The 72,089-nt window shown below is 42.8% G+C and overlaps 2 protein-coding genes across 3 annotated transcripts in view; both read left to right on the top strand.

Annotated features, from left to right (window-relative positions):
• Positions 1 to 2,749, top strand: part of DDX4 (DEAD-box helicase 4) — a 54,975-nt gene extending 52,226 nt beyond the window's left edge. For both annotated transcript variants that reach the window (XM_056112142.1, XM_056112143.1), the window contains exons 18-20: positions 610 to 880; positions 1,226 to 1,336; positions 2,672 to 2,749. In XM_056112142.1, coding sequence (XP_055968117.1) covers positions 610 to 880; positions 1,226 to 1,336; positions 2,672 to 2,749 — 460 coding nt within the window. The remainder of the gene's footprint in view (positions 1 to 609; positions 881 to 1,225; positions 1,337 to 2,671) is intronic.
• Positions 2,750 to 30,893: 28,144 nt separating this feature from the next.
• IL31RA (interleukin 31 receptor A) lies at positions 30,894 to 70,956 on the top strand. The gene is made up of 14 exons (XM_056112027.1): positions 30,894 to 30,951; positions 32,097 to 32,208; positions 33,817 to 33,995; positions 34,920 to 35,071; positions 46,896 to 47,073; positions 52,755 to 52,834; positions 55,430 to 55,646; positions 58,115 to 58,297; positions 59,888 to 59,989; positions 62,302 to 62,448; positions 64,653 to 64,793; positions 68,085 to 68,178; positions 69,221 to 69,302; positions 70,495 to 70,956. The coding sequence occupies exons 1-14, from the start codon at positions 30,894 to 30,896 to the stop codon at positions 70,954 to 70,956; spliced, it is 2,187 nt and encodes a 728-aa protein (XP_055968002.1).
• The last annotated feature ends 1,133 nt before the right edge of the window (positions 70,957 to 72,089 follow it).

The following is a 72,089-nucleotide window of genomic DNA, read 5'->3' as shown; positions in this document are numbered from 1 at the left end:
CAGCTGTGAGAGCTTCAGGCATTTGAAGTCTTGTCTGAATGAGGGAGAGTACTCCCCATGTCCCCCCTAAGACTCCAGTTAGACCATGTCCATACATACTGCCTTCTTGGACATAGATCTGGATGAAATATGGCTCCCCCACTCGGTTTTGCATCATTGGATACACAGAGATGTTATAGCACCAGTAAGGTGTAAATTTATCTGGAAAAAAGTACCAGTGCAGAATATACTACAGAGTGGAAGGAAAAATGGACAGAAGAGTTATGGACTACAACCCATGGAAGTTATTCTAGAATTTCTTCTAACATCCATGATATTTGTCATGCTATTTATTTTGTCTCTTTATATTTGCTTGCTTTCTTACCTCATCTGTAAATGAGGATAGTTGTTCCAGCTTCATACTATTATGAAAAATAAAATTAATAGCTTCAAAGGAATTAGTAAACTACCTGTACTATAATAGGACCTTAATGTCAAATGCTGTTGTTTTTAGTAATATTTGTTTAGTAAGATATTTGTTTTAATAAGTGATTAAGACAGATATACATTAAACTTTAATGGTTCTCTAATATTTTTAAGTTGACCTAATACTTTTTTTCCCCTCCCCAGTGACCGGGAACAGAGAGAGAGAGAACAAGCTCTTGGGGATTTTCGCTGTGGAAAGTGCCCAGTTCTTGTTGCTACTTCAGTAGCTGCCAGGGGGCTAGATATTGAAAATGTTCAGCATGTTATCAATTTTGATCTTCCTTCTACCATTGATGAGTATGTTCATCGAATTGGGCGTACTGGTCGGTGTGGAAATACTGGCAGAGCGATTTCTTTTTTCGATCCTGAATCAGATAGCCATTTAGCACAGCCGCTAGTGAAAGTACTGTCGGATGTAAGTTTTTTTAAAAACTTAATATTTTTTGTAATTAAAAGTAGATTCTATTTTCTGGCAATTGTGTATTCAGGAATAGCAAATTATTCCAATGAACAGTTTTGGTGGTGGGGTTATTTGGTCCACACCCAGTGGTTCTCAGGACTTACTCGTTGCTCTGAGCTCAGGAATCATTTCTGACAGTCTTAGGGGAACCTAGCGGGTACTGGGGATCCAGCCTTAGTCAGTGACATGCAAGGCAAGCTCCCTACTTGCCGTACTATTGATTCCCCCCCACACACACATTACAGTTATAACACCTTTAGTTTTTACATGTTGTATATAAAGTTACTTTTTTTTTAATAGGCTCAACAGGATGTTCCTGCATGGTTGGAAGAAATTGCCTTTAGTACATATGCTCCTGGCTTCGGTGGTAGTACAAGAGGAAACATTTTTGCATCAGTTGATACTCGAAAGGTTAGCTGAAAGTGAACATTCAAAATCTGATTTCATAACTTAAAAATTTCCTACTATAGTGTGGTAACTATTAATGTTTAATTATTTTTTTCTAAACAAGTATTCTCATGTCTAGAAGATGTATTTTTGAAAATCTTTGGAGGGGACAACAGGTGGTTGGATGACACCTAGCAGTGCTCAGGAACTATCCCTGGTTATTTACTCAGGAGTAACCCTTGTCTGTGCTTGAGGGACTGTATGTGGTGCCGAGAATTGAACTGGGGTTGGCTTGCGTGCACCACAAGCACCTTGCTTCATGCACTATATCTCCAGCAATCTCTAAAATTTTATTATATACATATATTTTGGACTTACAAGGTTAGATAGCAACTTTAGTATTTCTATTTAAACAACCTTCTTTCCTAAATTTGCTGGTATTTGAAATTCCAATTTGAGATCTTCCCTCCTTTCTTTTAGGATGCTTTAAGACTTTTGGAGTGGCACATGTCACTTTTGATATGACAACACAGAAATAGAATACCAGTCATTAAACTTTTACATTTGAGGGGCTGGAGTGAGAGCACAGCAGGTAGCATATAGCAGACCCAGGATCAATCCCTGATATTCCACATGGACCCCTGATCCCTTCAGGAGTGATTCCTGGGCACAGAGTCAGGTGCAAGCACTGAGCACCGTTGGGTCTGGCCCCAGAACAAAACAAAAATTTGTGTTTGAACAACTGGGAGGTAGTCCTCTAGAGTTTCCATTTTGATTCCCTAGCATCACACGGTTCTCCAAGCACACTGTAATGACCTTGGTGATTCCAAAATACTCCCACCCTACTCCTGCAACTACCCTGGCAGACCCCGTTAACTGATTGAACACTAATGGGTTTGGGTGTGACTGAATGAGTGTCACTGCCAGGAGTTGGTCCCCCGCATTCTGCTTTGAAGAGCTCATCTACCCTGTCATTTGTGTGCTTTTTCATTAAAGTATCAAACTTTAAATTTTCTGTTTGCCACAATTTTCCAGTTTCTTGGGATGGAGAAATAGTTAAGTGGTCCGAGTGTATGTATACTTGTATGCAGTATGCCTGGGTTCTAGTCCAGCACTGCTTGGTCCCCCAAGTACCTGCAAATTTTTTTAAAGCTTTTTTGAAACATTTTGCAAAGTTCAGATTTCCCAGATAAGGTCTTTCTTCAGATGAATCTGATTTAATAGCATGAAGTTATTTATATTTTTAAGGGAAAGACAATAGACAGCCAATACCTCTTATTATAGGTAGTATAACTTTAAAGCTACCATAAAATGAAATGTATGTTTCTCTCTTTGTTTTTTTTTAAAAAGACTTTCCAGAGTAAGAGCACTTTGAACACAGGAGGATTTTCTTCATCACAGACTCCCAATCCTGTAGATGATGAGTCATGGGATTAAAGCATCTTCAAGTTTGTGGTACAGTTTTGATACAAAGAAGAAAATAGTTTTGATTTTTGTGTTTTTTTACAGAAGCATAAAACATGACACTCTACTATCTCCTGTTCTTCTGTTCTTATTCCCACCCTTTAAAAAATTGACTAGTTACGTGAAATGCTAAATGTTACAACATTGCAGTTACTGATACACATGGTGTTAACTGGAAATATTAAAGCATTCTAAATGTCTTGTTTATTTCTAGCATATTCTTGAGGGGGTTTAGACATGTTTCATGTCTAAGTGCTAAGTGTTAGTATGGTGTTTATTGATCCTATAACAAGCAATAGGATATACTTTTGGTTCAAAATAATTGGGTCTCATTTTTACTTTTAAGGAGTATTTAAAGCAATAGTGTGCCACTGTAATGTGATAATATGATTTTCATGAAGCATACAGTGAAAGACCTTCGATGATTTTGATTATCTATCACTAGATATATGATGAAAATGGTTAAATGTTACAATGTGAGCTCTGTAATGACAAAAATACTTGATTTTTAATGACATACAGTTCTTCCTTGAAACATTTACCCCCCGCAGTTTTCTAACAACACTTTGAAATTTTTGGTTACATCATAATTTTCCTTTTTTGGGGGAAATTTTATTCTGATGCTCCTTGTGAAAACAATGAAGTGAACAAAGCATTACATAAGTGAAATATTAATACAGTTGTGATAATGAAAATTATTCTTTGAACTCAAAACTATCAGCAAAAAATCTGCTTACTCTTGCCATCATTTTTTGATATTTTAATACTATTAAAGGGAGCCCTGTCTTTTTCTCAGTCACCATATTTTTCTGAACTATGTCTAGAAGGTAAGAAGTAAATGAACCAAAACATTGACATTTTTTAAACAGGTATGTAAATATTAGGGAGAAAAATGATGTTTTGAGTATATGTTATTGTTCACTTAAAATGTTTGAAGGCAACATGTTCCTAACATAAATATATATATACACCAATATAATTATATAGAATTAACAGGAATTTGGTTAATAAGTGAGGCATTGCTTATAAAAAGAAAAGGTGTATGAACCAGTGTTGTTAGAATAACTGTCAGATGCTTACTTCTATGCCATATTCAAAATTAATCCATGTGAATTATAAAATTATTAAACCTATCAATATAGTTAACCCTTTGACTAGGTTCAAAGAATGGATGGAAGTCAAGAAAGAAACAAGGAACATATCTGATCACAAAGGGTTAGTTGCTTATATAAAAAAGTGTTAACAGCAGACAGAAAAATATTACTGTTCCTACAGTGGATTTATCAAGATGTACTTCTTTCTATGTGGATATGTAGGAATACAGGTAGACAAACTTGCAAGGAAGAAACAAGTCAAATAAAAGTTCAGCTAATAAAAATATGGGAAATATTTAACGTGTACTTTGTATCACTTTTGGGGAAGGCTGAATGCATGAAGGTGTTTGCATTGTTGTTTGTAATATCTTTGTCTTAATTTTCTCCTTCAGGTTTTGCTTACAAAGAACATCAGTAGGTTATTCCTGCCTCTTTCCTTTTATATTTTCTCAGTGAGCTTCTTGGCCATAGTTTTCTTGGTTGTTTAAATTTTTTAAAAAATTTTCTCAGATTCCTGTCAATAAATTTGGAAGGGGATGGGGACTACTTCAGCATTGACACCAGAGCTGCAGTCAGTGGTGCTCAGGGGGCCATGGGACATGCAGTGCTGGAATAGAGCCTGGGGGCTCTCTGATGTGAGGCATGTACCTGTGACCTGTATACCCATGCCCCTCTCTCAGATGTTTCATTTTTTAAAAATCTTTTTGTGGTTTTGGGGTCATATCCAGCTGTGTTCAGGGCTTATTTTTTTTATATTCACTTGGGATGATATATTTTAATATGCAATTATGTGTAACAAAGTATATTGTAAGCATTGCATTGTGTATCTCAAAATGTTTCTCATAAATAATTCAAATGGAAGAAGGAAATTAGAATAATTCAGGGTAGTCTAGTTTTTAAGGTCTAATGAGGTTAAGTCTTGATACATACATACAAAAATGTGAACACAACAGGGCTTATTTCTGACTGCACTTAGGGATCACTCCTGGCGGGACTATAAGGGGGTGCTGGTGATCCAATCCAGGTGTGCCACATGCACCCTCTACCAACTGTACTATCTCTCAGATGTTTTATTTTTAAGTAATCGTACTTAAAATTTTCAAGAACTATCTTATTTTTCCCAAAATTTCACTTAATTTTTCTGATATTCTTACTACTATTATTCTCAATATTCAATCTATAAAATTATCTAATTACAGGCTGGAGCAATAGCACAGCGGTGGGGCGTTTGCCTTGCACGCAGCCAACGTGGCCGACCCAAGTTTGATTCCTCCGCCCCTCTCGGAGAGCCCGGCAAGCTACCGAGAGTATTTCGCCCGCACGGCAGAGCCTGGCAAGCTCCCTGTGACGTATTCGATATGCCAGACACAGTAACAACAAAGTCTCCAATGGAGATGTTACTGGGCCTGCTCGAGCAAATTGATGATCAACAGGAAGGCCTTTACTTACCTTACTTACTTTACTAATTACAGTATTTATCTCTCTGCCTGTCATCAGTAGATTTGAATCTCCGGTTTCTAAGTTGTAGGTACACTGAATGCTAGTGTTACTCAAATGTAGCAGTCTGCCCCATTTTTCTTACTCTGTTCATAAAAGCCTACTTGTGCTCAAGAGCCATGTTGCAGTATGAGTAGTGAAGTCTCAATTTAGCATTTTAAAAAACTTTAAAAGTATATTTTTATTCTGACATCACACACATTATCAGTGTGCTTGTCTCCCTCCTCTCCCTGTCATCCACCCCATAACTCTGTGTGTCCATTTACCCATATATTGCCTCTCTATCTTAGTTGCTATATTGCTGTGTATCTTTGAGTTCCACATATGAGAGTTGTAATGAATCAGAGGCTCTAGCCTAAACTAATATGGAGCTGTAGCTGTACGAAGGAATAAAGTGAAGATCAAGCATGGCCCTGACTTCACATGCAGGTGAATGCTCTACTTCTACTGCAGTTATCCTTGGGGTCTTGGAGAGAGTGGGAATTGTTGTCAATTTCTAATTGAGCAGCAGTATCAGTGAGGTCTATCCTCTCACCTTTCCCTTCATTTCAGCTGGTTCTGTTTACATAATTCTCTATTATTCTCCTAATAGGGAGGATAGTTTTTCATTTTGTTATATGTTCCTAACTTTTTTAATGTATTGAAAATAGGATACCTATCTAGTGTCTAGTCCTTAAAGGCACTGCCATTATGGGCCCCACCAGAAATGATCCCTGAATGCAAAGCCAGAAGTAAACCCTTAACACCCTCCAGGTGTGGCCCTCAAAAAAAGTAGCTTCTGAATGCCCAGTTAAAATTATAGCTACTGGCCAGTGTTGTGGTGCTGTACTGGTCAGGAACTGCTTTTGACTCACCATCCACATTGGATTCCCCCATGTCAAAATTCTCTTGCCAGAGTCAACCCAGATTAGACTTGCATTAGATTCCAGGTGCTGGAGTGGGAAAAGGAGCACTATCCTTCCTATTCACCGAGGGACAGAGGTTGCTATACTGTGTAGCTGTGGCTCCTGTGAAGCTCCCAGTTCTGAGTGCAGTTTCTGTCTGGCTGGGGGCTTCAGGAGACATCTAAAGGCAGTCTTGATCTGCTGGCCCAGAACTGGCAAGACTGCCCTCTACTGGCAGGAATGACAGAGTTCGGGGGCTGGACTGGGAAAGGGTCCCTGAGCTCAATTGAGCTGACCACCTCCTGGTGAGGGGGAAGGGCTGTGGCTGTGGCTTCCTCCATCTCTTAATTACAGGTCCAAATTTTTCTGATCACTGTAACACCTCACAGGCTTTATGGGCCTCTCTCAAATACATTCAGACACACCCTCAGATTAAAATCCTATTGTAGAGACAATAGTGCCCCAAAGATGTTGTGAAGAAATAACAGTGAATCACAGGGTTAGTGTTCAGGCGACGTGGCATACTGGAAATTGAAGTCCAGTGAGGCTGGCATCCAGGTAAATTCCACAGTCCTTTATCATTGTTTAGCTATAATGTAGTGTTGGTCCTGTCATCAAAATGGGCGGCATGGGAATTGGGGGGTGGGGGGGGATTTTATGTGAGACGTGTGTGTGTTTGTGTGTTGTCTCTTAGGTTTTCCCCTGGGTTTAAGAGTCTTGTGTTTGTCAGACTCTTTAACCATTTAGAAATTAAAATCAACTTTCCCTTCTTTTTCTGAATATATAAACTTAACAGTTATTTTAAAAAATGTCTTGAATGTTCATTTTAACTCATTTTCATCTTAGTTTTGGGGAGAGAGGGTTGTTGTGAGGGATTGAAAATTCTCAATAAAAACAGACCTTAGGTTTGTCAATAAAAATCAAAATACTTTAAAATATTCAAAAATCCTTATGTATAGTACGAGAAGCTCCTATATGGTAAGATGGGTGTACTGCTTTTGGGTTTTATTTTAGGGAGGAGCACACTCAGCAGTGTTCTGGAACTATTCTTGACTCTGATCTAGGTTTGCTTCTAGGTTGTTTTCAGGTCACTCCTGGGATGCTTTATATTGTGAGGTATATCCTCACCATTGTCTGATATTGTACTGTTTTCTGTGTATTGCCAATAAATTCTAGTCATTTGTTGTTTTTTAATCTTTTTTTTTACCTCATGACTAGTGATACCGATTACCTTTTCATATACCTCTTGGCCATTTCCTCACCTACTTACGTGTCTGTCTAATCACTGTTTTGCGAATAGTACACCTAAAATGGTAAAAGGATGGAGAAAATTGGAATTCAGTGGATGAGGATCTCAGTGAAAGATGACATCTGAAGTTATTAAAATAGTTTATCCTTAAAGTTGGATTGCTGTTATTTGCTTGATTGATTATTAGTTACAAACAGGTGAGTTAACAGGAGAGAAGATGAGTACTTTGCGCACTTTGTCAGTCACTTTCTAGCTTTCTCACACTGATGCAGCCAGTTTCCATGTAGGAAACTGCTAAAGAGAAGCACTCATAAAGAAGGGAAGAGAACGCAACAGGACAGACCTTGGGTCAACGGCTCATGAGAAACAGATGCAATACTTTGCAGCTTTAAGAAAGGATGAAATTTTGCCGCTTGCTGCAACTTGAATGGAACTGTAGGGCATCATACTAAGTGAAGTAAGTCAGAGGGAGAACAACAAATATCTGATGATCTCATTCATCTGTGATATATAAAGGACTAGACAGTATTGAACAGTTACAGATTTGACCATGTATCACAAAAATTACAAAATGGCAGAAATAATAAGGTGGACTCATGATAATTAGATCATTGGTGGGGAGGGTCTTGGGTACTTTGGTGATGAGGTGTGGTAACTGTAAAGGTAATAAATATCAATACTTTTTGACATTCTAACACCTAATAGAAAAAGCAAAATATAAAGAGTAAGCTTTTTTGGGAACCAGTTATGTAACTAGAATACTCATAAAGTAATTATGAACATAACAGTAATAGTAATTAGTCCACTGTCCTCCCATTGTTCATCGATTTGCTCAAGCGGGTCCAGTAACGTCTCCGTCATGAGACTTGTTGTTACTGTGTTTTGCATATTGAATACATCACGGGTAGCTTGCCAGGCTTTGCCGTGCGGGCGAGATACTCTTGGTAGCATGCAGGGCTTTCCAAGAGGGGTGGAGGAATTGAACTCGGCTCAGCCAGGCTGGCTGTGCGCAAGGCAAATGCCCTACCGCTGTGCTATCACTCCAGCCCATAGTAATTAGTACTTTATAAATTATTTAATAACTTTTTGCATAGTATTATTCCATATTACAGCAAAGCCTGGCAAGCTACCTGTGACGTATTTGATATGCCAAACAGTAACAATAAGTCTCACAATGGAGATGTTACTGGGCCTGCTCCAGCAAATAGATGAACAACTGAAGGACAGTGCTACAGTGCTATTATTTCATATATAACAGCACTATAGCACTGTAGCACTGTCATCCTATTGTTCATCGTTGTGCTTGAACAGGCACCAGTAACATTTCACAACAAATTGTGAGACTTGTTCTGTTTTTGGCATATCAAATACATTACGGGCAGCTTGCCAGGCTCTGCCATGTGGGTGAGATACTCTCAGTAGCTTGCCGGGCTCTCCGAGAGGGGTGGAGGAATCAAACCCAGGTCTGCCATGTGCAAAGCAAATGCCCTACCCACTGTGCTATCGCTCCCAGCCCCGTACATAACCTACTCACAACCAAAAATTGTATTTTTCAGTGTTATAAGTGCTAAAGAAAATAGCACAGTAGTACTGTAGCACTGTTCTCCCGTTCATCCATTTGCCTGACTGGACACCAGTAATGTCTCCATTGTGAGACTCGTTACTGTTTTTGGCATAAAAAATACGCCCTGGGGAGCTTGCCAAGCTCTGCCGTGCAGGCAGGATACTCCTGGTAGCTTGCGGGCTCTTGGAGAGGGAAGGAAAATACAGATAAGAAAAAGCAGTAGAGTGGTAAAAATGATTTTTAAATGACTGTATCATTTAAAAAATTTTATGGGCTGGAGAGAGAGCACCTGGTTGGATTCCTTGCATCACATACGGTCCTCAAAGAATTACTAGGAGTAATGCCTGGGCACAGAGCAAGGAGAAAGACCTGAGCAGTGCCAGGTATGGCTCCCAAACAAAAACCTAAAATAAAACACAAAAGATTACTAAGGATAGAAAAGCATGTCAAAAGTTATTTCTAGATTAAATTATATGTATTTTCAATATAGAGAAAGCTTGCTTTGAGGTTTTTTGTTTTCTGTGGTTTTTTTTTTTTTTAGTGTACAAACTTTAATCAATCTAATTACAGTCTCAACGTTTAGATTTGGCCTTCTGGAACTGTGAGTTATCATGGATGGTCTTGGTCGACATGATGAACTCAGACAGTCTCTCACCCTGTTCATTCCATTCTAGGCCAGGGGTCCCAATGTGGAGTTCTTCGACTGATCTTCTCGGTCCTATCTTGGCATTAAAATCACCCACAATGACCTTGTAGAAGGTGTGGTCTTCTTTATGGAACTTCTCCAGCTCCATGTAGAACTTCTCAATTTCTCCATCATAGAGGCCTCTAATCGCCCTTGTAGGTGTTCCCATGGTTCAAACCATATTTGAATCCTATGAAATATGGTATGGCAATTCTGGAAGATGGGTATTTAGTGTATTATAATGTGTCGTGCAGCTGCTCAGCGGCCGAGTGGTCTGGAAAGCATCCTGGAGTGTGTCAGTGGCTGGGTAGTGGAGGTAGTGGAGGTCTGCTGTTGAGGTATTTATCTGGTACCGGTAGGGGTAGGGTGGGTCTTCTATGCGCAGTCCAATCCCTGGGTCTCTGGCGGTTGGTGGGAGCAGACAGGGCAGGGTAGGGTGGGGCTCCTGATTTTAATTACTTCGTCACCTGTGGTTGGTGAGAGAAAGCAGAGAAACTCTGTCCCCCAGTCTATTGAGCCTGGAGTCCAAGGTCTCAGAGTTCTGCTTATCTTGTTCTGTGGGGCTTCAGTCATCCATGGGTCTCGGCCAGAGTGTCCGGAAAGCGTCCTGGAGCATGGCGGCGGCTGGGTAGTGGAGGTAGTGGAGGTGGACGGTTCCACAACAAAATAGACCACATCATATTCAATCGACGGTTTTGCCTGACCAACGTGGTTTGGCGCATGCCTCAGGCAACTGCAAGTGAACGTCCAAGCTCGCAAAGCAGTGCAGAGATGCGATCAAGGAAGATCTCAGAGAAGAGCAGAACTGCTGGTAGATGTGGCAGAAGCCGGGAAAAGTATTCATAATGCCCGCCTGTCCTTTGCCAACTACAAGACCAAGATGACTGCCCTCCAACATCCTGATGGATCTATCACATCTTCCAGAAAGGCAATGGAGAAGATTATCCATGACTTCTACTCAGATCTCTTCAATAGCCATGTCCACCTGCTGACATACAATTTCCACAGGATGGATATGTGATTCCCAATGTTCTCCCTTCCAAAATCCAATACGCCATTTCGTCGGTAAAGAAACGAACAGCACCTGGCCCAGACAAGGTCAGACTTGAACACCTGAACAACCTGCCATCAGCACTCATCAATACGCTGGCTCGGCTCTTCACTCGCTACCTGTCTGAATGCAAGGTTCCGTCCCAATGGAAAACCAGCAGGACTGTACTGCTGTACAAGAAGTAAGACATCCACGACATTGGCAACTATCGCCTGATCTGCCTATTGTCTGTCATCTACAAATTGTTCATTCGAGTCATCCTAAATAGGATTGGCAGAACACTAGATGAAGGACAACCATGCGAGCAAGCCGGGTTCCGCAAAGGATTCAGCACCATTGACCATATCCACATGATAACCAAGCTCATTGAGGTTTCTTGGGAGTTCAAGATGCCGCTCTGTCTAACGTTCATTGATTTAAAGAAGGCCTTTGATTCTGTTGAGACGGAAGCGGTCATTGAAGCCCTAATCAATCAGGGCATTCAAACTCAATACATCAGGATCCTCTGTGAGCTGTATTACAGATTCACTACCAGGATCTCACCATTCTACAAGGAAGTAATCATTGATGTCAAGAGAGGGGTTCGGCAGGGTGATACCATTTCACCGAAACTCTTCAGTGCCACCCTCGAGAACATCATGCGACGACTGCAATGGGAAGGAAAAGGAGTGAAGATAGATGGTTGGCAACTACACCACCTCCGCTTTGCTGATGACATTGTTTTAATAACACCAAACATTAGCCAAGTGGCACAAATGCTGGCCGACTTTGACCGTGAGTGTGGAAAGGTCAGACTACAGCTGAATCTTACGAAGACAATGTTTATGAGAAACAACCTCGTTCCTGACACTCCATTAGCTCTCAGCAGAACGACCATCTCCGAATGCAACAGTTATGTGTACCTAGGTCGAGAAGTCAACATGACAAATGACCTGGCACCTGAGCTGCACAGGAGGAAGAGAGCGTCTTGGAACGCCTACAAGAGCATCAAAGAAATAGCTAAGAGGACAAAGAACCTCTGGCTCTGCACACATCTCTTTGATTCCACTGTTCTTCCTGCATTAACATATGCCTCAGAGACCTGGGCCCTATGCAAACAGGATGAGAACGCTATTCAGGTCTCCCAAAGAGGGATTGAAAGAGCTATGCTTGGAGTATCAGGTTTCACTCAAATGAGAAAAAGAATCTGGAGTTCCGACCTCTATGGAAGATCAAGAATCAGGGACGCTGTCTTGTTTGCCAAGGTGTCAGAAATCAGATGGGCTTGTCACGTAATGAGATTTAGAGACAACCGCTGGACTAGAGCCATTACCGACGATTCCATGGAACGTCAAAAGACCACGTGGCCGCCCACCTACCAGATGGTCAGACTTCATCAAGATCATGAACGATCAATTTGAAGCTCTTCGTGTTTCTAGAACGAACAGACGCCATTGGGCTACACTAGCACGCGACAGGGACAAATGGAGACATTACTGGCGCCCGCTCGAGCAAATCGCTGATTAACGGGAAATCAAGTGATCAAGTGATCAATTACAGTCTCATGCTGCCAATGATATTTGGAAGAATTAGAAACCTATAAGCCAGGTTTAGATGTTTCTCAGAAAATGCTAGCTTAGATAGTTTTATATTGTGGTGTAATATACATTATGTGATTGATTATATACTTTATGTGTTACTCTGTGTAGCTACTAGCTCTCTTTGCTCAGCTCTTCTATTAGCAAAAATTCAACTAGAATCCATGTTTTCACAGTTTTCTGAATCACTTGATAGCATTTCTAGCAGAATGTGACCCAGCTCTCCCAGTAATTGTTAATGGTAAAGGTAAAGGCCCTCCCGTTGATCGTCGATTTGCTCGAGCGGGCCCAGTAACGTCTCCATTGGAGACTTTGTTGTTACTGTGTTTGGCATATCGAATACTCTCAGTAGCTTGCCGGGCTCTCCGAGAGGGGCGGAGGAATCGAACTCGGGTCGGCCATGTTGGCCGCTTGTAAGGTGAACGCCCTACCCGCTGTGCTATCGCTCCAGCCCAGTAATTGTTATTACCCAGTAATAACAATTGTGTATTGAATTCAAGGAATTTCACTGTTAATGTTATGAAGTGTTTCTTCACCATATAGGAAAATATTTTTTCAATTATGGATGTAGAAAACAGTTAAAATTAAGTTACAATAACAGAATGGGAAAAATTAAATTTTATTTAAAAACAAAAAACAGCTAGTTGACAAACAGCATTGTGGCTCAGAGTTCCTTTTCTGGGAGGGCAGGACCTTTTCTGAGGTTCTAGGAGCCAGGGTCCTCAGAACTTCTATGGAGAAGGCTTCAGGACCACAGATAAGGAGTCCAGAGAGCAATTCAAATCAGGCCAGATTGGGTACCTGTTGTATCCCATGTTTCTGGGATGTTATCAGGATCAATCACCTGTTAATTTAGACACACAGCCCTGTTGCTGTCTCTATTGGGTAGCCATTGTTTCCTCACCTTTGTTCTGGGAGTGGTGTGTGTCCATCTCAGTGCTCATCAGCTGGCGTCATTCCAGGCGGAACAGACAGAATACTTTGACCAGTGCATGTAACACTAGTGAACACCCAGTGGAAGACTCTGGCCAGTGGCTTGTTTGGGACTGGCCCCCCAGCTACTTGGAACAGATACCAGCCTTCTTTTGACTTAAGAATTCACTACCTGGGGGTATGGTGCCGCCAGCAGATCAATCTGTACCTGTGAGGCGAGTGCATCAGCAGCCTGATGGCGCCTTCAGACTTCCAGATACCCCAGAATTTCTGCTGTGCCTTTGGCCAGACCCGAAAAACTTGGGGCCAAGTTTACCAAGAAAGGAAACGGCCAAAAGTTAGGTATGTGAGAAATACACCCACAAACCACCTCTGCCTCAGCTATGTAATTGGAGGCATGGCCTCTCTGGTTCTTGATTGAACTGCTTAATGGCCATGATCCCAGAGACTCAGAAACAAATCTCGAAACCCAGCGGCTTTTGGCAGAAATGCATCCGATCCCTGCAGTAGGTTACGGGTACTGGGCCAAGCCAGATGGGAATAGGTTTCGTGCCTTGACCTGTTCCCCCCCAGTGGCCGCCATCCTTCAGAGGCCACTGGACAGTCAGGTTTGGGCCTCCAGTGATGAGACATGCAGGGCCTCACGGGATGGGGGTGGAGCCGGTCCTGTCCTCCCCACCCCAATGAGACTCCAAGTCATCACCCACGAATGGCCTCTCTGGCTCCTGATCAAGCTGCTCAGTGGCCATGATCCCAGAGATTCAGAAACAAATCTTGAAACCCAGTGGCTTTTGGCAGAAATGTGTCTGGACCATGCAGTAGGTTACTGTTGCCAGGCCACCCCAGGGGGGAAAGGGTGTTGTCCCTCCACCTGCTTTCCCCTGGCGGCTCGGTGGCTGTCATCCTCCAGAGGCCAGTGGATAGTCAGGTCTGGGCCCGCCGTGATGAGACATTTTGGGCCTCACAGGATGGGGGTGGAACTGGTCCTGGTCTCCCCGTCCCAACGAGACCCCAAGTCATCGCCCACGAATGGCCTCTCTGGCTCCTGATCAAGGTGCTCAACGGCCATGATCCCAGAGACTCAGGAGCAAATCTCAAAACCCAATGGCTTTGGGCAGAAATCCCTCCAGAATTAAGTGTTAAAATTTCGGAATTTCAAAATCACATGGCCCTACTGCAGCCACGCGACATCATATGTTATTCATAACCAGCAATAGAACACAAATTGTCTGCTGTTACCTTTTCAGCAGATCTGAGTGTTGGGGTAAAATCTCAAATAATAATGGTGGGTCTGGTGTCGAAAATACTGAATGTGATCAAAGGAGAGAGAGAGTAATGTGAAAATCATCTGCCCCGGGTAGGAGGAGGGTGTGGGATGGGGGTATACTGGGGTTGTTGGGGGTGGAGAATGGGCACTGGTGAAGGTACGGGTGTTTCATTGTATGACCGAGACTTAGACCCAAAAGCTTTGTAACTACTCTCACCGCAAGTCAATAAATAAAATTATAAAAAATGAAAAAAAATTCACTACCAAGCAAAAAAGCAAAAAAATGGGGTGGGGATGGGGTGGGGATGGGGTGTGGCTGGAGCGATAGCACAGCAGGTAGTGCATTTGCCTTGCACGCGGCTGACTCAGGTTTGATTCCCAGCATCCCATATGGTCCCCTGAGCACTGCCAGGAGTCATTCCTCAGTGCAGAGTGAGGAGGAACCCCTGTGCATCACTAGGTATAACTCAAAAAAAAAAAAAAAAGAATACATGACCTACAATCTCCTTGCAGCTTGTATAGCAGCAAATTTTTCCTCTGCTTGTGTAAGGTGAAACAGTCAACATATTCATCTTCTTACAGGTGCCTCTCTCTTAGAATTTGTTAATTGATTGCCTTGGGACTTTAGATCGTTGATGGCCTCAAGAAAATATTTTGTGTATAACCTGACTTGTTGCTAATAATGTCTTGTTTTCTGCTATTGTCATTTCTTCATTCTAGGCTGAGATCTAAATTCAGTTTTCTATAACATCGACTCAGACATGTTTTTCCACAAACCAAAAAAGGTCTCATTGTAGTTAAGGTCATTATTGTAGTTATTGTAGTTAATTTCATTGTTTCTTGCAGAAAAAAAATGAAAACCACAGCAACATACTCTGAAAACAAGATGTATACATATAAATCTGACATGATAGGCACGATCTTCCCAACTTGGTTGATATTTATATTCTTAGTGTTCTTCAAGATACTTGCTATTTGCACAAACATCTTTCTGCCTTTTAGTCCATTCATATGACAGCATGTAATACCTGTGTAACCCTTTTTTTTAAAAAAAATCTGTGTAAAACCGTTTTTAAAAAAATTTTTTAAAGTATTTTAAAATATTTTTTAAAAATATTAAGTTGCAGTTTAAGTCTGTGATCTCTTTTGTTTTAACTTGTCTAAGGCTAAATTGCTGGCATCAAATAAACACAGCAGAAATAATGAAGCCATAGACTGTATTATTTGGATCCAATGCTTTCATAGTCCCTAGACCTAGACATATATTTGCTCCTCTGGGCCTCTAATAGAAATATTGAATTTTTGTATATTTAACTAGTTTTCACCTATCAATTTATTACAGGTTTTACTGTGTTTCTGGAAACTGCAAGAAGGAGTATGTCTAATACCTCACTCCTAGTTTCTGGGGCTCTGACAATCCTGGGGTTTCCTTGATTTATAGCATCACTTGGATTTCTGCTGCTGTGGTCTCTCTCTCTTTCTCTCTCTCTTTCTCTCTCTTCCCCCTCTCTCCCCCTCTCCCCCCTCCCTCTTTTCCCTCCTCCCCTTCATCTTGTCAGGATGCTGGTCCTTGGATTTAGGACCTTTATTCTAGATATTCTTTTCTTAATTACATCTGTAGACCGTATTTCAAGTATGCTCATATTTTGAAGTTCTGGATGAGAATATCTTTTGAGGTTCCACTCTTCCACCTTTTACAAAAGGTTCAGCTAAGGATTACACAGCATAATTTCTAGGCCTCATCTATTAAGTGCCAGGCTCTTACAGTAATATCTGTTATTTTATAGTTTTGTGCATTTACTTTGAAATGCCACATTCTGCTAAAATATCCCTGTCTATTAGTTACATTCTGGGATCCACTTTCCTTACAGCAGAACTAATGGTTCCCCATTTCCATTTCCTGTAGTGTTTATCCACCTCTTTCACAAACTTGCCACTTTGATTGATGGCACCTTTTAACAGATTTTTCCCAATTAGGAGCTTTCCTTGGGTGGGGGAGAGCTTTCCTCTGCTCACTCAATTTTGTTTCCACAGTGCCAAGTACAAGACATATCAAGGGGATCTGTATATTGAAAGGTTCAGGGATGACTTCCTCTCCAGCCTCCGTGGTACTGGCTGTATTCCAGGGATTGAATCTTGTTCTGTCTGCATGTGTGTTCTGTCATTCTCTCTAGTAGCAAACTCAGGTCTGCTCCAGCCATTTCTTTCCTACTGCCCCTGTCCTCACCCTCCTCCGTGCACATGATCCTTGCCTTCCCTCATCACCCACTCACTCCACTCTGCACACATGCTCCATGCCTACCCTCACCCACCTCTGCACACATGCTACATACCTGTCTTCCATCCCCCTCTGTACACATACACTGTGTGCCTGTCCTCACCCCTGTCTTCACCATGCTCTCTACAGACATACTCCATGCTACATATGTTTTCTTAATGAGGTGTGCCTCAACCTTTTCCCACCCAAGAACACAGGGCATCCCTTTAGCACTGTTGAGGACCATTTTAAATTTTAAAATATCAACAGTAAAGTACAGAAATGTGAGCAAAATTATAAAACTCAATAGACCCTTGAAGGCCCCATGTGTATCTGAAAGCAGAGTGTCACCTTTGGTCACTTGACTGGAATGTGAGCAGTGAGTGTACATGTGTCTACATGCACACAGAAGTACCCTTAGTTTTCATTTTGGGTTTGACATTATATTAGAGTAGGTAGTTGTGCCAATAAGGAACTTGTGAGTGAGGATGTACATATATGTCCCTTTCTGGTGCCTCAAAGAAGCCTTCAATTTGATTGATCCTTGGTAGTGGTGGTGGTGGTGGTGGTGAGAGATTTAGGTCATATGACAAGTTTCTTTTCTGAGACTTGAATGTTCTAGCTCTTTTGCAAGGAGAATTCCATGTGGGCATTTTAGTAGCCATCACCCCCTTCATGTTCCCTTTTTCTAAGATGATAGAGTCATTCCCAGGGTTTGCTCCAATATCCACCTCCTTTCCCCATTTTGTCACTGCTCCCAGGAAGTGATGGGTAGATGTTATCTCTTAAGGTGAAATAAGAGTCTTCTCTTTTAAAATAGTCCTTACGATGATAACCTTTCAATACCTATAGTGCGTGCAAATGTAGTGCCAGAAGAGGGGGGGGAGAGGTAGGGAGAGAGGGAGGGGAAAAGTGCCTGCCATAGAGGCATGTTGTGGTGGAGGTTTGAGGACGGAGGGAAACGGCACATTGGTGTTGTGAAATGTACACCCGTGAGGGGACAGGTGTTGGAATATTGTATGACTGAAACCCAATCATGAACCTGTATATCTCACGGTGATTCAATTAAAATAAAATAGTTCTTAGGGGCCAAAGAGGGAGTTGGGGGGGTAAGTCACTTGCTTTGCATGTAGACTGCCTGCAGTTCAGTCCCTGGCACCATAAGGTCTTCCACGCCCTTACAGGAGTGATCCTTAAACAGAGAGAGCCAGGAGTAAGCCCAGAAATGGCCCCAAAACAATAAAAAAAAAAAGTTCTATCCCTAACACATAGTAGAAGTACCACATACTAATAATCACATTAATTATACAATGTGCTAAAGTAGTAGCTTAGCTGGGCTTTTCCTTTTCTGTTCAGTATGTATTCCTTTGGACACAAATGAGAAATACAACTTTTCCAAGTTACCTACCAATACTTTCTTTCCTTTAAAGATAATTACACAATTACTTCTTTTAAAATTAAACAACATTCAGCATATTATCCATGACCACATTTGCAAGCACTTACTGAATAGAAAATTTGGAGTTTCTTCATTCTTTTGAGTGGTTCCGATGGCCCTTTCCTGTAAAGCTGAATGTCCTCATCGAAGCTAATGTTTGCTTTGTTACCATAATGCACTCCTCTCCCCGGCCTAAGTGAGTCTCCACCATGGGCAGGGCTTAAAAGCTAAGGAGAAGTTTGGACAGCCGGAAATGACGTATTCACACATGTCTCTGTGGATTTGTCCCAGTCCTGTTCCCCGTCCTTCCTGGTGCTGTGGGAAATTCAGCCCTAAGAAGCGTTCACTTTGTGGTACTGCTATCTGCTCACCTCCACCTGCTGCAGGAAGGTAAGTGCTCCACTCAGAATTGTCTGGTAATCCTGGTAATCCATATTCTTGCAAACAAGGCCTCCTATTCCATGATGGACTTGTCTTTCTTTTCTGTTGGGGTATGTAAAATTATGGGGCAGAATTCACTCTAGTACCCCTTTTCCCTTTGTTGATATTTACATAAAATTTCATCTTTGACAGCTCCTATTTTAAACCATGAGGGTCAGAGCCTGTGAAAAAGGATTTATAATGTATTTATCATTATGGCAACTCTAGGTTAGATAAAAGCAGACCTAGGAGAGGCAGGAAAAATGTGCATGTATTGATGTTTTTTTGTCAGGGCCACAGAAGAGGTAGTTATTGAAAACTCCTTGATTTTAGTGGAGAGAACCTAGGCAGTCTTGGATTTGAATCACAATTATGCCACTTTCAACTGTGTGATTGTTGGACTTGTTATATAATATCACTGGGTTCATTTCTTATCTCTGAAAGAAGATAATACCTATCCTATAAGGATTTTTATCAGGACAAGATAAACTAAAGGAATTAGGCCTTCCAGTCTTTCACTATCACCTTTTGGTTGTGTTTTTGTTAGTTTCACTTGCCTTCTCAATATTGTCTTTGTATGGAGTCACTTTATCTGATTGTTGTTAATCTTATCTTAGCCAAGGTAGTAATCTATTTCCTAGCTGAAAAAGGAAGGTTATGATTAGGATATATTAGACTATAATTGGCAGTATTTGACTATTTTAAGCCTGTGAAAGCAATAGGTTTTTATTGGTGATAGGTCAAATTAAATAATTTATGTCCAAGTTAATATAAGTTCATTATTACTACTACTATTATTATTATGGCTGGTTCTGGAGGTCTTCGGCTGCCAGAGCCCTGGTCGGGGCGGGGAGGAAAACTCAACCCACTCCCTTCCAAGGGGCCCCAGTGAGGACAGCCAGGCACGGGGGCAAGAGACTCTGCGCTGTTCTCTTCCGGGAGTTGGGTTTTATAGTCTCTGGGTCTTGGCCGTTAATGGGATTACACAGTGCCAGGGGGCCAGTTGGTGGGTGTGACCCCTGCCTACTGGAATATGGAGGATCTGGGTGGAAGATGAGCATGCTGAGACCACTCTCCACACGCATGAAGGTACCGGCAGAGAAACAAAGGCATGCAGGTCCCGGGGCTGAGATCTCCAAGCTTACTCGGATTGGGGCTGAGCATCCTCCACCCAGATCCTCCATATTCCAGTAGGCAGGGGTCACACCCACCAACTGGTCCCCTGGCGCCGTGTAATCCCATCAACGTCAAGACCCAGAGACTATGAAACCCAGCTCCCGGAAGCAGCCGCACAACATCTTATTATCTCATTCTTACTTTGACAAAATGGCAGGCTACCAAATGTAACCTGCCCACACAGCAGAGTCTGGCAAACTCCCCGTGGTGTACCCAATATGCCAAATACCAGTAACAATGACGGGTCTCATTCTCCTAACCCTGAAAGAGCCTTTAATATGGCACTTTTAAAAAAATCTCAGGGCTAGGACGAAGGAGACATTACTGGGGCCTGTTTGAGGCAATTGCCGAACAACAGGATGGTCGTGATCATGATTATTATTATATTTTTGCAGCCTAAAGTATACATTTGGGAGCAAACAGGAACCTTTCTACTTAACAAAAATGAAAATACAAGCTCACTTTTACAGACCTGTAAAGAATTTGGAAGGATGAAATGAAAATTAATTTGATGCTCGCTTCCTTCCTCCCTGTGCTAGTGTGTACAAATTCTTGAGTTTATAACCAAGTGCTGTTGCTAGAAACTTACTCATTTTTGCCTCTTCTTTAAAAACTCACTTCTGGGGGCCAGATAGATAGCTCCAGGGGACTGGAGGGCATGCTTAGCAAGCAGAAGATTTGAGTTCAATCCCTGAGCACTGTCTCTGAGCAACAATAGGTGTGGTCCCCTTGTAGCCTTTAGCACCATTGGACCTGAGTGGTACTGAATCCCTGTACTCAAGCACTGAGCCATATGCTCTGCACAGCTGGACTGAAACTGGTAGGAGTGACCGCTGATCGCCAAGCACTGCTTGGATGCACCCCAAAACAAACTAATAAAACTCAAATCCCACACAGTGCATAATGCCTGGCAAACATGGGCATCAAAATATATTCATTGAGTAAATGTATAAATGGATGAATGAAAAAGGTCAGACCTAGGAAGATCACCTAATTTCATATGTTGTACAAACAAAATCAGATAAAATTTAGCATCCAGAATTAGCCTTGAATGGAAACAAAATTTCCAAAGGGCCCCCTGTGGTTTGTGTGAGGGGGGAGGGAGCCACACCATCACTTTTGCATTGGTCTTGTGATATTGTGAGATAGGTAATGAGGACACAAGGGTAATTTAAGATGATAAAATGTTGCACTGGGATTTGTTTTCACTCTTTTGACTCAGAATTGCAGCCAGTAATAGGTTAATATCCTAAAAGAGAAAAGATATCATCTGAGCCAGAGAGATACTGCAGAGAGTAAGGAAGGCACTTCCCTCATATGATCCCCTGAGCATTGCCAGTAATGATCCATGAGCATAGACTTAGGATTAAAAAATTTTTTTTTATTTTATAAAGTAGTTCACAATATTTCATTACACCAATCCCACCACCTTTACACTTTCCCACCACAGTATTTCAAATATTTACATCTTGAACCCCAATCCCTGCCCCAAAGCAGAACCCAAATAATATATTCTGTATTGTTTGTTGGGCCAGAGTGATAGCACAGCGGGTAAGGCGTTTGCCTTGTATGCGGCCAACCCAGGTTCGATTCCTCCGCCCCTCGGAGAGTCCGGTAAGCTACCAAGAGTATCTTGCCCGCATGTTAAAGCCTAAGCTACCCGTGATGTATTTAATATGCCAAACACAGTAATAGCAAGTCTCACAACGGAGACATTACTGGAAACATTGACCGCTTGAGCAAATCAATGAATGGGAGGACAGTGCTACAGTGCTATTGTTATGAAAATCCTCCCATAAAATGAAAATGCTACAAAAAATATATATTTAGAGCAAAGAGTGTTGAGGTTGTTGTATTTCACTCAGGGGCCATTAAGCCCTTCTGTAAGAGATCACTAACATGTTGTTAAAGGTTGAGCCTTGTGTGCTTTATATATATATACATATATGTAAAAATAAATGTATATTTCCCTCTAAGATTGGTTGCCTCCTACTTTGAACCCTATCAAATGTGGTGTGGTAATATTGGAGTATGGATAGGATGTGTGGTTTGACGTATCGCATGGCTGCAAATGCGGCTGCACGGTTCAGGAATAGAGTCACTCATGGGTGAGGCTTGGCAGAGTGTGTGTGAAGTGCAGCCATGAGCATGGTGGTGGCTAGGTTCTGGAGGTTTTTGGCTGCTAGGGCCGCGTCCCTTGGGGCAGGGAGGGGTTCTCACCTGTTCCCCTCCAGGGTGCCCCGAATGAAACAGCCTGTCATGGGATCTGGTGGCATGGTTATGGCGAGTGACCCCAGAGAGAGAGAAGGACCTGCGAGCTGGATGGTGGCTGGTGACGAGATTATCTGGTGCCAGCCAGAGGTAGTTTATGGGCGTACTGCTGATTCACTGGAGACTGGGTGGAGAGAGGGGAGTATGGATGAAGGATCTCCCTTCCCCTTGAACCCAGTGTTCTCAGTCACAAAGTCTTGCATACCTGGGTTTTTCCAGTTTCCTTCATGGATGAGGCTTGGCCTGAAGACCTAGGATTAAGCCCTGAGCACAGTTGGGCGTGGCCTCAAAGCAAAGAGAAATAAAAAATAAAAGAGTGACTGGAGAGGTAGGACAGCACGTCTTTCACATGGCTGATTCCCAGCATCCGATATGGTTCTTTGAGCCCTGTCAGGGGTTATCACTGAGTGCAGAAGCAGGAATAAGCCCTGAGCACAGCCAGGTGAGCCCCCAATAATGAAAACAAAAAATAAGGAGAAGACACTATCGATGACTTAAGAGACATCATTGCCCATTCTGAGTCTCTCAGCGCAGCATGGAATTAACAGTGCTATTGGAAAATTAATTCTAGGTCTCCACGGAACACATTTCAAATAAAATCTCATTAACATGAAACTCCATTTCTAAGAATCATCCTTTTAATGCTTAGTTATTCAAAGCCGCAGCATTTTATTTTTCAGGTTTTGGGGCCATACTCAGAGATGCTCAGGGCTTACTCCTCAGGGTTGTGAATCCTTACTCAGGGTTCATTTCTGGTGATTTTTGGTATTTGTACATAATTTACAAATATGTAAATTTGGCCAGAAAATTTACATATTTCCTGCCATAGATTATACTGGAGAAACATTGATAGCGTCTATTTCTTTAAACTATCAATATTTTACTGTCACTGTCACTGTCCTCCCGTTGTTCATCGATTTTCTTGAGCGGGCCCAGTAACGTCTCCATTGTGAGACTTTGTTGTTACTGTGTTTGGCATATTGAATACGCGACAGGGAGCTTGCCAGGCTTTGCCGTGCGGGCGAGATACTCTGGGTAGCTTCCCAATACTCTCCGAGAGGGGCGGAGGAATCGAACTCGGGTTGGCCATGTTGGCTGCATGCAAGGCAAACGCCCTACCCGCTGTGCTGTCGCTCCAGCCCATCAATATTTTACATTCAGAGATAACAAGACCTTTTAAAAAAATCTCAGTCTCATTCCAATTAAGATATAATCAGCTAAATAGACTCCAGCAAGGAAAGGATGAAAATGTTTCAGATCTGTCTGAGATCATGCCTAATTCTTCTTGCCTAGAGTTTGAAGTAAACTCAAACTCTTAGTTGCACACTTATCCATATGCTTTTTTAAGAAAATGTTACTGGGATAGCATGGGTTTCAGTAGGGTTAACATTTGTACTTTTATGTATAAAATTACTGCTCCTCAAGACTCTCTACTAGCGACCTATATCACTCTTTCTGTTCTGTGCCTCCCTACACCGTACTCCCCACTTGGTAACCTCATTTCTGTTGTCAGAGTCCAAAAGTATGTTTCATGAGCCATTGTTTGTCTCCTGCCATTGTTTGTCTCCTGTTTGTCTCCTCCTATTTAATTACATCATATGAATGAGATCATGTGGAATTTGTCCTCATTCTATCTTATTTCACCTAACATGATACCCTATAGTTCTGTTCACATTGTAGTAAAGAACAGGACTTTTTTTTTAATAGTTGAGTCCATATTACAAATTCCTTACTCATCTGTTGTTGGGCATTTTGATTGTTTCCAGATCTTTGCTATTATAAACGGCACTGCAGTGAGTTTAGGGATGCATATTTTTTTTTTTTTAGGAATGGGGCACACCTGGCAGTGCTGAGGATCACTCCTAGTGATTTTCAGGGCCCATATGCAGTGCCAAGAATTGAACCTTGTTGGTCTGCATACAAAACAAGGCCTTAAATCTCCATACTATATCTTCAGCCTCACAAATATCTTTTTTAATGAGTATTTTTATGTTCTTGAAATAGATGTCAAGGTTTTATCCAAACATTCTTGATTTATTCCTACGGGCAACTAGATTTTACTACCAACTGGTAATTACTGTGAGATGATTCTCTGGTGTATTCTGTAAAGAGAAAGAAGCTGTGGAGGAGAGGCTAGCTTTGGAATGAGGGCATCACCATCATAGCCTTTCGCTATCCTTGCTCCCTCCTCTCCTTAGATATTCTGTTTTCTGCTTGAACTATTATCACTTCAGCACTCGCCATGTGATATTTTCATTTTTAAAGCAAGTGGATTCATGGTTCTCATCCCCCTTTTTCTGCTCAAATCCATTTGAGGAATATGACACAGAAGTATCAGTAATAGTAGATCAGTAACTCTGAATTTTTTAATCTGTTTTTGTTTTGGGGCCACGCCTGTCTGTGCTCAGGGCTTCCACCTGGATCTACAGTCGGAAATCACTCCTGGTGGGTTCTCAGGACTATACGGGGTGCTGGGGATCAACCTGGGGAGCCTGGTGCAAGGCAAGCACCCTACCTGCTGTACAAGATACAGTACTTAGGGAAAAAACCACACTTCTAAAACTAAGTAAAATAAAAAATTAAAAACAACAATTTCTTACAGATATTTTTATTTTAAAAAACTACTAAAATAATATGAATTTGTGTTCAATTAACTAGCATTCATTGAGCATTTAAAAAAATAAAGCATGTGCAGGGACAACACACACACACACACACACACACACACACACACACACTTCTGTATCCCCTCCATCTTCTTAAACCCTTCTTGTTAAAAGTCGCAGAATGAGGGCCTAGGAGATAGCACAGAAATTAGGGTGCATGCCTATCATGTATCTAATCCGGATTTAATCCCTGGTACTACACTCCTTCAGGCATTTCTGGTTGTTCCCCTAGAGGCGGCCGGATACCCCTGCCACCCCAGAGCCACAACAGCATCATATCCTCAAGTTCTGGCATTGAATCACCAGCTAGAGTATTTGCAGGTCTCCTGAGCATCGCTTTGGGAGGCCATGCTCCCCCGCCAATAAATAAATAAAACAAATAAATAAAACTTGCAAAACGAGGGACTGGAAAAATATCTAAAAAGACTAAATGACTGGGTGAATGCTTTGACTGTGGGAGGTCCATGTTTCATTCCCCGAGCACCACCAGGTGTGGCCAACCCCTCACCTCTAAAAATAATCATTGAATGAATGTAAGCATGGTCTTGTCTTTTATTTCTATATGTGGCTGGCACCGTGTAGAATGAATAAGGGAATATCTGAGGCCGCCAGCTAATTCGTGAAAGAGCCAGAGCTAGACCTCGGGCCATCTCAGCCTCTAGTCCCTCACTCTTAACGACTTTTCATGCTTTGTCTCTGGATATTACTTCAGACAGCTCGTTAAAAATTCATTTTTCGACTGGTCGTTGCTAAGGGGCGCGGGGTTTGCTTCCGGGTCTTGGGTCGGCGCAGGGGTTCCTGGGAAGCTGGAGCCGTCGTGCCATCCGTCTGAGAGGTGGAGGCCACAGAGGGCAGCGGCAGGCTGCGCTCAGGCCTCCTGTCAGGGGTACAGGGAAGGGTGACCGGGGTTGATCAGCAGACAGAGCCTGAAAGGTGACTAGAGTGGCTGGGCCCAGCGTTTGGACCAGCCAGAGGTGGGAGAGGGAGAGGCAAAGGTGGTCGGAGCCAACTCAAGCATTTGTGTTCAAGTAGAGACCTGACTTCTCATGCAAAGATAAAACAGAGCACTCACGACGGCCCTGAAGAGGTTGTGAAGAGGTTAGGAACCTTGGCTTCCACAGGCAGAACCTGCCTGGCCCAGGCCCGCTGGATAATGGGCAGGAGCAGGTGACCTTGACGGAGACCAGCTGGGCTGCTTGGTCCCCACTTCCTCCCGAAGCTGCCCAGAGCCCGCATCCCGCAGGGAGGGAAGTAGGAAGGAGTGGCATACCTACCAGAGCTGGAAGCCAGGCCACTGTGTACCCATGACTTGGAGACTTGTTGTGGGGCAATACTGCTGTCCTCTGTCAACACGCGGTCTGCCAACTTGGTGCCTTCCTGGGCTCTGATACCAGCTCTGCACCAGCGGAAGCAGGGGCAGCTGCAGCGCCTGGCAGGACATTGTGCTCACCTCCCTCTGCCGGGCTGAGCAGGCTGGACCTCACCTGATGGACTTACACGGAGTGCCTGGGAGCACTGGCCAGCACTTCCTTGTATCTGAGTATTCTAGGGGGTGGGAGAGGTGGATCTGAGTGGGACATAATGAAGGTCTTTTCCCTGAAATAAAAAGAGACTTCATCTCTTCTTGTAGAACTGAAAAAAATTAATATAGGGCTGAAGAGCAGGCTAAGAAAGAACAAGAACAAAAGATATTCAAACGCCAATCCCACCACCATTGCACCTTCCCACCACCATATTTAGAATGTTTCCACCCCAAAACTCAAATAATGTCCCCCAAAGCTTGATACATCAGTGGAGTAGAGTATGAGAGGTCGCATGACTGTAAATGTGGCTGGGCACTCCAAGAACTCTTAAAATTTATAATAGGATTATACGGTAGATTCACTCATGGGTGAGGCATATATTGCTATCTTCCGGGAGCTTTTCTGAGTCTCTGAATCATGGCCATTATTTGACACCAGGGGCATTTTGTGGGTGTGACTGCCTAGCTACTGGAAAACTTAGAAGATGGGGGGAGGGGGCCTATTCCTGCGCTGGCTGAGCATAGAGATTTCAGTCACGGATCCCACATACCTGAATTTTTTCTTCAAATTCCCTCATGGGTGAGGCTTGTCTGAGCTTGTGAAGAGTGGCCATGAGCATGGCCGTGGTTGGGTTCTGGAGATTTTCAGCTGCTGAGGCTCTGTTTGGGGTGGGGAGGGAAACACAACCTCGCCCCCATGTTTTTAATTTGGTGTTGGAAAGGGAATCTGCTTGTAATAAATACTTTCAGTGATCTAAATTTAAAAATATTTTGTCGTTTTCATTTCACAACAGTATGTGAGCATTCTCATTGTAAAGGGGTCACTAGCTGCCCCGACCCACGGGACTAGTCAACGTGGATAACCGGGAGAGGATGCGCGAGTGGGAAAAAAGAGAGACAGAAGAATGGGAGCAAGACAAGAATCTGATCAAGCTCCAAATTTATTTCTCCCAAGCTAGCTTTTTATAATTGATTACATGAGGAAGTGGGCAAAATGAGGGAATTACCAAAGCATGCAGATTTTCAGTGAGTCAGGGTCTTAGCCCTAACAGTGGGCTCATGGCAGTTATCTTCAGCATAGGTCAGAAACTTACACAATGTATTTTAACATTTTTCCAAGAAGAGATCAGTTCCTAAATTGCATGTCCGACTGTACTGACCTTTTGGCTCCCAGCAACTAGCAAATAACTATCATTAGCTGAACAATTATATATATTGAATATTTTATTTGATATTTGATATTGATTATATTTTTAAAACAAAATCCCATGTCATACTGATAAGTTTTGCTTTAGCATTCATTAATCTCCATTTAATTAATTACTGAGAAAAACTGTTGGTGTTTTTCATGGCACTTCTCTCCCTCTTAATATACTTGGGGCTTGTAGATAACATACATGAACTAAAACTAATGGCTGACCTGGATAAGAGATGGATAAAATTAGCACATTAGTTTAAGTAGATATTAAAATACCATAGCATTGGGGCCGGAGTGATAGTACAGCAGGGAGGGCGTTTGCTTTGCAGGCAGTCAACCTGAGTTTGATTCCTGGCATCCCATATGGTTCTTCCATGCATAGACAGAAGTAATTTCTGAGTGCAGATCCATGAGTAACCCCTGGGAATCATTGGTTATTGTGAGTTTCAAATAGAAAAGCGCATGGGCACGGGGGGGCCAGGTGGGGGGGAGGGACGGGAGATTCGAGCGTTCAGTGACCAAGAACTATTCCCCTGGCCTGCCAGCAGGACCAGGGGAATGGAGAAACTGGGACCCAGGGTGGTCAGCAGACAGTTTATTTCTCTCTCCTCTCCTATGTAGTCTGATTTCTCCCTCACAGTACTATCATAGTCATAGTTTGGGCGTAGTCCCAGTCATCATAGTTCTATCATCCTAGTCTCCTCATAGACCTTAAAGCCCATTACTCTTCCTTGTGTCATCGTAGTCTCACAGTCCTCTACTTCTAGTTGTCATCTAGTCCTCCTTCTAGTACTCAAAGTCCCAATGTCCCAAAATCTCAGTTCTCATCCTCCTTCTAGTTGTTGACTTTCTAGTCCCCTATTACCCCTTACAACATAGTTATAGAGAAACCATGAAGGATGGGTTACATTATCATAACAACAAACAGAGGTTAAGCCACTCCTTCAGGAGATTAATTCAAGGACAAAATCTCATCTGAGAGTTTAGCACTCTAGATTACTAGAAGATCCGCTCAAGAGTGGGATTCCATCCAGGGTGTATTGCTTTCTTCTTTCATCAGTTAATAATCAATTTAAACATAATAAATTTACTTATACTATTTCTAGTCATTTTGTATGAACACAGTAAGAGATACATTAAGTTTAAAGGTTGGCTCTTCCTGGGGACATCTCGCTATATATTCCAGACCACAGTCCTCAGGCTTGTTTAGTCTTTCATAACCCCATCAGGGTTCTTATTCAGTCACTTCTTTTTGGGTCGTAACAGAGTTTGTCCCATGCCCGTGCTCTTAACTTATTAAACTTATTGTGCTTAGCTTGTCTTCTTTCAATGCCAGGGTAGCTTACAGCTTGCCCTGGGTCCATCCAGTCTCTTCATCAGAACCCTGCTTTTGGAGTGCTAGGAACTAAGGGCAATTGAGGCTTAAGTCAAGTAAATATGGATGCTCAGGAGTAAATATTATTTTTGAGTCAATTAACTCCCATGTTATACAAGCATAGTATGAACTGTCTTCCTGTGTCTATACAAAAAGGACATTGCTAAATAAGCCTTGCAAATGTCATAAAGGAAGGAGAAAAGCAATATAGGATTATCAGTGCCTGATGGAGTTGGGTGTGCCTCAGGGCACTGTTGTGGGAGTAGCTCAATAAACCTAAGCTCCATGCTGGGGGAGCAAGAACACCCAATGTTATCCAACAGGTTATGACCCAAAAAGCCAAAAACAAAAAACAAAACAAAAAAACACACCACCACCACAAAACCCCCCATAGTGGTGTTAAAATTAAATTTTAAATTTTTTCTTTTGAAAATTTAAAGCGTTTTCTTTAAGGGTCAGAGATATAGCACAATTAATTGGTAGTGCACATGGAAGAGTCTCTGGGTTTGATACATGTTACAACATGGCCCCAAACTAAGCTGAATATGCCTAACCTCTTAGAAAATTCCCTTCAGGTTATGTACTCATTTAATTCAATGGTGGTTTCTTGAGAGAGTAGCTATTGCTGTTGAATAACAGATGTTATTCACTGTTACTATGTAACCAGTCTCATTGTTTCCTGATAGTATTTTTGTTATTGTAGATCCAAGTTCTCCATCTGCTTTACTGCCTTAGGCATTTTCAATATAATTGGATCTTTTAATTGACTTATGTATGAGCACATTATATCCTGTATTTTTCTTTAAAATGCTGCATTGTGAATTTGTCTAAAATGATTTTGTTGAGTACTCTTCTTTAATATCTGTTCAATGAAAGCATTATTTTGTTTTGTTTTTTTCTGAAGAGAGGTATTATTTTTAACATTTGGTTTTATCCTTAGACTATCTTACTATACCATCTGGGATGCGATAAAGAGTCAGAAGTCTTTTGTTCCAATTCTATAAACTACCTACTGTATGCCAGGCACTGCTTTCAATGCTCAGTCTTGATGCCAGGGCTATAGCTCAGTGGTTGGATGGGTACTTGGCATGCATGAGTCCTGGGGTTTGATCTCTGGCACTCTGTCTGTCCCTAGAAAAGTCTTAAGCCTTCAGAGAAGAATAAGAGCAACTCTGCTCTTCAGAAGCTCTTTATATGTAGAGCTGCCAAAAGGTAAGTTGCTCTGTACCATTCTGTGTGACTTGTGCAGATGGACTGAGGTCCTGGGGGATTGGGAGGCTGAACACAGAGGTACAAATAGTTCAGCACCATCTGAGGACTCAGGGTGCTTAGAAAAAGTGATCCTTAACACAGTGGGTGAACTTATCCACACAATTGAATTGATGTGTGTGTGTGTGTGTGTGTGTGTGTGTGTGTGTGTGTGTGTGGCTTAAAAGAGAGTGCGTTGAAGCCCTTGAGAAGGGAAGTGAGTATGCTGGTGATGGGTGTGGTGTTAGAATTGTGAGTGTAAGAAATCACAGAATTTCCAATCAATAAAAATAAATTTACAAAAAGAAAAAGACTTACCTGGAGGTAAGTCTGGCAGGAAGGGTTGACTTACAGAAATAAGTGGAAAGGACCCTCTAGGTGGCTGGAGGTACATGGCTGTTGGGGAGAGTGCTTGTAGGAGTTCATGAATTGTTGGCTTTGGCTGGAGGATTTGGCTGAAGAGTGGCCTTGGCGTTGTACAAATACTTTTGTTTTTCTGATTATATTTGCATTTTATGTTATATTATGAATTGCAGAAAAATTGTCGATGGGTGGATGGAATAATTATGCAGGTTGGTCTTTGTGATGATAAATAATAGATTATATTTTAAAAGAGACTTCTCCTTAAACCCTACAGAATCTGTCGCTGGTAACAGAGTTGTTGGAGAGAAGCAGAAAGCAGACGTGTCTCTGTGGGGAGAACTGTGTCAGCGCTTTCCACAGTCTATCCATGAGCTCATGGACCATGTGGACTGTGGGGCTCTGGGTGACACTCCCGCTTCTCAGCAGGGTCAGCCTGGCAGGTAGGTCAGGAGGTGCTTTTTCATAGATAAGATTCTTCTTCTACTTTCTCGAAACATAAAAATGAATGTTTAGCTTCAGAGCAAAGGGATGCCTGGCTCACAGCGTTGGGCAGCAGAGGATCTACACCCTCCTTGACTGTGTATGTGGACATGTGTGTGTGTTGATAGACTTTTCATGTGCAAATTTGCCAAGATGGCTTCACCTGCATTCATAGAGAACTACGGCCCTCAAAAGGTCAAGTTCTACTATTTTTAATATTAATTTTTTATTTTATTGAATCACAGTGAGATATATCATTACAAAATTGTTCATGATTGGGTTTTAGTCACACAATGTTCCAACACCCATCCCTCCACCAATGTAAGTAATTATAATGCTTATCTCAATAGCTCTAGGAGCTGATTTAGTAATTTTATGTAACACATACATGTTGTTAGAATATATATACATACTTATATCACAATCCTCCCAAAATAAACTACATATACACACATATACATATATGTAACATGTATATATGTGTGTGTGTATATATATATATACATATATATATATATATATAGTTTATTTTGGGAGAATTGTGATAAAAATTAACTTACACTAGGAGATTGTGGAGAGAGCTGACACAGTTCTCCCAAAACAAAACACATTTTATACTACCTACAATACCTGATGGTGCTTGGGGCTAGTGTTTCTCAAATATTGCATTTGAATACAAATGAAAAAAGTTTTTTGAAAAGTAGAAACTAACTCTTCAAAGGGAATAATTTAAAAAGATGAAGTTAGATTATTTTCATGGTCCTGGTCAGGAGATCATCATTGTTAATATTTCTAGCAAATGGCCAATATATCTAGCTATTTATTTATTTATTTATTTATTTTTGAAGGTTACACCCGGCATTGCACAGGGGTTACTCCTGGCTCATGCACTCAGGAATTACTCCTGGCAGTGCTCACGGGACCATTTGGGATGCTGGGGATCGAATCTGGGTTGGTTGCGTACAAGGGCAAACACCCTATCCACCGTGTTATTGTTCCAGCCCCAATATATTTAACTCTTGGTCAGATGATTTTTATAAAATATTTTAATGTTGGCAGCATTTATTATGTGCTAAAATTTATGTTTGTATGTGTTTTCTTTTAGATCTGCCAGCTAAACCAGAGAACATTTCTTGCATCCTATATTATATGAAAAATTTAACCTGCACTTGGAGTTCAGAGCAAGAAGCTGTGAATTACACTGTTAAGAGAATTTAGTAAGTTTGGGAGCTGATGTGCTTTGGCAGTTTGTGGGGAAGAGAGAGTTCCTGGTTCATTCATCATTCAAGTCACCTATGTAGTAAAATACTTCTTAGAATATAGCTTCTGGGTGTTGCTCTAACTACCCCTTGTCTGGGGTGACATCTTGGTTATTTGCTGCCATACTGACAGGTTCTGTAACTCTGCTGGACAGAAACATAGTTCTACAATAACCTCTCTTGGGCTACCATATAGTCTGGGAGTAAGTCACTACTTAGAAGTACAGTGCAAAAAAAAAAAAAAAGAAGTACAGTGCAAGATATGTGTACCAGCTGTATTCAGTTAGAAGTCTTCTAATGTAAGAATAATGTAATGTAGAAAATATTAGAAGATGTTTTATTCTACACAGGTTCAGATGTGTATGAATGCAGAACTGAGCCTCTCCAGAAGTGATCCTTGAGCACAGAGCCTGGGCATTGCTGGGTGTGGCCCCAAAACAAAATAAATTTTTTTAAATATCCCCCCAAATCTCACCAGCAAATTAAGAGCTTTGGCATTTTGTTGAAGGTGTTTCCAGCTATCTCAAAGACTATTTAAGTACATATGTAAGTTTATATTATTATGATCATTGTTTACATAATAAGCATTCTTTTTTCCCACCAACAACAGAGTAAATGCATATTTTCATATAAATGTATATAGATGTATTAAAATTAATAAATTTATTTTTGTTTGGGCTGGAGTGATAGCACAGCGGTAGGGCATTCGCCTTACAAGCGGCCAACATGGCCGACCCGAGTTCGATTCCTCCGCCCCTCTCGGAGAGCCCGGCAAGCTACCGAGAGTATTCGATATGCCAGACACAGTAACAACAAAGTCTCCAATGGAGACGTTACTGGGCCCGCTCGAGCAAATTGACGATCAACGGGAGGGCCTTTACCTTTACCTTTATTTTTGTTTGAGGGCCATATCTGGTAGTGCACAGAACCTTTACATTCGTGTCAGTTCTTGGAGGTGTGATGTGATGCTGAAGATCAACCCTGACATCCCCCCAAGGTTATCAATTTTAATTCCATTATGTATCCACCACAGTTTATTCAATGAATTCTCCAATGATTTATTTTGCTTTTGAGGCCACACCCAGCCGTGCTCGGGGCTTACTCCTGGTTCTGTGCTCAGGGATCACTCCTTGTGGGGCTTGGGAAAGCACATGCAGTGCCTAGGATCAAACCCAGATTTGCTGCAGCAAGACAGGTGCCTTACCCACTGTATGATCTTTCTGGCTCCAATCCTCTGATTTTATTTCCCTTAATGAATAATTTCAAGTTAGAGTCTTGAATTTCCACTAGTTCTTAGCAATAGGAAATGCATTGTGAGTATAGTTTTTGATGGATTTATAGGGCTATGGTGAGGCCTGCATGATTCAGAGCATCTCAGGTCAACAGGAGCAGGTAACTTTCTTCTCTCCTTGGAAGAAAAGAAGGAATTTTGAGGGAGGGCCCCAAATTTTACATTATATACTTCTCAAGAGAAAATCAAAGTGAACTGACAATTGCATGCTTAAAACATGAGTGTATTTATAGTCTAGACTGCTTACCTCATATTCAATCCCTTTTCCTTTAAAGTTCTCGTGGAAAGAATGTGACTTGTACAACTAGTAGCTCTAGAAATAAAAACTCTGCTTCGTGCTCTTTCTTTCGTCCAACAATAATATCACCAGATTATCACTCCGTCCAAGTTGAAGCTCAAAATGCAGATGGCACAATTAAATCTGATATAATATTTCAAAATTTGGATGCCATAAGTAAGTATCATTTAATATTCTTATATATTCTTGTATTAATGGGTGAAACACTCATTTAAAAAGAAAAGAAGTACATGTCAACTAAAAAGTAGACTTTAAGCTCAAATACATAGTAGGTGTGTTTATGGATATACAGATTGTGTTCTTATTGAAGAAAGAAAAAAAGGAGGAAGGAAGGGACGGGGGAGCATTTTACTGGTCCCAATATCTTACAACATTTTATATTATAAGTTGTGCTGAAATAAACTAAGGATTTCCCTTTAAAACATCGCTACTTGGGGCTGGAAGATAGTACAGTGAGTAGGGCGTTTGCTTTGCATGCATCCAACCCCTAGTTCAATCCCCAGTATCCCATATGGTCCCCCAAGCCCACCAAGAGTGATTCTTGAGTACAGAGCCAGGAGTAACCCCTGAGCACTGCTAGGTGTGACCCCAAAACCAAAACAAAACAAAATGAATTGCCACTTATGCAGAAAGAAACTCGTATTTTTTAAATATGTCTCTCTAATTCTTACCTTTAAAGTTCTCTTAAAAATATTTTTATCATTTTATTTTTTAAAGGTCTATTGAAATAAAGTTTACAAAGTTCACTGTTTTGAAAAATAAAGCTCAGTAGTTATCATATCCTTAAATTTGTGCTAACACCACCAGTATCTTATTTCAGAACATTTTATCACTCCAAAAAGAAACTTTATTTATTAATAGTCCATTCCCTGATTTTCCCAGCCTCTTGCAACCACCAATGGTACAGTTTGAGTCACATTCCTTATGCATTTACCTTCCCAATACTGGCTACACAGAGCAATGGGAAATTATGTACTTGCTTTTCCTAACTAGACTCCTCCCACCCCTTCATTTTAGATAGTTGTTTTTAGCAACTTTGTTTTTTGCATCTGTAAGAACTGTGTGACTTTTTCTATTTAGTGAAAACTGAATCACCTGAGATTTTGAGTGTGGAACCAGTTTTGAATGTTGCACGAACACTTCAAGTAACGTGGAAAATGCCAAGTCCGGCACTTGAATCATATATTTTCAAATATGTGCTTCGATTCAGAGCAGTAAATGTTACCCAATGGGTAAGTTATACCTTTATATTTCTAATAGAAAACCCAAGGAAGAAAACCATGGGCACCTTCTATTGCTAGGAATTATTTTTTCCATTTTCTCCAAGAAAGACCAAGAGGGCTGGAGTAATAGCACAGTGGGTAGGGCGTTTGCCTTGCATGTGGCCACCCAGGCTGTCCCGAGTTTGATTCCTCCACCCCTCTCAGAGAGCCTGGCAAGCTATCAAGAGTATCTTGCCAGCACGGCAAAGCCTGGCAAACTACCCGTGACATATTCGATATGCCAAACACAGTAACAAATCTCACAATGGAGATGTTACTGGGCCCGCTCAAGTAAAACGATGAACAACGGGAGGACAGTGCTACAGTGCTCCAAGAAAGAAGACAGTAGTGAGTTATTCCTTCCCAGTTTCCCAGCTGGGTCTTTTCTATCAGGAAGCAACTTGGCATTCTATATTCTGAGAGATATAAGGACGTACTGGGTGAGAAAGTTACTTTTGTTTTCTAGTCTGGTTTGTTGGCTAGCTATGCTCTGTGTCAAAGATTCTGTGATGTGACCATTGATTTTTTCCAATCTTTTATAAAATGGTAAAGTACAAAATTCACTTAGAAAAATTAGCAACACATAAAATTTATGTGAAAAAAATAATTTTCTTATTTGAAAATCACTGAGGTGAGAATCAGGCAGAACCCCCTGACTGGCCCTTTCTGATGTCACCCCCTCTACATCTAAGATCTAGTTGCTAGGTTGATTTTACAGGCAGTCACTTTTTGACTTTTTACTTTGGCTTCATTGTTTAGTTTGAGACATTATATAAACGGAATCTATACATTTTGTATTTTTTTCAATATTTTGCAAATTTCTCTGCATGCAGTATATTGCTGGAGCTAATATGTTTTGTTGCTGTATAATATTTTATCGTAGGAACACAGTGGAATTGTGGCTTTAGTTTTCATATGCTTGAATTTAAATAAGCATACATGCAATTTTAAATGTTTCTTGGCCATTCAGAGGCCTCCTCTGTGAAGTGTTGATGTATGCCTTTTACGCACTTTTATGTTCCATGATCTCTCTGATTTGGGGTGCTACTCAGGAGGTCTGGGCACCCCACTTGTCATTCTTGACAAACTGGTTGTAGTTTCAACACAAGGGCCTGAGGATGCAATGCTATTTGTGTCATTCAGTGCAGGGATACATGGGGCCCCCTGGTAGTGCGCCACTGTTGCACCCAGCAATGTTCTGGGTTGTACTAAGAATTGAGCCTGGGTTGGGTACATGTCAAGTACTGTACTATCTCCTAGACTCATGTCTTATTTTTTTAATGTAGGACTACTGCTATTTATTCAGCCACTGATTAGCTGATTGAATTGGGCATGAACTCCACCTTACTTTTTAAAAATTTTTTATAATTTTATTTATTGAATCACTGTGAGAGCAGTTACAAAGCTTTCAGGTCCAAGTCTCAATCATACAGTGAAACACCTGTACCATCATTAGTGCCCATTCTCTACCCCCCAAAACCCCAGTATACCCTCATCTCACACCCTCCGCCTACCTGTGGGGCAGATGATTTTCACTTTACTCTCTCTCTACTTTGATTACATTCAATATTTTGACACCAGACCCACCATTATTATTTGGGATTTTAACCCAACACTCAGGTCTGCGGAAAAGGCAACAGTGACAATTTGTTTTCTATTGCTGGTTATGAATGACATATGATGTTGCATGGCTGCAGTAGTGGCTGCGCAATTTTGAAATTCTGAAATTTTAACACTTAAATATGAAGGGATTTTTTTTTTTGCCAAAACCTGTTGGGTTCCGAGATTTGTTCCTGAGTCTCTGGGATCATGACCGTTAAGCAGCTTGATCAGGAGCCAGAAAGGCCGTTCATGGACGGAGACTCAGGGTCTCATTGGGAGAGGGAGGAAAGGGCCGGCTCCACCCCCATCCCATGAGGCCTCACGTGTCTCGTCACTGAGGGCCCAAACCTGATTGTCCAATGGCCTCTGAAGGATGGCAAACACCGAGCCACCTGGGAGAGCAGGCGGAGGGACAGCACCCTTTCCCCCCCTGGGGTGGCACGGGAACAGTAACCTACTGCGGGTCCGGACACATTTCTGCCAAAAGCCACTGGGTTCCAAGATTTGTTTCAGAGTCTCTGGGATCATGGCCGTTAAGCAGCTTCATCAGGAACCAGAGAGGCTGTTCGTGGACGGCAACTCGGGGTCTCATTGGGGTGGGAAGGAAAGGGCCGGATCCACCCCCATCCTGTGAGGCCCCACGTGTCTCATCACTGCAGGCCCATACCTGATTGTCCAGTGGCCTCTGGAGGATGGCGGTGATTGGGCCGCCAGGGGGAACAGGCCAAGGCATGAAACCTATTCCCACTTGGAGTGGCCAAACGCCACTAACCGACTGCATGAACAGGACGCATTTCTGCCAAAAGCCACTGGATATCGAGATTTGTTTCTGAATCTCTGGGATCATGGCCGTTAAGCAGCTTGATCAGGAGCCAGAGAGGCCATTCATGGACGATGACTCGGGGTCTCGTTAAGACAGGGAGGAAAGGGCCGGCTTCACCCCTATCCCATGAGGCCCCACATGTCTCGTCACTGTGGGCCCAAACCTGACTGTCCAGTTGTCTCTGGAGGATGACGGCCATCGGGCTGCCAGGGGGAACAGGCCAAGACACGAAACCTATTCCCACCTGGGGTGGCTTGGCACCAGTAACCTACTGTAGGGACTGGATGCATTTCTGCCAAAAGCTGTTGGTTTTTGAGATTTGTTTCTGAGTCTCTGGGATCATGGCTGTTTGGCAGTTCAATCAGAAACCAGAGAGAACATGCCTCCAATTATATAGCTGAGCCAGAGGTGGTTTGTGGGTGTGTCTCCCACATACCTAACTTTTGGCCATTTACATGCAAAACCAAAAGTTTTTCTGCATACTAAAAACAAATAGACTAAGTAGCTAGGATCTGCATATTGAAAACAAATAGGCTAAGTACTTGGGATCTGCATACTGAAAACAAACAGGCTAAGTAAGCACCTGGGATCTGTGAGAAGAGGAAGACTGAAATTTATGTTATTTACTGAAGGCAGCTTAAAGAAAAAGATGTTCAGCCTCATCCAAAACAGTCAGGACACACAAGTAATCTCACCCATTTTCATGGGTCCCTGTGCTCCTGCTCGTTTGCGGGTCATTCTACATGGGCTCATCCAGACAGCCTAGTCCCGCCACAACATTGAGGAAAGTTCGTTCAATGACTATTTTGCTGAGTTTTCATCATAGATGGGTGCTCGATTTTGTCAAATGCTTTCTCTGCATCTACTGATATGATCAAATGGTTTTTATGTTTTCTTTTGTCTTATATATGATGGATTAACTTGATATTAAACCATCCTTGCATCCCCAGGATGAATCCTACTTGATCATGTTGTATGATCTTTTTGATGAGTCCTTGGATTCTGTTTGTTAGAATTTTGTTGAGGATCTTTGCATGTGTGTTAATCAGGGATATTGGCTTGTAATTCTCTTTCTTTGTGGTATCTCTGTCTGCTTTTGGTATCAGGATGATGGTTGCTTCATAGAAACTGTTTGAAAGTGTTTCTGATTCTTCAGTTTCCTGGAAAAGCTTGGAAAGGATTGAGAAAAAGTCCTCTTTAACACTTGGAAGAATTCACTAGTGAATTTATTTGGACCAGGACTTTTGTTTTGGGGGAGACTTTTAATTATCATTTCAATTTCCTTGATGGTGATAGGTCTGTTCAGGTACTCCAGATCTTCTTGGTTCAGCCTTGGGGGACTATGGGAATCCAGGAATTTATCCATTTCCTCGAGGTCTTCTTGTTTCATGGCATAAAGATTCTCAAAGTAATCTCTGAGGATCCTTTGAATTTCTGTAGTTTCTGTTGTGATATCCCCCTTTTCATTTTTGATTTTGTTTATTAGGGTTTTCTCTTTCCTTTTCTTTGTGAGTCTTGCTAGAGGTTTATCAATCTTGTTTATTTTCTCAAAGAAACAGCTCTTGGTTTCATTGATCTTTTGGATTGTTTTTTGGTTTCCATCATGTTAATTTCTGCTCTGAGTTTTATTATTTCCTTCCTCCTGCCTGGGTTGGGCTTCTTTTGTTGGTCATTCTCCAAGATCTTAAGTTGTGAGGTTAGGTTACTTATGAGTACTTCACTTCTTAAACTGTGGTTGTGATCCCAAATAGGATCAAGAAACTAAATGTAGGGGTCACAAAATACTTAAAATATAGATTATAATAAATTTTGCTATTATTTACTATTAATGACTGATTTTTGTAGCTTTTTAAATTTTATTTTAAATTTTGATGCTACACCTGGCAGTGCTCAGGGCTTATCCATGGCTCTGTGCTCAGGAATCACTTCTGGAAGGTTTTGGGGGGACCATATGGGGTGCTGGTGATCAAACTCAGGTTGACTGCATGCAAGGCAAATGCCCTACCCAGTGTACCATTGCTCTGGCCCTGTGTACCTATTTTTAATACCTGTATACCTGGGGATGTATAAAGAATTTTTCAGTTTGAAAAGGGGTTACAAGTGGGAAAAGTTGAAAAAAACCCTGTTATAGAGCATTTGACTTTTGGCTTATAAATCTGTTGGAAGAGAAAATTTACTCAGTTTTATTTGTCTTTATTGCAAGACAAGAGGAATGGTGATGGTTCACCTGCTTCCAGCTTCCTTTCTCAATTAGCTTTGGAGCCATTTTACTGAACCTCATTACATGTAGTATCAGACTTAGATTTGGAACCAAGACAGGAACTCCAAGCAGTTCCTGAAAAATATAAGCTCATCTTCCTTCACTGCTCACATCCTGGTCTCAGAAAACCTGAGGAACTTACCAGTGATCTAAAACACTCATGTCCTCAATTCTCAAGTCAAGTAAAAACCAATCCAATATTCTCTCCATGCTGCCCTTTACTGTGGTAAAGTCCCAAATCCTTAACCCTCCAAGACATGGGCCCTATACACCCTTCCAATTGCATTTTCCAGATGCCCTTTTTTCGGCAGTAGTTTGAGATGCTGTCATACCACTCTTCTATGACTCTTTGTAGAGAGAGTGTGTTTGTACCTTTACTCCAGCCCCAAACCTTGCTAGATCTCTTTCCCTTCAGAATTTAGGTCTGACCTATTTCCTCTTGAGAGCCAGAGCTAGGAGCTCCTTCTCTTCCACTGCATATAATATTCAACCCAGGCACGTGGTAACCCTCACCCTGGGGCTGAATAGATAGAACAGCAGATAGAGAGCTTGCCTTGTATGCAACTGACTTGGGTTTGATCACTGGCACCACAGATGGTCCCCTGATCACCACAAGAAGTGACCTCTGAGGGCAGAGCAAGGAGTAAGCTCTGAGCACAGTCAGATGTGGCCCCCAAACAAAAAAATACTTAAAAATAAAATAAGGGTCCAAAGTGATAGTATAGTAAAGGTAAAAAAAGGTAAAGGCCCTCCCATTGATCGTCGATTTGCTCGAGTGGGCCCAGTAACGTCTCCTTTGGAGACTTTGTTGTTACTGTGTCTGGCATATCGAATACTCTCGGTAGCTTGCTGGGCTCTCCGAGAGGGGCGGAGGAATTGAACATGTTGGAGGAATCCAACATGGCCAATAGTATAGTAGGTAGGATATTCACTTTCTACGTGGCTGATGCAGGTTTTTCAATCCCCAGTATCCCATATGATTCCCTGAGCACCACCAGGAATAATTCTAGAGTGCAAAAGTAACCCTTGAGCATTGTTGAGGCCCCTAAACTAACTAACTAAATAAAGTTGCCCTCCCCATTAGACTGGAAGTTTCTCAAACTCAGAAGTCTTGAGTTTCAGTTGTTTCCCAACACTGTGCTCAATACATGTTTAACTAAATTAAATCATGTAAAAGCAAATTCTAAAATCTTAATACATTTACATAGCAAGACTCATTTGTACGATGCTAAATGAGTTACAAAATACTTTCTCAAAATCCAAGCAATTCAGTCCTGCAAAATCTTATAAATGGAACATCAATGACTAAAATATATATATTAATTTATATTTATATAGATATACATACACACATATAGCAATGTAATAAAGACAGTTTAGTCAATTTTTACATAATTGTAAGAATTTTAAGGTGCAGGCCTGAAACTTGGTTTTCTGATTCCCAAGTTCAGCCACTTTAATGCAGCCACTTTAATTTAGCAGCATCCAGAATTCTTTCTCATGGACCTAGCCTCAAGGGTTTCTACCTTTACAAAATGGAATTATATGGACACCCTACTAATGGCTCTCCAGACTGTTCAAAGAACTTGATTTAGGCTTTGTGCCCAAACCTGATTCATCTTTCAAAGCAGAAACATTGTGGGTGAGCCAGGATTCGGCATAAGGTATAGGTTGTTAGAAACAAACCTGATGAAGTTAATTAGTGTTTTGGAAGGAGTCTGTGTTACTTGGGCTTAGTTGGAGAATTTGGAGAAGTTTTTAGATGTCCGCCTGTATGTGGGGATCAGCTAGTTGATCCCGAGTCCAGTGAGCGCCAAACATACTTCACTTGGAGATGTCAAAAAATTTTTTTTCATACATAAATTTTCTATTTAAAAAGCAAATCAAGTGTGAATATACATATTTGGGACAGAAATACTGAACACATAAAAAAATCCCATGCCAACACCCTTCAGGAAATGCAATGTGTAAATAACTTTTTTATAACTGATATAAATGTTATTAATCTAACAGTAAATTAACTTTAAAAACTAAACAATCACTATTTTTCAAAGGGAAGTAAAACCACAGAATTTTATTAGGGTAGTTCACAATCAACAGCAGGCAACATCTTCTGTCAATCCCTCTGTTAATCCTTCCTGACACAGATTTCTGATAGGAATTATAAGGTTTATTATTCTGTTGGCACTTGAGTGAACAAATTATGATAAATGTAACAGTTCATGAACTCAATATCCAGTTTAATATTATTCTTTTATTTATTTTATTTTTTATTTATTTATTTTATTAGTGAAACACCATGAGGTACAGTTGTAGACTTACAAACGTTCGTGCTTGGGTTTCAGTCATACAATGATCGAGTACCCATCCCTCCACCAGTGCCCATTCTCCACCACCAATGATCCCAGTAGCCCTCCCACCCCCACACCCCCATCCCTCCCACCCCGCCTCTGTGGCAGGGCGTTCCCTTTTGCTCACTCTTTCCTTTAGGGTGTTGTAGTTTGCAATAGAGGTATTGAGTGGCTATCATGTTTGGTCTATAGTCTACATTCAGCTTGCATCTCGCATCCCGAGCAAGTCCTCCAAGCATCCTTTACTTGGTGTTCCCTTCTCTATCTGAGCTGCCTTTTCCCCCAGCATGTGAGACTGGTCAAAGATGTTTTTAAAATAAATTTGTAATTTTTGTTTTGTTTTGAGGCCACACCTGGCCTCAGAGCTCACTCTTGGCTCTGAGCTCAGGCATCACTCCTGCTGTGACTAAATGTGGGATAGGGGATTGAATCTGGATTGGCTGCATGCAAGGCAAATTCCCTACCTGCTGTACTATCACTTGAGTCCCAACAATTTTATGTATTTTTAAAAGCACGAAAGGTAAAACAGAACTCTATTGACTGTTTTGCATACCTTATAATTTCATACTGTTTTTATTTTGGGTTGTATTGGAGGTTGCCATGTGATTGGGTCTCTCGCTAAATATCATAATCTGATTTCAGTAATGGGTCAAGGTAGTCTAGGGAAGCTACTTTTCCAGGGATGATGTCTGAGGCTATGATCCCCACAATTTCTTGCTCCTGCAGCATCTCTAAGGCAACTAACAGAAAGTAGTTAGAAAGAGAAGCTGGAACTCTTCCCTAGTGCAGCAAAATTACCACTCCATCTGCACACTCTTTCTTGGTTCCCATGCCTTCTCCCTTGACAGGGAGTTAAAAAAAATCTATCGACATGCTTAGGGCTCCATACATAGATCCTCAACTTTGCCCAATTTCCTATAGATTGAAGGCTTCTCATTATATACTTAATTTTACAGCTGTGGAAGGCATACAAGGAATCTAAGAACTTCCTTCCCTTGTTCCATGAAGCCATGTATTACGTATGTAGCAAAGGGGGCAAATCATATTCACTTGATCACTTGACTTCCTGTTAATTGTCGATTTGCTCAAGTGGGCGCCAGTAACGTCTCCATTTGTCCCTGTCGTGTGCTAGTGTAGCCCAATGGCATCTATTCGCTCTAGGAACACGAAGAGCCTCAAACCGATCGTTCATGATCTTGATGAAGAAGTCTGACCATCTGGTAGGTGGACGGCCATGCGGTCTTTTGACATCCCGTGGAATCCAGTCGGTAACAGCTCTAGTCCAGCGGTCGTCTTTAAATCTCATTACGTGACCAGCCCATCTGATTTTTGATGCCTTGGCAAACAAGACAGCGTCCCTGATTCTTGATTGTCAACGGAGGTTGGAACTCCGGATTCTTTCTCTCATTTGAGTGAAACATGATATTCCAAGCATAGCTCTTTCAATTCCTCTTTGGGAGATCCGAATAGCATTCTCATCCTGTTTGCATAGGGCCCAGGTCTCTGAGGCGTACGTTAATGCAGGAAGAACAGTGGAATCAAAGAGATGTGTGCGGAGCCGGAGGTTCTTCGTCCTCTTAGCTATTTCTTCGATGCTCTTGAAGGCATTCCAAGCCGCTCTCTTCCTCCTGTGCAGCTCAGGTGCCAGGTCATTTGTCATGTTGACTTCTCAACCTAGGTACACATAACTGTTGCATTCGGAGATGGTCGTTCTGTTGAGAGCTAATGGAGTGTCAGGAACGAGGCTGTTTCTCATAAACATTGTCTTCGTAAGATTCAGCTGTAGTCTGACCTTTCCACACTCACGGTCAAAGTCGGCCAGCATTTGTGCCACTTGGCTAATGTTTGGTGTTATTAAAACAATGTCATCAGCAAAGCGGAGGTGGTGTAGTTGCCGACCATCTATCTTCACTCCCATTCCTTCCCATTCCAGTTGTCACATGATGTTCTCGAGGGTGGCACTGAAGAGTTTCGGTGAAATGGTATCAAACTGCCGAACCTCTCTCTTGACATCAATGATTACGTCTTTGTAGAATGGTGAGATCCTGGTAGTGAATCCGTAATACAGCTCACGGAGGATCTTGATGTATTGAGCTTGAATGTTCTGATTGGCTAGGGCTTCAATGACCACTTCCGTCTCAACAGAATCAAAGGCCTTCTTTAAATCAGTGAACATTAGACAGAGCAGCATCTTGAACTCCTGAGAAACCTCAATGAGCTTGGTTATCATGTGGATATGGTCGATGGTGCTGAATCCTCTGTGGAACCCGGCTTGCTCGCATGGTTGTCCTTCATCTAGTGTTCTGCCAATCCTATTTAGGATGACTCGAGTGAACAACTTGTAGATGACAGACAATAGGCAGATCAGGTGATAGTTGCCAATGTCATGGATGTCTCCCTTCTTGTACAATAGTACAGTCCTGCTGGTTTTCCATTGGGATGGAACCTTGCATTCACACAGGTAGCGTGTGAGGAGCCGAGCCAGCATATTGCTGGGTACTGACGGCAGGTTCTTCAGGTGTTCAGGTCTGACCTTGTCTGGGCTGGGTGCTGTTCGTTTCTTTACTGACAAAATGGCGTGTCGGATTTCGGAAGGGAGAACATTGGGAATCACATATCCATCCTGTGGAATTTGCTATGTCGGCAAGTGGACATGGCTATTGAAGAGATTTGAGTAGAAGTCATGGATAATCTTCTCCATTGCCATTCTGGAGGATGTGATGGATCCATCAGGACGTCGGAGGGCAGTCATCTTGGTCTTGTAGTTGGCAAAGGACAGGCGGGCGTTACGAATACTTTTCCCGGCTTCTGCCGCATCTACCAACACTTCTGCTCTTCTCTCTTTGAGGTCTTCTTTGATTGCATCTCTGCACTGCTTTGCAAGCTTGGACGTTCGCTTGCGGTTGCCTGAGGCATGCGCCAAACCACGTTGGCGAATAAGCTCAAGAGTTTTCGAAGACAGGCATTTTTTTTTTTTTTTGTGGCTATGTCTCTCTTGGCATTCCTCGCACATTCATGGAGGTGCTGAACCAGTCGATCGTATTCCTCGTCAATGTTGTCAACAATGGCATCTTCCCATGTTGCAGCAATAGTGCCAAAGAGCTCCCAGTTGGTGGTCGTTCTGGGAGTTCTTTTTTTAAACTTTGCAGCCCTTTCTCCCCGCTCTGTGAAGTAGAATTTTGCATGAAGGAGACGGTGGTCCAATCCCATTTGGAATTTTGGGACAACAGTGACATTGGTCAGGCAAAACGGTCGATTGAATATGATGTGGTCTATTTTGTTGTGGAACTGTCCACCAGGAGACTCCCATGTCCAACGTTTAGATTCGGCCTTCTGGAACTGTGAGTTACCCTGGATGGTCTTGGTTGACATGATGAACTCAGACAGTCTCTCACCCTGTTTGTTCCATTCTAGGCCATGGGTCCCGATGTGAAGTTCTTCAGCTGATCTTCTCGGTCCTATCTTGGCATTAAAATCACCCACAATGATCTTGTAGAAGGTGTGGTCTTCTTTATAGAATTTCTCCAGTTCCATGTAGAACTTCTCAATTTCTCTTTCATCATAATTAGATGTTGCTGCGTAGACAACGAAGATAGAAACTGCTGACAGTGAGCCACATCTATTTGAATGTAAACATCTGATTCGGGTTGTTAGGCATTCGAATGAAGCTCATGGCCAAGTTTGTGTTGACAAGGACACCGATGCCTCCGACACCTCTTTTATCGCATGTTCTGAGGAACAATTCTTCTCCAGTGTTGAAAACGGCATGATGAGATTGGTGCCTTCTTGTCTCAGTCAGACCAATGATGTCATACTTGATCATTCGCGCTTGTACCATCAGGTCCTCAATGGATGCATCTGATGCTAGCGTACATGCATTGAAAGTACAGATGATATTAGTATGATTTAATTCATCAGCTAGGATGAGTTTATATAAGCCAGTAGCTAATCATTCACATGGCAGTAAACAATGCCTATGCTGGGAAAGAAACATCTGAATTTTTAGTTTCTCTTACAGGGCAAGGTCCTGAAGGTACTTCAGAGATTATACAAAGCAATAGGTTCACTACCAAGGAAACTGTGATATAGAAAGAAGTGATTTATTTTACTACTCCCCCCAATCTCTATCCAAGCATTATACAAGAGAGTTTATTCATTCAGGCTACCAAAACCTTTAGCAGCCCAACTGAGTGATCACCCAAAGATTAATACTTTGAAAGAGGAGATCCAAAGGGAAAATTTTAGGAGGGAGGAGGTACATTTTGATCTTCGTTATGCTGATAAGTCCTTAGGTTTCCCACACCTAATGATCTGGGGTCTTTTTCTATGACATGAGGTTGAACTTGATGTTGATAGGGTCAGTTCCTCCTGCTGTGTGAGGATGCCTCTCTAGCTGCTGAAGTCATCTTTAGTGTTTGACTGAGGCCCCTGAAGCCTCGGATCTCAGAGCATCTTCTAGAACAGCAGGCTCACTTCCATGGCAGTTGAGAGGTGGGGTTCTCTGCCCACTGGCTTCTTGACCAGAAATGGGAGGGAGATGGTAGTTCTGTGATTCCTGTCTACGGATGCAAATGACTCCTGTCTACAGATGCAAATGGCCCACATATGGGGATATTCACTTTTGCAAATCATGTGTTTTTAAGTTAAAAGATAAAATGCTCATAGTTTGGTAAAAGTAAGAGAGGGCTGGGAAGCGAAGTAGGCAGCAGAAAGAATATTTGTGGTTTCCCTGCCAGCTCTGTCTTCTTTATCTTTTAGACAGAAGTCAACTTCGAACAGGACCCCAGATCCTCTGACAGGCACGAGTATTTACAGCACAGTCTGACAGGACTGCAGGCGTTTACAGAATATGCAGTGGCTCTCCGGTGTGCTGTGAAAGAGTCAGTGTTCTGGAGTGACTGGAGCCCAGAAAGTTGGGGGACAACCGCGGAAGAAGGCAAGCTGGTCACTTGTAATTTTATTTCTTCCTGCTCTGGCTGAGGGCCTCGGGACTGACCTGGGAAGTCTTGTCAGACCCTTACCTGGAAATCATGGAGCCCTGGGATCCCAGAACCCTGACAGTCTATCCTTTCCTTTCCTCAGGCTTGGCTCACCTGTGCTCCTGTGCTGGAAGGACTGGGTCCCTCCTGCGACAGCATGTGTCACCTTAGCAGCTTTTTTGTGTGTGTGTCAAATGCAACAGATCATGTCTTTAGAACATTTACAAAATTCTATATATATATATACACATATATACATATATATTAGGACAAGACAGTTGATGCAGTGGGTAAGGTGCTTGTTTTGTACTCGGCATACCCAGCTTTGATTCTCAGCAACTCCATTTGGTTCCCTAAGCCTCTCTAGGAGTGATCTCTGATTGCAGAGCAGGAGTAAGCCTGAGTACCTCCAGGTACAGCCCCCAACACCTTGCTTCCCCCTGAAAAATAACACATGAATAAAAAGCAAGCAATGGCATTGAGCAAATCATTTTTGCCCTTTACTGCACCTTTCAGAGACTCTTGAGAGACTGAGAACTGAGATCTAACAATGGTGAGATCCTGTTTTACACAACTACTTCTCCCTGCCTGTCAGTCTTCTCTGCAGTGACCTCCTGCCCCAGTACAGGGTCTCAGGTTACTCAGTGCACTTCGGACACTTTCTAAGGTCACTTTTAATTTCCTGTTTTGCATTCAGAAGCATGATTAACCATTTCATAGAGATTTATTCTTTCAATAAGCCTGGCTTAGGTATATTAACAAAACATAAGAACCCAATGTTCTCTGTGTTCTTGACTTAATTGAATCATATAACTATTTATTAAAGTTACTGCTAGGGAGCTTTTGCTTTTCACTTTTTATTTTCAAGACCCCAGAGGAAATTGATGAAAATGGTGTGTATAATCCTCACAGGCTAATTTCTTATTTTCTAATTTATCACCTATTTTCATATTTCACAATAAAATTTCAGTTCTTTAAGACACACCATTTCAATCGTTTTCTAATGGTTTGAAAATTTTATTTTGAATTGAATGTTAAACACTACATTTTGTGGGATTGGGGGGGTAGGGCAGGGAACTACTGGAGATCTAACTCAGGGCAACATATATGAGAAGCAATCCCTCTAGCCCTATACACTTTTGGATTTTAATGTATTGAGTTGAAGATTATTTACACACATTTAACTACATAAATGTTTATTGCATGACATGGATATGATTAGACTTAAATCTTGGCTTTATCACTTAAAAGCTGTGCTGTTAGTCCAGTTGCTTAATCTCTCTCTCTCTCTCTCTCTCTCTCTCTCTCTCTCTCTCTCTCTCTCTGATTAAAATTAGAGACAATATTGGTGCACCTAATAATATGGCTGTGGGATTAAATTGGATAATTCAGGAAAAATTTTTGATTTAGTGACACTTAGCATTATTAGTTTTTAATGTTTTTGTTTGTTGGTTTTTGCCTCCCTGAGGACCTGGGGCCAATTCCAGTGATACTTGGCCAACAAGGTAGATGGTTGGTTCATTGTTAGAGTCTGAATATATATTGTTGCTTGGGTCCTGCAGTGCTAGAATCCACCAAGGTCAGTGGCTGTGCTTGGAAGTCAACAGAGCAGCACCCAGCAGCACTAGGAGGCCTTTAGGGATACATTCAGAGGCGCTGGGGTGGGGGTGGGGCAGAGTGAGGTTATGTGATATCAGGTATCACACTGGGGTCCTATATATGCAAAGCCTATATTCCTGACTCCCAGAAAGTTTGCTGTACTTGTTGCTGGTCTTTGGAAAAGGCACTCATATGTGTTGGAAGTATCTAATTGGCAGTGGTTGTGGGACTCCAAATAATAATAGAAACAGCATAGCATCAAATTAGTACAGTGTTAGTTCAACAATTGATGTCTTTGAATATATAAATATTATGATGGTACTGGAAATTTTCATTTCATGTCTTCAGAAATAAAAATTTATCCCCAGGCTAGAGTGATAGTACAGTGGGTAGGGTGTTTTCCTTGCATGCAGCCAACCCGGGTTTGATCCTTAGCATCCCATATGGTCCCTCAAGCATTGCCAGGCATGATTCCTGAGTGCAGAGTCAGGAGTAATCCCTGTGCATCGCTGAGTGTGACCCAAAAAGCAAAAAAAAAAAAAAAAAATTATCCGCACCCTACCCCCTTTGACCAAACACAAATTCACTGTTCATTAGTAGTTGATGGAAACTTTTTAGTAATGCCTATAAATACGCAGTAATTTTACTCCAAGCTACATCTATAAGAAATTTGTAATAAAAAAAAACCATTTCTTGGTTCATTTATCTGCAGGAAATAGTAGCCCCTATGAGATATAACAAAAAACAAAACTGGTGATCTTCATTGTTAACACCTACTGAAACTAAATCACTGTGTATGGCACAAATCTAAGGAAAATTACATGCATATATTTAGTCAAGTGAGCAGAATGATTGATTATTTAATTTTAGCCTTTCTCCTTCAGGTGAATACGTGGGACTAGATTATAATGAAGAGTTTGCCTTTAGCTCTTTTTTCCTTACTACTTATGTTATTATTCCCCTTGATTCTAACTTCTACGTATTTGGAACATCTTATGAGGATAAGAGCTCTTCCAATTGTTGAGTCAGTTTTGAAGAGTTAGTAACTTAGTAGCCTTGGGCTAGGGCTGTCTGGAAAGAACTCTGTCTGCTCACCTATAATTGTTTGTGGACGGACTGAAAGCAGCCTTGTTTCATCTCAGAAAGTGGAATACAGGCTGTCCTGCCTTCTTAGTCAGTGGAGGCCTCTTGGAAACTTCTGGCATAATTTTTAAGAGCAAATCTTAGTGGAAAGTAGATGAAATCATATGTCAAGTCTAAACCTTCCCAATGTCCTTATCTTCAGTTATAAGATACTTGAAATCAAACTAGCTTGTGTTAGGAGCCTTGAGCCCAATGATTAGACTGCTTTCTGCAAAAGAATTGTAGAAATGTGACTCTTTTGATGACAAAACAGCTTACTGACTTAGTTTTCCTTTGGCCCTTTTTATACACTATGAAGACATTTCAGCTGAAGTTAAGTAATTTCACTTTAAGATACTTAAATCACCTAAAAGTTAAAAGATTCCTAGAGATGGGTCTAGGGCTCTCTGGAAAACCAACTGACCCCCAACCTTGGCACCTCCTACAGAGTGATTTTGATCTTGACTTAGGTGGTGAATTCCCTTCTTTGAAGACCTGATCATGTGATTTCAGAGTATAACAAGTACTGCATGGTTTCTGCACTTTCCCGAAGTACAGGCTATTAACCTTCTGGGTTTTTTATTTTCTGGTGTTGGATGAACCAGAGGGATAGTGCAGTGGGCAAAGTGTTTGCCTTGCATTCAGCAGATCTAAGTTTGATCCTCAGCACTCTATATGGTTCCCTAAGTCTGCCAGGAGTGATCAGAGCACAGAACCAGGAGTCAGCCCAGAGCTGACTAGGTGTGACTCCCTCCCTGTCAAAAGAAGGAAAACTATGAGAGCCACTCTTGGGGGTACTCAGATCCTACCACTGCTTGGATGACCATTAGGCAGTGCCAGGGATTGACCCAGACCTCCTGCATGCAAAACACATGCTTCAGACCATTGAACCACCTCTCTGGACTTTTAAAAGTTTATTTCTTTTTATTCCCTCCCTTCCCTTCCATTCTCCACTTCCCTTTCTTGTTGCTGATGTTGCAAAGAGGGCTTTGCATGTTCACCTGGCCATGGAGTTGTGTGGTGCTTGCCCATCAGTCTGCGGCCTCTGGGCTTACCAAGTTTGAGCTCTTTTAGGTGTGGTGCCTGCATACAGGATTGCAGGGATCAAACTCTGAGTTGAGACCCACATGTTCTCATTTTGGTGCAGCACTCACTCACAATGCTTGCCAATGCTCACATTTCCTAAGCACTCTCACTCTTCTTTAGTTGCAGTGCTTATGGGGTGGAGGGTGTTTGTGCCCTTTTTCATGGTCCTTTTAGACCCCTGACTGTGGAGCAATTAGAAGTTGCTTGTGGTGGTGAAGGTTGCAGGCAGCTGAGCTCTCAGGCTTACGCCCACAGAATCATAGGTACAATCATGCTTGGTGTACATGTGACCCTGGGGATTTGAACCTGTGACCATATATATGCTTGCATGACAGATGCTCTAGGCCACCGTTCTCTTCCTCCAAGCCTGCTTACCTTCTGGAAAGTTCTTTGGAAACTTTGCTATACTCTATGGCTAAAGCATGCAGCTCATTTATTTTTCTTTTTCAGTAAACACGCTAGTGTACAAACACGTGTAAGTCATTCATGTACCCTCCCTTTCCTTTGATTGTTTTGATGACTGGGCCTCACCCTAAGCTGCAGGGTTTGTGTGAGGGTCACACACTTCAGCTGTGGTGTCCATACACACTGGTCGCGATCTAGGAGAGACAGGACACTTTGCTGTGGCACCAATGCACCTCATTGTGTGGCAGTGCTGCTGTGATCTTGGCCTGTGGGGCTGTGTGGGGTAATAAACTCCCAGCCCCACAAAGGACTGAGGCAGGTGCTCTACTTCTGAGCACATCCCCAGGGCTCTGGGGCTCATCTGCATATGGACCACTCTCCATAGTGTTTTGGGGAGAGACGCCCAGGCCTCAGCAATGCTAAGGCAGCAGCCCGGGCCTGGCTGTTAGGTACTGGGCAGTGCTGAGGGCTGCGGGACGAGAGAGTGTGTGGGACATGGAGGGGAGTCCTGCAGTGGCCAGGATCAAATTCAAATTCATGTCTTCTACTACTAAAGCTACTGCCTTGCCTAATAGCTCCCCCCAGCCCCTGGTTTATTTTTAAAACTATTTTCTATTTGTATGAGATTCTGTGATGTTTTTCTATGAACATAGTGTATATAATTCCAACACCACACTCATCACCAGTCTACCAGAACTTAAAAATTCTGTAATAAACCTTAGAAGCAGTATAGATGAAGCTGAAAACAAATGAGTACGCTTGAAGATAGCGTAAACAAATCCAGAGAGAAAAAGAGGAAATAGAAAAGAGAACAAGAAAAAAAAATGAGGAGAATATAAGGGAAATTAAACAATGCCAAGAGGAACAATTTCAGGATGATAGGAATTCCAGAAGGAATGGAGAGGGGGAGAGGAGAAGAAAGACTGGTTGAAAAAATAATTGGGGAGAAGTTCCCTGACCTGAAATGTGTGACCAGGATGCGGGTACAAGAGGCGCAAAGGGCCTAAGGTGGCTCATTCTGAAATCAGCACCTTTGAGCATCTCCTTCGCCATGAGTCCTCCCCAGCTCTTGTGTGTCCTGACGCTGATCTTAAAGGAGGCAAGAAGTTCCATTTCAGTTCAGATGTGGGTGATAAATTACATCACATGGGTTCTATTGTATTTTTCTTTTCCCTTCTGCCAAGTCATCAAATCCAGGAGCAGTTGAGGTTTTTCCCTTTGGTTGATGACAGTTTTCTGGCCACTCCAGGACGTGGTCACTGATCCTGGTGATGCTGCCCTTCCTCCCACTCCTTCTCACTCTTCCCTCTCCCCCAAGCACCTGTGTCTCAAATGTGTTTTCTAACTGCAAAGACCAAGTCATTTTCACCAGTTCTTGTTACAGTTCTCTGTCAGCGTTGAGCTCTTCATTCTTATTCCCCTCCAGCTCCATTTGGCCTTGATGTGTGGAGAGTGCTGGGCCCAGCTGAGGTGGATGGAAAAAGGACAGTGCAGCTGTTGTGGAAGGTGACCTCCCTCTGCTTGATATTTTGTTGGTTATAAACCTTTTGCCTGTCTGTCTCTTCTCTGTTTCTCTCTCTCAGGTTGAAGTAACATTGGCTTACAATACCATGTAAGTTTAAGGGTACAGCTCACATGACTTAATCACATTTGCATCTTCCCCACAGTACTGAGACCCCTTCACCACCATCCATTTGGCTACTTCCATTCTATGGTAACTCCAGTTTTTGTCATCAGAATCCAAGGGTTTGTTTTATTTTAAAACTCTTGACTGGGCTGGAGAGATAGTACAATGGGCAGGGTGTTTGCTTTGCACATGGCTAATCTGAGTTTGATCCCTGGCATCTCTATGGTCCCCCAAGCACTGCCAGGAGTAATTCCTGAGTGTAGAGGGAGGAGTGACCCCTAACAATAACTAGATGTGGCCCCCAAATCAAATAGAACAAACCAGCCAAACAGCAACAGAAAACTCAACATCTCATGTTTCTGAGAAGTCTGACTCTTGAATTTTTACCTCCTGAATTTTTCTACCTAGGGGTGTTATGGTGCCCTGAATCTCACAGTGGTTTCCCAGCTCCAAAGAGCCCCACCAGTCCACTCCACAGTTGGCTTGAAGGTACATGACAAAGGTCTGGTCTTTGAGGTGAAACACTAATCATTTGGATAGGAATAAAATGCATTTTCAGGGACATCTGGAGTTGTGGAGACCTTCCCTGGCTTCTCCTGGCAGGCATGTCATAGCTGGTGGTCACTGCCATCATGTCTTGGGAGTGTTGGCTGGGGTGAACTCACCTACAAGTTGTTGTGTCACTGCACCCACATATGGCAGGAATGTCCCTTGAGGAATCAGGTAGTTGAATTATGTGGACCTGAAAGGACAGAAGAGTGGAGAAGTGATCCTTCCTAGCATGGATACCTGGAAGTGGGGAGCAAAGGGGAAGGCAGGGGGTCCACGGAGAGGAGAGCAGCAGAGAAGCTAGGAAAAGGGCAGGAGAGCAGATGGTAGAGGGACCAAAGAGAAAAGGAAAAGGGCATCCTTTTCCTAGAAGAAAAGCACCTGCCAGATGAGAAAAAGAGATGAAGGATTTGGGAGGAAGAAAAGAAAGAGGCAAGCAATAAGATGCCAGAACTCAGTTATTTCATCCTTGCTAAAGTTGGGGAAAATTTAAAATCATTTTGAAATCCTTTTGGAAATGGAATTCCGTGGGCTTTGCCAAATGGCATTCCCATCTCAGTTACTGGAATTTCCTAGCTTTGCCTCTTCCTCCTTCACACCCAGGGCCTATGCAACACTCTAGGGTCACAGGGGCAGCAGACAAAGTAAAGCCTGATCAGTGTTGCTGAAAAGCCTTTGAGAATAAGACCCAGGTATGGTTTCTTCCTCAGTTATCAAGAGCAAAAGCAAAGGAAGCAACCAGCACATTTGGGGAAGGAAAGTCAGTGGCAGCACCTTCTATCTGGGGCTGTTGGGGCAGGCCCACCTGTTAGTAGGTGAAAGGACATCAGTCCCCTTCTCTCACCCTCATGTCTGTGGTGCGGCTCCCTTTCACCTTCACAGGAGAATTTCTAGGAATCAGGGTTAGTGAAAAAAAGAGAAAGGTGATGAAAGCACAAACCTAGGAATCTACTAAAAGCCTCTGAACCATATGGCTTACAAACAGTGCTTTTCAAGCATGTGAATAGATCCCAATAAAACTGTGTTTAAAAAAGAAATACAAGGGTCGGTTTAAGAAAGAAAAATGTTCCTATATCCTTAGGATGGTTCTGGCTATCCTGGAAGCTCCTACGAGAAGGAGCGGGCAATGACATCTGAAGCCTGCCTGCTAAATTCACCTGACAGCCAGTCATCCTTTATCCATGAACATACTCTGGAGCAGAAAGTGAAGAAATGGAAATTCCTGTAAAATACCCAGCATGCTCATTCCTAGACAAAACCTCTGAGTGGGCTCAGATTCTAGGCAGAAAAGAAGAAACTAGACTTGGGGTCACAGGTGTGGTCTGAGACACCTGTTGAAGGACCAGTGACTGGTAGGGCAGTGCTGAGTTTCCATCCTCGCAGCTGGGATTTACTTCTTCTCTGAGAGGGAGGAATAGAGAGAAAAGACAAGAATATGAGTACTGGGTACTTTCTGACTCTTGGAGGTTTCCCAGGTAAGAAATGACCCATGGCCAGAGCTTACTTAGAATTCACTCTGGGTAATGGCTCAGAATTTTTAGCTTCTGTTTCTCTCTCACTGTATGTGATAGAGAAAACCACCACCAAAGGAAAAGGGGTGACTTGCTGATGTTGTCATTCTCCTAATTTAGCCTCAGGGAACTGAATTTATATTAAGGGATGATAGGAGCAAATCCTTACTTCTAGTATTTAAAGGTTTAATGTGATATTTTTACACCACACACACAGAAACACACACACAAACACACAGAGAAACAAAAACACACACAAACACGTGGATTGTTATTTATCTATATTCATAATTCCCTGATTGTAGTTTAGCATCTAATACTTAACATTCCTGTCCTTTCACATGCCCCTAGTCTGTCATGTCTGAATGTCTCTTTTTTGATGTTGGGAATAAATTTTATTTCCTTTGGGTTCAGAAGGCAAAAGGAGCCCCATTCCTGGAGAAAGCACTTGGCTACAACATCCGGTACTTTCCAGAAAACAACACTAACCTAACAGAAAGCAGGAATACCAGTAGCCAGCAGTTTAAACTGCATCTGGGACACAAGCCCTACTTGGTGTCTGTGATTTCTTACAATTCTCTGGGAGAGTCTCCAGTGAGCACCCTAAGGATCCCAGCTGCTGATGAGAAGTGTGAGTATGATACAGACTTCTTAGAAGTGGTCTTGTCTTGTTGTCCCAGGTGTAGTACTTGTCCTTTCCAGGATTTCTGACATGTGGAGGCCCTAAGTTTAGCCCCTAGGACTGTGTGTCCCCCCAAGAATACCCCTGGTAGCTCCCAAGTGTCACCAGAAGTGACCCTTATGCACCCGAAGCACTGCTTGGGAGCCCCTCCCACCAGAACAAACAAATAGTTGTGGGCCTCAGTGTTCATTGGTTGAGAATTCAAATCTTTGCTCTTTCACTGGTCTCCTAGAACTTGGCAACTTACTGCTCTAACTTAAAACTTCTTATAAAATGGGGACATTATTAGGACAGAGAAGGGAAGAAATCATGGGGGGAGAAAGAAGATAAGAAAGGGAAATATTGTGGAAACAGGGGTTGGGGCTTTGGTTATACTAGTGATGTGGGAGAGTGGTATAGCTATACACCCAATGCACAGACCCAACAACATTGAAAATCCGAGATGTAGGCTGCAGTTACTGAACTTTGTAAGGTGCCTTTCAAGGTGCCAGGTGGTGGAGATAGAGAGGAAGCAGGGGAGGCAGAAAATGGAGTATGGGGACACTGGTAAAGGGAAGTTGACACTGGTGGTAGGATTGGTGTTGAAATATATGCCTAAAACTCAACTATTAATAATTTTGTAAATCATTGTTCTTAAATTAAAATTAATTTTTAAAAAAAGGTAAATGGGGCTATTATATAGTAACATCTCCTTTATAGAGCTACAGGGATTTATGTGAAACTTCTGTGTAAAATGCTCTGTTTATTTTAGTTATAATAATTTTAGAAAATTTTCTAATTAAGGAGGCCAGAGAGATAATACGGTAGGTAAGTTTCTTGCCAAGCAGCATGCGGCGGACCTCCAACACTACATGTGGTCCGCTGGGTGGGGTCAGGAGTGATCCCTGACCACAGAGCCAGGACTAAGCCCTGAGTACCAACTGGGTGTGATTCCCAAGCAAAAGTAAATGTACTGCACTGTAGCACTGTCCTCCCATCGTTCATCGATTTGCTTGAGCTGGCCCAGTAACATCTTCATTTTGAGATTTGTTATTACTGTGTTTGGAATATTGAATACATCACGGGTAGCTTACCAGGCTTTGCCGTGCAGGTGAGATACTCTCGGTAGCTTGCCGGGCTCTCCGAGAGGGGTGGAGGAATCGAATCTGGGTCAGCTGGGCTGGCTGCGCTCAAGGCAAACGCCCTACTGCTGTGCTATTGCTCCAGCAAAAGTAAATAAATAAATAAATAAATTCTTGTGGCAGAAAATGTCTTTAAATGTGGATTTACATATGTCACATATATGTGCCTGGGTTCTTTGAGTGGGCTGCCATTATCAGGAGTACAGACACAATCTCACCACTGTGAGAATAGGAATCTGTAACCAGTTGAATTGAATGGGGAGCCGGTTGAGACCATTGAATTTTTTTTTTTTTTGCTTTTTGGGTCACACCCAACAATTCTCAGGGGTTACTCCTGGCTCTGCACTCAGGAATTATTCCTGGTAGTGCTGGGGGACCATGTGGGACATCAGGGATTAACCCGGGTTGGCCGCGTGCAAGGCAAACACCCTACCCCCTGTACTATCGCTCTGGCCCCAACCATTGAATTTTGAAATCATCTCCTTGGGTATGATTTTTAGAGTCACCATCTTGCAGCTTCCCAGCCTACAGAATTATTGGTACTTGAAATCCTACCTTTAGATAGTGTTTGTCTCAGATTGGCTTTCATTCCAACTTATAGAGACACTGTGAGAGTGAGTCTTTTTCCATTAGTAAGACCCTGGGGAGATCCTTTCTAGATATAGGTCACTGTCACTGTCACTCCTGTTGTTCATCGATTTGCTCAAGCGGGCCCAGTAATGTTTCCATTGTGACACTTGTTACTGTGTTTGACATATTGAATATGTCATGGGTAGCTTGCCAGGCATTGCCATCCGGGTGAGATACTCTCAGTAGCTTGCCAGGTTCTCCGAGAGGGGCAGAGGAATTGAACTTGGGTTGGCTAGTTCAGCCTCATGCAAGGCAAATGCCCTAACTGCTGTGCTGTCGCTCCAGCTCGTAAGTTTGAGAAATATTTGTAAGTACTTAAAGGTTTGAGGATATAGTTCAAAGGGCTGGAGCACATGCTTTTGCATGTGGGAATTCTGGGTTCCATACTCACCATATGGTCCCCTGAGCACTGCCAGGAGCAACCCCTGAGCTTTGTGTTAGAAATAGCTCCTGAGCACAGCCAGGTATCCCCGATACAAATAAAGGCACACAAAGTACTTAAATAGCAAATGTGGGGGGGAAATGAAGCGGAGACAGCTCTCGACCTAGGGGAAGCGACAGGGGAGCTCCTGAAGCTCCACCCTCTTGATGATGGAACAGTGAGCAAGGTCGGTCCCTCTTGAGCATGAGTGGAGGACTCTAAAGCAACCTCTTATCTCCCTGCAGCCTTCAGGAGCGTTGAGTCAGTTCTCGCCCGTTGCACTCAGGACCAGCTGGTGGTGGAGTGGCAGAGCTCCTCTCCGGATGTGGACACGTGGATGGTTGAGTGGGTCCCAGATCGAGACTCAGAGACCTCCACCCTTTCCTGGGAGTCTGTGACTCAGGCCAGGAACTGGACAATCCAGCAAGGTAGTGCAGAATTGCCCCCTAGTCCCTCTGCATAGATTCGGTTTCATTTCAGTGTTTTTTTGTTTTGTTTTGTTTTGTTTTTAATCACAGCTCTGACATCCAGGCTCTAAAATGTGGCCCTCTAAATGCAGCAGGCTAGGAGAAGTACATTTCCTAGTCAGGCTACTACAGGAAGTAGTGCTGTCAGACCAGAACCTGGCCACACTCCAGGTGGAAAACATCTCATCTACCAACAAAGAGCCTGGCCCAGATAGCTTGATCATTGCAGCGACTGAGTATCCAGAATACTCCTTTTTCAGTTCTGGTTGCCTCTATAAGAGCTAAGTCAGTTTTCCAGACACTGATACAGGGAAAAGCTGTTTTTTCAAGAATCCTTGTAAGACATTATCCTCCTAACTCCATCATTTCAGTCATTTTTCACACTTTCTAGCTTCTTTCTATATGAAGCCTATGATTTATTGAATCACCGTGAGAAAAATTACAAAGCTTTCAGGTTTAAGTCTCGGTCATACAATAACCAAACACCCCTCCCCTCACCAGTAATTATTTTTCACCACCAAGAACCCATATATACCCCCCTCCCACCCCTCCTAATGCCTGTGAGGCAGATGATTTCTACTTTAACTTTCTATCTACTTTGAATACACTCATCATTTCAACAAAAGATGCACCATTATTGTTCGGAATTCCCTCCCCCCCAACAATCAGAACTGCTGAAAAGGCATTGTGAAATAATTTGTTTCGAAATTATTTTGAAATTATAGTTGGTTATGAAAAACCGTATGATGTCACATGGCCACAATATTGGCCTAGTGTTTTTGGATTTTTGATATTTTATTAATTAAATCTGGGGGAATTTCTGCCAAGAGCCGGATAATTATGAGATTGGTTTCTGTGTGTCTGATGCCATGGCTGTGCCGGAGAACCACTTGTGGAGGGGCAACTCATGGCATTGGTTGGGTGTGAAGGACGAGCCTGTTTCGCCCCCCTTCAGGGCGGCAGTTGCCCCATCACCACCCTCTCATACCTGGCTTTCCAATAAGCTCTGAGGTGGCAGCCACTGTGCTGCCAGAGGGGAAAAAGGCGAAAGAGATAGACACCCATTCCCTCCCAGGGGGGCATGGCACCGGAGTTTAACGCATAGTCCATTCACATTTCCGCCGCAAGCTGCTGGACTCTGGATTAGGTCCATGTGCCTCTGGTGCCATGACTGTGCCGGAGAGCCACTCGTGGGGGGCAACTCATGGCGTTGATTGAGCATGAAGGACGAGCTGGTTCCGCCCCCTTCCCATGAGGCTGCAGTTGCCCCGTCACCACCAGCTCATACCTGGCTTTCCAATAAACCTTATCATTTTTCATCTGGCACAAATACAAACAACTTACCAGCCCGTGCATTAAAAAAATAGTGTGGGGGGGGCAATACAAAATAAATACAAGAGAAGTAAATAATATGTAGCTTTGTCAGATGTTATGGGAAACTGTAGAATAGAATAACTTCCATGGGTTGTAGTCCATAACCCTTCTATGCATATTCTTTCCACTCTGTCATATATTCTGCACTAGTGCTTTTTCTTTTTTCTTTTTTTTCAGATAAATTAAGACCTTTCTGGTGCTATAATATCTCTGTGTATCCAGTGATGCAAGACCGAGTGGGGGAGCCATATTCCATCCAGACCTATGTCCAAGAAGGCAGTATGTATGGACATGGTCTAATTGGGGTACCAGGGGAGATATGGGGGCCTGTCCCTCATTCAGACAAGGCTTCGAATGCCTGAAGCTCTCACGGCTACCTTAGGACTCATGTGGGCTGTGGTTCATCTGCTGCTGAGAGTGAGCTCTGGATGTTCCCAGTCATGGTTATAGATTCACTAAACTCAAATCTGCGGCAGACATCAGAGTGCATCCAGTCCAAGGCCCTCCTTGCACAAGTGGAAAACTGAAGCTGAAAGGAGTGAAATAATATGCCTTAAGTCACAAAGAAATAGTGAAAATGGAGCTAAAACAGAAATCATTTACTTAAACACAGGTTGGAGATGTCAAAATAGTCCTTTTAAAAAAACTACTCTATTGTTATTTAGGTAACATGATTGCAGCAGTGTTAATTGTGTTATAACAGTGTTTTATTAGTGTTGAAGGGGACTTGGGTGAAGTGGGGCATTTGGAGGTAGCCTCAAGAAAACAGTGCTCTCACCTCTCTGTCCAGTTCATCTGGGCCAAAGGGAAATGCCTGATATGGACAGGACTGGCCAAGTCTGCTCTGAACATCTATGTGACATGGACACTCACGTCCTGCACCAGCCCCACGAGGCAGCCGAAGCCACACCTGAAACCCATATGTTATGCTCCCTGTGGGAACTAGTCTGCATCACCTGAGTTCTCAGGAAATAGGGGACTTAGGCTAGAACAAGGACTTGAGGAATTGCTCTTGGCAGAGAAGGAAAGTCAATCCTAACCTCAGCACATGCCTTTCAGATATGACACCTGCTCTCAAAAAAAAAAAAAAAATCAGGAGGAGGCAAAATAGCGAACCAAAATGGTTTTCTTGAAAGAAATTTACTTAGAGAAATGTGAGGGGAGAGAAAGGGGACTAGGTAACCAAGAGAGAACACAGGATCCTCCAAAGGGGAAAGAGCAGAGAACGGCTTTTAGGAGAAGGTTTTGTACAGTCTCTTCACATTGTCTTGGCCAGAATTCTCTGCACACATGAAAGTTAATGTGGGTATTGTTTCAGGGAAAGTCATAGGCTCTTGATCATCCTTTAAAATTCTTTCCACACATTTATATTATCTTTATGCTTCTCCTTTTCTGAAGGGTGGGGGTCCATCCTTCTCTGGATGGTGACTCAGTTTCCTCATTTCCAAAGAGCTCAGTATTTGCATCTCATAGGAATGTGATCCTCATGCCTTTGGGCTACTTAAAGGCTAAGCAGTTTCTTTTTATTATTACTATTATTTCCCGGAAACTTATTACCAGGGCCCCCTATCTACCCACAACACTAGCGAGCTGCTCTACCTTTATTTATTTATTTATTTATTATTTTTTAAAATTTTGGCTTCATTGATTCAAATTTATCAATAAGAAAACAAAAGTAAAAGTTGCAACAGAAAGCCTCTGTACAAAGAAACTGACATTAAAAGAAGAAAATATCCTATAAATTGGAGAAAATATATGTATATCATACATCTGACAAAGAGCTAGTGCCCACAATATATTTTTAAAAAATCACAAAACTGTTGTAAACACCGAAATAATACCATCTTATTTGGTTTACAATTACATTTAATTGCAATTACATCTTATTGGACTTATATTTGGCTTACAAACACCTTAATAAACTCTGATAACCACTGATTATCAGAGAAGTACAAATTAAAAAAATCACCTGTGAGAATAGTATATCTTAAAAAGTCTAGTAACAGTACATGTTGGTGGTATGTGAAACAGCAGGAATACTGTTATTCACTGATGAATATTAGTTATTCACGGATAGTGGAATGTAAATTTTAAAATGTAAAGCTTCTATGGAAAACAGAATGGGAATTTCTCAAACGATTTAAAAAGAACCAGCATATGATCCAGGAGTTTCAGTCCTTGATATCTAATTAAAGAAATAAAAACTACAAATATGCATATATATTTTTAATTAGTTTTTTTCCAAGTCTTAATTAGTGTAAATAGTGCTGCAATTAGCCTTTATTTTTGTCCTTTTGGATGTTAACTCCTTTCAGAGTCAACATTGGAAAATCTATTCTGTCACTCCATAGCCATTTCGTAATTGCTACACTTTACAGCTAGGAACGAAGGGGCTGCTGTTTGGTACTGCTGCCCTTCAAGTTTAAGACCGATGAATCCAGAGAGCTAAAAAGCAGATTCATCCATTCCCAGGTCTGTTGCCTCTGCCAGCTCTGAGCCAGTCTGTTCTGGTCTGAGCCTGGAGGGGTGGGGAGGGGCAGGATGTGTTGGGGTAATTCAGGATTCATTATTTCTCTTCCTGTCCCATGAAGTACCGACAAAAGGACCTGTGATCAGGGCAGAGAACATTGGCGTGAAGACTGTCACGATATTATGGCAAGAGATCCCCAAGAATGAGAGGAATGGTTTCATCAACAACTATACTATATTTTATCAATCGGAAGATGGAAAAGAGTTCTGTAAGTTGAAAAGAAAGACCATGGGGCCTGAGTAATAGCACAATGGGTCGGGTGCCTGTGTTGCACATGACCAACCTGGGTTCACAATCTCTGGCACTCCATATGGTCCCCCGAACAATCCAGCAGTGATCTCTGAGTGAAGAACCAGACGTAACCTTCGTGCCCCCACTTCACCCTCCCAAAAGAGAAAGAAATCCAGACCTCAAAGAGAGGCCATGGACAGACCAGGTTATCTTTATGCTTCTCCTTTTCTGCATGAGTCACTCAGCCACTCAGTTCTTTGAGTACCTCTCAGTTCTTTGCAGAGTGCAGGAGTGACCCCTGAGCATTGAGTTGGGAGTAGCCCCTGAATACTATGAAGTGTGGCCCCCAAACAAAACAAACACATTCTTTAAAAAAATTTTTTTATTAATTGGATTCTCTGATGTGCAGTGATTTCTCAAGTCCATAATTCCAACACAACACCCATCACCAGTGCACCCACCTCTCTTCCCTCAGGACCCCAACACTCTCCCTTTGAATACTCCTTTAACCATTCAATTCTGTGAGACAGTTCTCCTGTTCTCCTGCTTTTGGACCTTTGTTGCTGCCTTTCTTTAAATCCCACAAATGAGAAAGATCATTCTGTATCTATCCCTTTCTTCTGACTGACTTCACTTAGATATCCTCTAGTTCCATCCATGTTGCTGACAATTGAGTCATTTTGTTTTTTCTTTAGAACTGCATAGTATTCCATTGTATATATTTACTATTGTTTCTTGATTCATTCATCCATAGTTGGGCATTGGGGTTAAAACAAATGCATTCTTATGGTAATCCTAGGGATATGAAACAGCATGATTGTGTGGGTTCATCTGCATTTCACTCACGATTAGTGACATTGGCCATCTTCGCAGTGCTTGTGGCCATTTGTCTATCTTCTTTGGAGAAAGTTTTTTCAATCTCTGTCCATTTTATTTATTTATTTATTTATTTATCTATTATTGTTTTGACATTACTGGCGCCCACTTGAGCAAATTGAAGATTAACGGGATGACAAGTGATACAAGTGATTATTATCTTAGGGCCATAACAGGCAGTGCTCAGGGAAGAGCTTACTGTGGTTCTTCACTCAGGGATCACCCTTGGCAGAGTTTAGGGGAATGTCGAGGTGCTGGGGATTTAACTGGGGTTGGCTACGCACAAGACAATTTCTTGTACCTGAGAGGCCCTGCTATCGCTCCAGCCCTGCTCCAGCCCCCAATCTCAGCCCATTTGAAAATTGGATTGCTTGTCTTTTCATGATTAAGTTGTAAGTTATCTTTATAAATATGTGGGCTGGAGCGATAGCACAGCAGGTAGGACGTTTGCCTTGCATGCGGCCGACCCGGGTTCAATTCTCCCATCTGTCTTGGTGAGCCCGGCAAGCTACCGAGAGTATCCCCCCGCATAACAGAACCTGGCAAGCTCCCTGTGGTGTATTCAATATGCCAAAAAAAAACCCCAGTAAAACAAGTCTCACAATGGAGATGTTACCGGTGCCAGCTCGAACAAATCTATGAACAATGGGAGGACAGTGCTATGGTGCTACATTCTGGATGTAAGCTCCTTACCAGATAGTGATTTGTGAATCCTTTTATTCACATTTCCCTTCACTATCTTAATTCCATTCTCTTGATTTTGATCTTTTTGGTGTGGCTGGAGCGATAGCACGGTGGTAGGGCGTTTGCCTAGCACGCAGCCAACATGGCCAACCCAAGTTCGATTCCTCCGCCCCTCTCGGAGAGCCCGGCAAGCTACCGAGAGTATCTCGCCTACACAGCAGAGCCTGGCAAGCTACCCATGATGTATTCTATATGCCAAACGCAGTAACAACAACCGAGACGTTACTGGGCCCACTCGAGCAAATTGATGAACAATAGGAGGACAGTGATAACAGTGATAATTTTTGTGGGGGTGCATTTGGGTCACACCTGGCAGTATGGAACTATATTGGTGACAGGGATCAAATTTGTGCTTGCCACACACAAGGCAAGAACCTTAGTCCCTATATTATCATCTATTCAGCTCTTGAAAAGCTAGTTTTAGAGAGAACAGGGAGAGTGGAATTGGAATGTAAGATGCAGTTCACCCTGGAAATGCAGCTTCCAAGGTGCTTTAGAGCTATAAAGTGTGCTTGTGAGTGGGTGTGACTTTGGTGTTTAACTGCTATACTTTCCCTTTAGCCAAGACTGTCAACTCCAGCATCCTGCAGTATGATCTGGACTCCCTGGCAAGAAAGACTTCTTACTCTGTTCAGGTCCTGGCCAGCACCAGAGCAGGAGGAACCAATGGCACCAGGATAAACTTCAAGACATTGTCAATTAGTGAGTATTTCCTTCTAGCCTTGAAGAACTCTTCTTGACATTTCTTTAAGTCAATCAGAGATAACATTTAACAAAGGCAGGGGAAATCTGAGCAAAAATGAATACCCAATTCTGCACTCTGCTTGCCACCTTTCCAGAAAAGAGCCCCAATCATCTTGAGGAACAGAGATGAGGGTCATCACCCCACAGCGGGGGAAGAAATTTAATCTCATCACTTGTGCAGTTATCTTGAGCCAAAAAGTACAGCATATGTTTATATATCAGCTTCTACGTAAAAATGACTCAAGAAAGTATAAATATAATGAAAATGTCAAATGTGATGGAGCTTTATGCAGAGTTAGGGGGAAATTATCAAGGAGTAGAAGATGGAATAAGGGATAAGGTAAAGAAGAAAGAAGAGGATTAAAGAAGAACAAATATATTCATTTTGACAAATGCATCAATGACAGATCTTTGATTTTAAGAATATACGAAGACTGGAGCGGTAGCTCAGTGGGCTCACAATTTGCTCTTGCTTGTGGGAGACCCAGGTTTGATTCCCACCACCACTGGTCCCTGAGAACAGCAGGGAGTGTTCCCCAATCTCTAATCACCAAATTTGGGAGTAGCTCTTGAGTATAATTAGGTGTGGCCCCAAAATAAAAAATAAAACAAAACAAAATATAACTACTGTTTAAAAGAATGAATCATTTATACTAAAGCTGAAGACATATTGTCAACTTTTGTAATAAAAGCTAAAACTGGTATATGTGAAATATTCTTAAAACCCTCTATTCATAATATTTTCAAGGGGATAAAAATAACTTTATGATTCTGGAAAATATGAGCATAATATTTGTCTTACAAACAACATAGCATTTAGGGGTCAGAGAGATAGTGCTGAGGTTAGGGCACTTGCCTTGCATGCAGCTAGCCCTGGTTCAATGTCTGGCACTGCATATAGTTCCCTGAATACCTGAACATCCCCCCCAGGAGTGATTCCTGTGCACAAAAAACATAGTATTTGTTTCTACGAACTGACATTCCTTTAGTTTTGTTTAGTTTTTTGTTTTTGTTTTGGATTGATTTGGGGGCCACACCTAGCAATGCTCAGGGACTTCTTCCTAGCTCTGTGCACAGGGCTCTCTCCTAGTAGTGTTCAGGGAAATGCGGTAGTGCCAGGGGCCAACCTTGGAGTTCAACATGCAGATGCACGTTGCTGTCTCCTTGGCCCTGAAGGAATTCTTTTAATATTACTTTAAAAAAAATCTTTAAAAATTTTATTGTCAACTGGGTATGTAGCTCAGCAATAGAACACTTGTATTGCATGTGTAAGGCCTGGGGGTTTGATCCCAAAAGCTGAAAGAAAATTAATAAATTAAATTTCACAGTGATCACGACCATGATCATCTTGTTGTTCGTCGATTTCCTCGAGCAGGCACCAGTAACGCCTCCTTCTTCCTAGCCCTGAGATTTTAAAAGAGCCATTTCAATGCTCTTTCAGGATTAGGAGAATGAGACCCATCATTGTTACTGGTATTTGGCATATTGAATACGACACGGGAAGTTTTCCAGACTCTGCCGTGCAGGCAGGATACTTTTGGTAGCCTGCCAGGTTCTCCAAAGGAAAATAAGATAATAAGATGTTGCGCGGCCACTAATGTGGCCCCGCGGTTCCAGGAGCTGGGTTTTAGAGTCTCTGCGTCTTGGCTGTTGATGGGACCAACCTGGCGCTGGCGGCAGCTGGTGGGTGTGATGCCTACCTACTGGAAGATGGAGGGTCTAGGTGGAGAAGGCCCATCCCAATCCGAGTAGGCTTGGAGACCTCAGCCCCGGGACCCGTATGCGTGGGTTCCTCTGCCAGTTCTTTCATGCATGAGGCCCGTCCGGACATGTGGAAAGTGGTCCCAGCATGGCTGTGGCTAGCTCCGGAGGTCCTCAGCTGCTGGGGCTCTGCTCGGGGCGGGGTGGGGGGGGGGGAGAAACTCAACCCTTCCCCCCTCCAAGGGGCCCCAGTGAGGACAGCCAGGCATGGGGTCAGGAGACTCTGCGCTGTTCTCCTCCTCTAAATTTCGCAACATTAGACCCAAATTCCATTACATGGCAAACTTTTCTGGGTCAGATTGAAGACATGAGCCTGCCTAGATACTTACAGTGACTCTGCACTCAGGAATCACTCCTGGCGGTGCTCAGGGGACCGTATGGGTTGCTGGGAATAGTTGGCCACATGCAAGGCAGATGCCCTCCCTGCTGTGCTACCGCTCCAGCCCCCTCTTACAGTTTTTTCCCCTTGCTGTGCAGTTAAGTTCTCCTTGCTTCTCCCTCTGGTGCCCTACAATCCTCCACACAACTCCAATTTAGAACCCTAGATTCCTTGCTTGAAACCCACGGATGACGTCTATTGTGTTCTTAAAATTCAAACCTCTTGGACCCAGAGTGGTAGTACAGTGGATAAAGTGCTTGTGTTGCATGCAGTCGGCAGGTTCACATCCCCAGCACCCAGGTGCTCCTCTCTCCAGGAGTGATCCTTGAACACAGAGCCAGGAGTAAGCCCTGAGCACTGCCAGGTGTGGCCACTAAAACCAAAACAAAAATCCAAACTTCTTCCCAAAGCGTTCTGGAGCTTTCACTGTGCATTGCCTGCCACTTTTTGCCTCTAGGGTCCATAACTTAATCTGCTTCAAGACTTTGGAATCTGCTGTTCCTTATGCCTGGAGTGTATTGTAAAAAAATAAATATATATTGTAAAAAATCAACAATATTTTTACAGTATCACTGCAAATTGGCATGGCTAATTCCTTGTGATTATTAATATTAAGTCAAAACTTCCTTCTCCAAGAAGTCTTCCTTCAGTGCCCCACCTAAAGTTGCTAATCTCGCCCTCCCCTGCCCCCGCTCACCTCACCTACTCTAGCTTCCCATCCTGTGTTTATGAAATATCTTGTGCTATTTATTGCCTGAATCTTTCTCTCAGAACATAAGAGTCCTTGAGCACAAAGTACCTGTATTTGTTACTGATGACTGTTTGTTCTGTTACTCAGAACAGTGCTTGGCAAATCATAAGTGCTTATTCAAGATTTTCCGACTGATTGAGCTTGGAGAACTGACTTGGTGAACACAATGTCTGACAGTATTATTCAGGGAGAAAAAATCCTGGGAGACCTAACACCCAGAATTTTATGGGATTGATTTTTTTAGAATTGGAAAGAATTGTAAAGTTCCTAAAACTTATGGAAGAAAGGGTCCATCTTTGAGTTTCTTTGGAGTGAGGCACTCAGCCTCCCACTGATTTGTGTTGTCCTTTCCCCGAAGGTGTCCTTGAGATTCTCCTTGTAACGGCTCTGGTTGGGGGCGGACTGCTGATTCTCATCATCCTGACAGTGGCATACGAGCTCAAAACACCCAAGTGAGTTTATAGATCACAGTGCCCTGGTTCCCTGAGATCAGGGATGGAAGGGGGAGGGAGGTGAGATGGGTGGGGAGAGAAGCACTCCTCCAGCACAGCGCCCAGCTTTCATTTGATTAAGTGGCACCTGTTTATTGATTAGATTATATTCCACACCCTTGGCTCTTCAGAATTCTGACTAGACAAGAGGATTCTTTCTCCACACCACTCCACGCTCCAGGGGCGTGCCAACAACTTGGCAGGCTGTCTCTGTGGTGGTTGTCATCCATGACTAGAGTTCACGAGATGGTTCTTTCAGTGTCTAGTGGGGACTGTGGTAGCAGCAAGGGGTCTCCAGGACCTCAGCTTCTCTCTAAGGAAAGCAGGGAATGCTCACACATGGCTCACACATGTGTCCAGTCTGAACTCATCCTCTGCCTGGCTGGAGGGGCCTTTGTCCTGCCTGTCCCAGAAGGGAGCTTCTCTTCTGGACCTGTGAGTGCCCCATGGCCTAGGGCTCTGGCATCCATTGACTTCTCTGCCTTCAGAATCTGTGAGCTGTTCCTGGCCCAGCCAACTCCCAACTATAGGTTGCAAGCAGGGCACCAGCACAAATCCTCTTGCACATCTAACAAGTGACCAGTGCTGTGCTGTTGGTTGTGGGTAAAAGAAGTCTTTGAGAATTCCTGTGCTTCAGTGTGGGGATCTCATTGGACTTGGGTGTCCCTTTTCCTGGAAAATGATGTTTGAGCAAATGGTCTATGATGGTGTGGTCTCTAGCATCAGAAATAGCTGTGGGGAAAGAGGAGCAGAAAAGAGGAGCAGCTTGGTGAGGGCTGAGGGCTTCTCCCATCATACCCCATGGGGGCCTCATTACTGCAACCCACCAATGACGTCACTCCTTCAGATTCTTGCAGGAGGCCACCCGGTGCTTACCCTTCACAGAGCACCTTATAAGTCTCCTGCGGAGTCCCACTTTGGGGACAGGATCGTCACATGCATAGAAAATATTTCTTGGGGTCATGTTTCCTGTTACCTGTTTTACAATCTTATCTCTCATTAGCAAATTGAAGCACCTCTGCTGGCCTAATGTCCCCAACCCCGCTGAAAGCAGCATAGCCTTGTGGCATGGAGAGGCGCTCAAGGTACAAGCCAGCATGCATGGTGGTGGGAGGTGGTCCAGGTGATGGTGGCATTCCAGGGGTCATATCAGGAGAGCCTGAGGCTCACACAGCCCCAACTTCTAGCTGGAGCCAGAAGCAACCAGGCTCCCTGAGGCCCTTTGACCTCCCTTTGTAGACAAGAGGAAAGGGGATTCTCAGGTTTGCAAGGCCCCTGCATTAGCTCTGCCTAGCACTGACATGGGGTGAGAAGAGGAAAACCTGCCCCTTTCCCCTGAGTAGTAATTGGATAGCAAGAAGGTCTGGCTGTAAGATCTGAAGCCCCCTAAAAGTAGCCGGAGGGGCCGGAGTAAGAGTACTGCGGGCAGGGCATTTGCTTTGCAGATGTCCAATCTGGGTTTGATCCCTGACACCCCATAGCAATGCCAGGAATGATCCCTAAGTACAGAGCCAGAAGTACTCCCTGAGTCCTGCTAGGTGTGCCCCCCTCTACCCCCCTGAAATCAGGAGCAAGTTCATGCTCAGACTCTCTAGTGCCATTGAGGAGCTGCTGACATGCCCTGCTGTCCCCAGGCTGGGCAGCCCCGCCTTTATTGGGGTTTGGGGGCTAGAACAATTGAGGGGCGAGTGGTGGAGATGCTTCTGTGAATAGTCTTTAAGCACAAATCCTCATTTTCAATAAGTTTTTACATTAAAAGCTGTTCTTAAAAAAATTTTAAGATCTAGGGTCTGGAGCAAAATAGTACAGTGGGTAGGGACCTTACCTTGTATATGGCTTACCTGAGTTTAGTCCCCATGTGGTCCCCTGAGCACTGCCCGAAGTCATCCCTGAGTGAAGACCAGGAGTTTAAGTCCTGCGCACTGCTGGAGGTGGCTTCCTGCTCCCAAAATTTAAGGGGCAAAGAAATAGTTAAGGGTGCTTCCCTTGCATTCAGTGCAGTGAACCCCTATTGAATACCTGGCACCACACATAAGGCCTGAACACTGCTGGGTGTGGTCCACCAAACAGCCCCTCTAAGAAATAAAAACATAAAAAAGAAATTGTTTGAATATGGAGGAAGTTTCTGAGGAAGCAGGCCTAGTTCCTGTGGAAGGGTGTGAAGAGGAGAAAATGTGGAGGCTAGTGAGTCACTGAGAGTCCCAAATGCAACCAGGTTTTGTTTGCATCATATATACTTCCCAAATGATTGGTTGGGTGTTTCTCTCTCTTTTCCAGGATAAGCTGAATCTGAAGGAGTTTGATGACCCTATGACCATGGAGGAAGACAGGATCCTAAAACCATGTCCTATCCCCCATGACCTTATTGACAAGTTGGTAGTGAACTTTGAGAATTTTCTGGAAGAGGTTTCCATAGAGCAGCCTAGAAAAGGTCAGAAAAATGTTTTGGGAGGTGAAGAGAATGAATATGTGACCTCCCCCTTCAGGCCATACTGTTTCGTTGAGAAGAGTTTTGAGGATTACTCCATTTCAACCAAGATTCCACCCACAAAGACCCAGCTGTGTCCTGACATGCCGGAGGGCAGCAACTCAGAAGTCAATGAGCATGTTTCCTCCACACAGTGTTCTGGGCCAGACCATGTCTATGAGGAAGCACCAAATCCCTACCTGAAAAATTCTGTGACAACCAGAGAATTTCTTGGGTCTGAAACACTGCTAGACCAAAGCAAGAAGGACTGAGGCCATGCAGCTCAAAATCCCTCTGCATTTCAGGAGGCTTTCGCAGAGAGGAGATGAAGCTCAGCCAGAAGATCTTCCTCAGTCATATCCCTGTTCTGCCTGTCAGAGAAAAAAATCTTGCATGTCTCTCAGCAGTGGCTGGTTAAGCTTATTGGACTCAGACACTGAAGTCTAGTGTTGTGCTTAGAAGCGATTATTTGACTCGGTTCAGATGTCAACGAAGAGCTCTTACTTGGCCCTTGAACAGGCTGACTTCCGAGGGCGGTGGGCCCTGAGGTGGATGCACCTTCCAGACATGGCTCCTGGCCAGGCCTGCACTGCAGCTTCTCGGAGTTCGCACGGATATTTGCCCAATGCCAGAGAATAGCTGGTCACGGACTCTTGCCACTCCTGCTGAGAAAGGAGAGCTTCTCCTCCCAGGGTTCTTGACTCCACATTTGAGGTAGCCCTGACTGCTTTATGGAAAGGGTGCATGTGTTGTGGTTGCTCTTGTTGTTTGGACGTTGGTTTGGGTGTCACACCCAGGAGTTTTTGGGCTATTCCTGTCTCTGTGTTCAGGGGTTTCCCCCAGTGTGTACTCTGGGGACCACGCAGCGCTGGGGATTGATGTTTGTCACTTCACAAAGGGACAGTAGGCAGAGTGACCTGACCCTGTGCCCTTCATTAACTCCCAGAGGTGGTGGTGGGTGGAATGGATGAGGTATTCAAAGGTATGAAAAAGGACTCAGGAGTCTGTAGACACGGCCTGCCTGAACTCCACTCTGGCCTCCTGTAACCCTAACTTCCAAGTACGCCTGATATCCAGTGAGGCCCCAACGTTGCAAATTTCCAAGGTTCAGTGATCTCTGTATGCTTAATATTTATTTTTCTGAAATATTACTGAAAAAGTTAACACCCCAAACTGCCAGAATCTAATGCCATACTTGCCCAAGGCCATTGTCATCTTTCCAATAAACCAGACCCTAAAACAGGCACAATCCCATTACTCAAAACAACAATTGCAAAATGCTTCCCTTGCCTTTATATCTTGGGAAACAATACTACCCACTTGAAGCCTCCACATCCCAACCCTAACACTAGCCCTGATTCTAAACCTAACACTACCTCTTAGTAAGCCTGGGATCTAGTGGAGC

The sequence above is a fragment of the Sorex fumeus genome, unplaced genomic scaffold (genome assembly GCF_029834395.1).
Source record: "Sorex fumeus unplaced genomic scaffold, SorFum_2.1 ptg000015l, whole genome shotgun sequence".
Classification (NCBI taxonomy): Eukaryota; Metazoa; Chordata; class Mammalia; order Eulipotyphla; family Soricidae; genus Sorex; species Sorex fumeus.
The sequence above is the reverse complement of the archived record's forward strand: the minus strand, read 5'-3'. Positions and strand labels throughout refer to the sequence as shown.

Excerpts from the sequence above, each read along its gene's own strand:
- IL31RA (XM_056112027.1), top strand. The coding sequence starts at position 30,894 with ATGTGGACTGTGGGGCTCTGGGTGACACTCCCGCTTCTCAGCAGGGTC. Across the intron at positions 47,074-52,754 it reads GGGGACAACCGCGGAAGAAG|CTCCATTTGGCCTTGATGTG; the intron begins GCAAGCTGGTCA and ends ATTCCCCTCCAG. Across the intron at positions 68,179-69,220 it reads TACGAGCTCAAAACACCCAA|CAAATTGAAGCACCTCTGCT; the intron begins GTGAGTTTATAG and ends ATCTCTCATTAG.